Source organism: Macrobrachium nipponense, chromosome 17 (genome assembly GCF_015104395.2).
Source record: "Macrobrachium nipponense isolate FS-2020 chromosome 17, ASM1510439v2, whole genome shotgun sequence".
Lineage (NCBI taxonomy): Eukaryota > Metazoa > Arthropoda > Malacostraca > Decapoda > Palaemonidae > Macrobrachium > Macrobrachium nipponense.
The window spans coordinates 85277036-85349124 of NC_087210.1; the positions used below are offsets into that span (position 1 = coordinate 85277036).

The window sequence follows — 72089 nt, forward strand, 5'->3', positions numbered from 1 at the left end:
GCTTGAAAGGCGTAACAGGAGGAAATCCTTTCGCAGCTGCACTATGAAGTGTTGAGAAAAGTACTACGGAGGAAAGAGAATATGAGTGGAGGTACAATAAAAGGAATGAAAGGAGTTGCAGTTAAGGATCGAAGGGACGCTGCGAAGAATCCTACGTAATGCCTACAGTGCACCACTGACTGCACTATCCCGCTTCCCCAACCCCTACGGCGTCATTCTATGACGATCTGAGATTTTATGATAAAGAGCTTTATAACATTAAAAAAAAAAACACACAAAAACAGCGAGTAGAAGAATAGAATATAGCATTTAGGCCACAGGCCAAGCGCTGGGACCTATGAGGCCATTTAGCACTGAAAGGGAAATTGACATTAAGGTCTGAAAAGTTGTAACAGGAAGAAAACCTCAAAGCAGTTGCGCTGTGAAGTAATTGTTAGGGGACGGTTGACGAAAGCAAGATGGAAGAAAGATAATATGAAAGGACATTTAAAACAAGCGAATACCCCTCCCCTCAACCCCCTCCCCTCCTTCCTCCTACGTCTAAATAAAAGGAACCCGGAGTCATTCTACGGATCTGACAGACATCTCATCATCATTCGTGCAAGAGACTGACAACCTGTCAGTCAAGGAGCGAAAACGGCGGGAATAATGTAGACACTTCTCCATCTTGCAAGAATCATAGTACTGATTCTCTTTAAAAATCGAATGGCTCACGGAGGAGGTTAGATCACGAAGGAGCGCCTGAATAGAAAATGATTCTCTTTACATGTTTTCTGAGGGGAAAATACTCTTCTTTTAGTGTACTTATCAGACTGAGGGGACGAGATATCCTTGATGTCATTTCCCCTTGAATCGGGGAAATGGCGGAAACCGGTTGATTTTTGCGAGTTAAAAACGGTAATTATTTCAGATGTCTGTCAATATCGTGTTTCTTCAGATGACAGTTTCAGAAGATGTATCTGTCACTGTCTTGTTCCTTCAGATGACATTCTGGTTGTGGAAGGGATTAAATCATTCCGATAGATTATTATTATTATATTACTATTATTATTATTATTATATTCAGAAGTTGAACGCTATTCATGTGGAAATAGCCCACCTCAGGGGCCACAGCCTTGAAATTCAGTCTTCTACAGAATTATATAGTGTTTATTAAAAAGAATTAACAGGAGGTAATGGGAAATAGAGAAAGATGAGATCAGTTATTATAAAAGGAAAAGATTAATGAATAAATTTCTTAAATAAATTACCAAAATACTGGGTCAACTGTTTTAGGATAACAATTGCAACTTCGCTTGAACTTTAATAATAATAATAATAATAATAATAATAATAATAATAATAATAATAATAATAATAATAATAATATTAAAGTTCAAGCGAAAATGCAACGCATTCCTACCTTAAAAGAATTTTAATAATTTATTGATTTTCTTAACTATTTATTTAAGACATTGATTCATATTTTTTTTCCTTTCCTAATAACTGCTCTCGTTTTTTCCTTTATTTCCCATACAAAATCTGGAATGTCATCTTAAATAATATCAAAGGAATCTTATTTACTTAATTACAAAACGGAAGTACCTCCTCCAAGGAAATTATATAGGCATTTAAAGGAAACTTCGATGAACGAGACAACAATAAAGAAGAAATATAGGAAATGAAAGAGATAAGAAATAGTAGCTACGCAGAATAAGAAGAAAACAAAAGCAGTGAGGAATCGGGGAATACTATTCCCCTTAAGTTTATATATAATATATTAAGTATATATATATATATATAATTATATATATAATATATAGATATATTAATATATATATTATATATATATCTATATATATCGACATATATTACATATATATATATATATATATATAAAATTATATACACATAAACAAGAGACAGAGTTTCCAGCCCTGTGACTGGCTTATCAACAGCCAATCAGGAGCGTCGTAAGTGACTGGCCTAATCATCAAATGCACGGTTGATGTGAATCTACTATAGTCTATAGTCTTGATCGATGGAAATGTGTTCTACAAAATTCAATTAGTCTCGATAAATGTGCTGAATCTGAGTAAGGTGAACATTGGAAAATCAAAACACGAATATTTCTTAAATTTTTTTTTTTTAATATACATGTTTCAACATAGTTCACAAGATATAATGGTAACGAACACGTTTTATATACTACAAGTTCAAATTACTTATTTCCAACGATGAGAAAGTATTATTATTTCAGTAGACGAAACCTATACACATTGAACAAGTACAAAGGGGCCATAAGGGCTATAATGTATGTATAAATCTATGCATTAAGCTACAAATGTCCTTTAATGTGGATAGTAATTTCGTCCTCTCATGGACTCAAACCAGCGCACAGAGGAGAAATCAGTACTTCAGTGTAGTTACCGACTCGGCCAACAAGTGAGTCGGTAACGTCACTGAAGTCCTGATTTCTCCTCTGTGCGCTGGTTCGAATCCATGAGAGGGCGAAATTATTATCAGCGAAGATATTCCCCTTCGGTTAACATATATGATAATATATTAATTCCAAGGTAGAGCAAATTGGATATTATAGGATATTTGTATCTTAATGCATGTATCTGAATCACTGTCTTTTGTGATAAAATATTATATATTTATATATATATATATATATATAGATATATATATATATATATATATATATATATATATATATATGTGTGTGTGTGTGTGTGTGTGTTATGTGTGTGTGTGTGTGTGTGTGTGTTATATGTTACAATAACTCTGAAATGCATATAACTTACTATCTAGGCATCAGCACTGGGGGGTTAAGATTATCAATAGCCCCAAAGGGGCGGCCTTCCCTGAAATGGGGCTAGTTCTGCCTGTGAAACGGGGCTGGTTGTGCCCGTAGACTTAGTAACTTTATCAATTTATCATACCTAATTTCAGCACATATATATGACTTACTATCTGGTGAAGAATACTGTGGGGGTAAAGACAACAATGACACCAAAGGGATGGGCTTGGAGAGAGAGAGAGAAGAGAGAGGAAAAGAGAAGAGAGATAGAGAGAGAGAGAGAGAGGAGATGAGGAGGAAGAAGAAGAGCAGAGAGAGAAGGAAGTAAGGACAAGTAAGGGGAGTTATGGAGAAGAAAAAGAGATAGAGAGGCTGTTTGGGAAAAGAGAGAGAGAGAGAGAGAGAGAGAGAGTTTATCAGTTGTCATTTAGAGTTATCCAGGGCAGTGCCAGATTGGTCAGTAAATATATATATATATATATATATATATATATATATATATATATATATATATATTCATATATATATATATATTATATATATATATATATATATATATATATATATATATATATATATATATATATTGAAACTACAGCTTCATTGCTTGTAGTTTCCGACATAACAAATAAAAATGAACTTTAGTCTATTTCCTTGTCACCTGTTGCAGTTACACCTCACTATGAACTTATGTTGCCGTAACAAGAGAATGCACGGAAGCAAAACCACTAGGGAACAAAGTGCCTCCAATTAATAAGAAGTTCTAATTAGATGTGTTCATGTTGATTCAGAACTCTTAATTGAAATTTCGCCCGTCAGGTATGACTGGCCCCTTCACACAGGTTGAAAATGATTGAGAACTGTGCCCGTAACTTTATGAGATAAAACACAATGACTCCTGTACCCCAAAGCAACATTTAGTACATCGATATTTATGCAGATTACTGTTTTAACAGTTAGTTTACTATGCAGTGTTTTCTATGTGACTTTCTAAAAGAGTTTTCAACCTCGCTAACTCACGTTCAACTTCATCCCTCTCGTTCTGCAACTCCCCAAGTACAGTCGCTTTTTCGTCATGTCTTGTCTTGATAGCTTGGATCGTCTTGACTGCAGGTTCCTCCAAAATCAACGCGGAAGGGCCCAGGATGAAGTCACCACTGTTGAGGTTGTCGACGAGTTTCGACAGGACATCCGTCAAGCAAGGCAAAAGAAAGAGGTCATCGGTGACCGCTTTCCTGAGGCCTTCCAGGACGGTCGAGATCACGTCTGTCAAGGAGCCTTTGAAGGCGTCTTCGGCCCAGACGCCGCTGCAGTAAGGTGTCACTGTCAAGATGACCTCCGCATCTCCATTGATCTTGTTGTCGGGGTTAGAAGACTCCCTTAGCTCTCCTGGCCTAGGGACCTGCTGAATCATCAGGAAGATTCCTCCCACCATGTTTCCCGTGGTTCTCAAAGTCTTGACCACCTCTTCGACCTCTCGGATCTCTTGGTCCTTTTCTACTTTCTTCGTCTCCAGCGCACTGATCCGTGCCTCGAGATCTTGAAACGGAAAAAATCATATATTAGAAGCAAACTAGATCCAAGGGAATAAGACAATAAGAAGAAAAGAGAATGCAGCTTAACTTGGGAAATGGGCAAGGGAGAGAAGGGTAAAGGAGTCATAAAACATAGAAGGGTGCTGATGATGGAGGGGAAGAACGGAAATTCGACAGTTCAGTCAAGTTTGGTGGCAGCTCAGTGATTTCACCTGGAATTCACAGGTCTCGATTTGAGGCCCTTGATCGATTTCACCGGCAACTTGACCCTACCATCTCTGCGAGCTAGGGTTGGGACCTTTGGGGGTGGTTCCTGGGTCTACCCACAGCCAATGCCTCTTTCGTTTATTGTCCTAGCCAGGGTGGAGAGGGGCATTGGATGTTTATCTAATGAGTAAAATCTAGTTTCCAATGGCCAGGTCATTTTCTCTGCTGCTCATGATCGAGCTTTAAACAGGACAGGTCCTATGTTGAGAGGGGGGGGAGGGGTGTTGGGGGCACAGAAGAAGGTTACATTATATAGTTACTAAGCAGAAGAGCATGAGGAAGACAGGGGCATGTTGCATGGCTTGAGAGCAGGCAGGATCTGCTACCATCCAAAGTGGCTATGTTAGTTCAGGGTCTGAGAGAGGCAGAACAATGGGTGCACCTCTTCTCAAGCGCGACAGATTGGAAAAAGATGAATAAACTTGAGGCTATCAAGGAATTTAAGGCACAAATCAGAAATATGTTATAGAAGGAATATAAGACTAAATATTGAAAAAGAAACCCACAAAATCACTTTGTAACTTGTTTACTTAGAAGTAAACAAGTTACAAAGTGATTTTGTGGGTTTCTCTTTCAATCTTCAGAAGAAAACTGAAAGAAGTTTTTGTTTGGTATAAGACTGAATATCAATTAATACCATCTGAACTCATACTTTTGGTTAACCTAGGCTTAAGAAACATCATTATTGGACTAATGAGTGTATAATCAAACATTTGGAATTTCAAATTTTTCCATTCTAATTTTGGGTATGACTGAAGGTAAAAAAAAAAAATCTTCATCAGCTAGAAAAATATTTTACTTACCTTTTGAACATTTCAACTCTGTGAGGACACACCGACCGAGTTTAACAGGGCTGCAACTGGCTTCAGCTTGTCCAACGCACCGTCCTCGACCAGACTGAGCATCGTGTTTCCACGCGTAACCATGAGGACATTGCTTGTGGTATTGCCGTAAAGTACTACCATCTGGTAAGCTCACACACTCGTAATAATTTTTACAAGACAGTGGATCAGGGAACCGTCCTTCCGCCTTACATGTAAATTTCTCAGAGGGCCAACTGCAAGGGTCTTCGCAGAGACCTGTGTCCTCATTGTACATGGTGCCCTTTTTACAAGAGTAAGACCTCTTCACCCAGCCATCTTGGACAACAATGCATGAGTAATACTGCGAGCAGTTTCTGTAGTCTGAAAAGATTCCGGGAACTACGCATTCTGGCAAACCATCCCGACTGACACACTGTTGCTTCAGGGCATCAAATTCCTTATCTATCGAGCACTGGTGCATCTCGGGTTCCGAAAGTTCATCTCTGCAGAAGAAGAATGCACGGGGGTCATAGGCGTCGGCGTGGAATTTATTGTCGCCGCTGCAGGCGCAGTTTTCGCGCATCACGGGCTGACAAACGGCTCCTCCGAAGTCGGGTGTCTTGAGACACGTATCTCCTTCGCTGCAGGTTTCTACTTGTGCCTCTCCCTCGATGCAGTGCACGAGCGTTTTGCAGTTTGCGCAATAGAAGCCATTCCACAGCTCCCTGCAGAGGTCGCCAGTGGCTCTAACGGCTGCTCTGTGAGTGAGCACTGATGCACTGCAGCCATTTCCCTTAAAAAATACAAAAAAATGGGACGAGTTATGATTCTGAAGTCACAAATTCTTTTGTGTTCTGTCCTTGTGTGACTTTTAGTTCACTTTGTTTTGGAAAAAATTTATTTTATTTTTTATTTTTTTTAAATTAAAATTTCCCTCCTTTTGTGATGTAATATTTATGCCTTGTACTTTATTATTGTAGATATAGCCCTGAGGATGTGATTGAGAATCACGAAACGTTGGTATAAGTGGTTTACTATGCCTATATAATATATTATTTATTATATATATATATATATATATATATATATATATATATATATATATATAGTATATATATATATATATATATATACTTTTAAATGTTATCTGGCTGCATGTGGAAATATTAATACGTGATTCTTTGAATACAGATTGCAGATAAACCGAATAGGACTGATGAAAAGCGAAGTAGGTTAGCAAAAATAGAAAGATTGTAGTATATTGACTCATTAAACAGCTACGTCTAGCATTAGTGAATCAGGGTTATAACATGTAGTAGTTATCAACGTAAATTTTAAAAAATAAATAAAGGGGTAATGATTCGCGAAGTTGGTAACTAATATATATACAAGTCAGGATAAATCGAGTTCTGTGTCGTTATTTCAGTAATACCAATGAGTTTATTCACCTCGGGGAAAAAAAAATGTTTAACACTCACCGGTAACAACGTTGCCAACCCAACTATGTAGACGAGACTTCCAGTTGCGAAATAGACCACCATCACGATAAATATTTTAATGTTGCTTCCCAAACTGCTATTTCAAACGCACACAGTCTAACTCCGGAACCGCCCAGTCCGAGGTAGCGTCCGGGCACTGACTGTACGGCAACTTCTAATGCGACGAGTCGTCAACTCCCTCTTTTAACGCAAGGTTAAAATCCCTCCTTCCTGACCGGTCCAGGATCAAGCCATCCGATCCGATTAACGCAAGCTATAAGCATACCCTCGACCCACAAAGAAAAAAAGATGAGCTAAAGAAGACGAAGAAAGAGTAGGGTGCGCTGCAGTGCATTCCATCCAAATTATAATTCCGTTGCCTTTTTTCCACCCTTCCAGACCAGAGTAACGAACTCTAGTGCCGTGTCTCGAATAATTTACTACATTATGCTAATGTCACATTGTTCTCTCTCTCTCTCTCTCTCTCTCTCTCTCTCTCTCTCTCTCTCCTCTATCTCTCGCTCTTCTCTCTTCCCTCTCTCTCTCTCTCTCTCTCTCTCTCATCACGTTTCTTAGGTTCATGGGTCACTCTAGGCCTACTGCTTCACCATTCCACCCAATTGTTAATGGGTACCACCTCTTATTATCAAGCAAAAATGCCGTAGGCGGCCCATCAACATCCTCACTCCCAAAGGCCTGCTGAGAAACCAGAAGGGTGTGGTAGAACACTTCTGAAGCCTCCACTACCCAAGAAGGAACACAATAAGGCCAGCAATTTCATCTCCAATTAATGCTAGCTTACTAGAAACTGGAGGAGTAAGGCCTAATAGCGGCAACCCCCCTCACAAGGAGTGAATTTGCGTGGTGGAAGTCTTAGGAAAGTCGCTAGTCTACACCAAAGTCTTTGGTCTACACTAGTGTGTGTGTGTGTGCGCGTACACACACACACACACACTTGAAAACAAGATTCATTAATGGATCAACGACCTCAGTTATTAATGAGGAGGAATCGCGTCTTTTTTATCAGGTATACTACTGTTATTAACAAACCTTTGCGTACGTGCATTCTGTGCACACATAAAAACTACATGCTGTTGTTACACAGAATTAAATATATATAATATATATATATATATATATATATATATATGTATATATATATATATATTATATATATATTATACTATATAAACAAGAACCCCATCTTCACACCGCATGACGATCCCGGATACAAAGTAAGACATAACAAATGACCTTCTCCTACACGATTTACCCCAAAGACAAGTCTTCCATAAATATTCATTCGAACTGTGAAGAATCTCATTCCTGCAGGACGAGTTGCTTTTGCATCATTTGGTACCTTAAAGTACGAGGGAGGGGGGGGGCCAAACAAAGAAGTTTCCGGTTATCTTATCTGCTTATCTCTTTAATTTGAACGCGTCTGCGTAACTCTTATTTACAGTTCGTCTTATCAGGGACGAACTATAAAATGCAAATTTCGGAATTTATGTATGCATAGAGAATAAATTTACAAATAACACTTAATGGTTTCAGGTCCTTACTCTCTCTCTCTCTCTCTCGCTCTCTCCTCTTCTCTCTCTCTCTCTATATATATATTATAATTTAATATATATATATATATATATATAAACAGCTTATGTATATAAAAATACATAGTAATATTTATGTATACGCATATACATTTTATCCATGCAACTGGGCATCAAATGATATTTATGAATTTATTCTTTATGCATATATATATATATATATATATATATATATATGTGTGTGTGTGTGTGTATATATATAATACAATATATTATATATATCTATATATATATATATATATATATATATATAAAGGAGTTTGCCACGAAGGAAAAAAATTAAAAGCGAGATAGCCAAGCACTTTCGGTCCAGTGCGAAAGTGCTTGGCTATCTCACTTTTCATTTTTTTCCTTCGTGGCAAAAAACTTTATTTATACATAGCATCACGTTTTATATACTTCGTGATCAAGTAATTCATATATATATATATATATATATATATATATATATATATATATATATATACCTATGATAAAAATATATATACATTTATGTAATTTGTATACATTTACATTATACATATAAATTGTGTATATACTATATGGCCTACACCATTTTTACGCACACATTTATATATATATATATATATATATATATATATATATATATATATATAATATATATATTATATATATATGAACAATAAATTCATGACTACATCTGATGCTCAAAATCTCCAGAATTTTCACGTCTCATGATAAGTCTTCCACGAGAGCAAATTAATCGTACTACCAATAACTACAACGCTTCACAAAATTCTTTGCAGCTTTGCAGACTTAATGAAGTCAATTCTTCTAGTTGCAAACGATTCATTGCACTTATTAGTGCACCGAGGAATGCATTCGGACGCCCAGTCGCTTGAAAACGTCCAATTATTTGACTTTGAAGACTTCCGAGAGATTTATGTCTGCTGGTCAGTTATTTAACGACGTACAGGTTCCTCCGTTGACGTCATCTTGGTTTAATACACTCGATGAACTTGGCTGGATGCGTTCCACAGCGCTCCGGACGTTCCGCACAAAACCGTCCGCTATTGAAGTATTTTCAGAAATGTTCGCGTTACCCAACTCGGATCGGTGCGTTCCACAGCCTTGGAGTCTCTCAGCACAAAACCGTCCGCTACTGAAGTAGTTTCAGAAATGTTCGCGTTACCAAACTCGGATCGGTGCGTTCCACAGCCTTGTAGTCTCTCAGCACAAAACCGTCCGCTACTGAAGTAGTTTTTCAGAAAATGTTCGCGTTACCAACTCGGCATCGGTGCGTTCCACAGCCTTGTAGTCTCTCAGCACAAAACCGTCCGCTATTGGAGTAGTTACCATAAACGTCTGTATTATTCCGCTTCGATAGATGCGTTCCACAGTATTCTGGACTCCAAGCAAAACTGTCAACTATTGAAATAGTTACAAAAATGCTTGCATTATCACGCTTCTATGGATCCGTTCCACAGTTTTGTTATTTCAACAAAAAACGGTCCGCTTTCGAAACGTTTTCCAAATAAATATGTCTGCGATATTCCTCACCCTTAGTGGAGAGAGAAACGGGGGGGGGGGGGGGGGGGGATTAGGGTATCCCGTCGCGGGCCTCCGTTTTTTTCTTTTTTCTTTCTTTCAAGGGGTAAATGATCCTTTCCTAGTCCGGTTTACTTATCAAAGGTTGGTCACTCAACTTTGAGAGACAAAGAGTGAGACAAGGGTGGGGGGAGGGGTTGATTAATTCATCTAATAGTTTTTCTCCTGTCAAACGAAAATGGAAGGAAGTGTAAATTTCTCATTGCATTTGAGAGAGAGAGAGAGAGAGAGCGAGAGGGGAGAGAGAGAGAGGGGGAGGGAGAGAGAGAGAAGAGAGAGTGAACGGTGGTAAATTCATTACTTTTCTCCCGGGACTATCAAACTAACATGAAAGCAAGGTCATGTATGAATTTTCAGTGAGCGGGAGAGAGAGAGAGAGAGAGAAACCGTTATTGTTTGTTTGTATGGTGTTTTTACGTTGCATGGAACCACTGGTTATTCAGCAACTCGACCAACGGCTTTACGTGGCTTCCGAACCACGTCGAGCGTGAACTTCTATCACCAGAAATACACATCTCAGTCCTCAATAGAATGCCCGAGAATCGAACTCGCGACCACCGAGGTAACCGTTATTCTATCGAGCTTTCTCATTCTAGAAACACAAAGCAATTTTTTTCCTTTACATTAGCATTTAACTTAACAATCTAGACGTTATTCATTGACGAATATTTATGTAGGTCATCATCATTAAGATGTCTCTCTTATTTTCTTGATGATCAAGGAAGAAACACTCCACCTTTCATTTCAAAAAAGAACTTTTCCTTGGAATAGAATAGTATGTAGAATCTAGGGCAAAGGCCAAGCGTTGGGACCCAAGAGGTCATTCAGCACTAAAACAGAAATTGACAGTAAAAAAGGATTGAAAGATGTTAACAGGAGGAAAACCTCAAAGCAGTTGCACTATGAAACAATTGTTAGGAGATGGAGGAAAGTAAGATGAAAGAGAATACGAATGATGGTACAGTAAAAGGAATGAAAGGGGTTGCAGCTAAGGGCTGAAGGGACGCTGCACAGAACCTGAAGCATTGCCTACAATGTACAGCATTAGGTGAAGTGGCAGCGCTACCCGAAATCCTTATGGGGGCAAAGAGCCTTCAGTAACGCCCACAGTACCTACTGATCGCACTTACCCCATGCAGGGATCCACCAGCTTTAGATCTTTGACTTTAACCAAGTTGGAAGACGTTACATGGTTGGCATGAACTGTGGAATGCAGTCCTACGAAGGTGCTCTCAGGTTACATAACGGAGATCAGCAATGGTACAATGCGTAGGATACTAATGTCAAGCCTATACTCTGTTTGTTTGTTTTTTTCATCTGTCCATCCGCCTATGGTGTTTTTGTATGGTAACACTGCGTCCCGGGCTTTAGATAGTTACGCTATTTGTAAGTTTTAGGTAAATAAAAGGATATCTGGGTGTACATTTGCAACTGAAAAGTGTTTTAATAATTTACTGTATGCGAATTACACCGTTAATATTCGAAATAGGATGTTATTATAATCGTTGAATGCAAGCTGAATGTAACTATCTAAAGCCCGGGATGCAGTGTTACCATACAAAAACACCACAGGCGAATGGACATGAAAAAAAACAAGAGTATAGTGGTCTTATTACGTATGCATGTCACAAATATCGACTACCACAGTTGGCATGATGTGATGGAGTTACTTGTCAACTGAAAGAGAGGGAGGGGGGAGGAGGAATCTCTCTAAGCTGTTGAGGTACTAAATTTTTCTATCATTTTAAAAATCGTGATGCTTTCTTAAACATCTTTTTTCGTCAGAAAATGACAAAGCATTTTCCATTTTCAGGACAGCTTTCTCACACCCATTATTTCCTTTATTTCCCTAACAGTATCGTGTAATTCAAAATTATCTCTGGTATGAACAGCCCATGGTTGCAGATAATTATTATTATTATTATTATTTGTTTAAGCAGCCATTTCCGGCTAAGTCAAATCGGCTGCTTAATGCAGATAAAATCTGCTAAAATTATCATATTAAATAAATATATTATTAGTCATTTAGTTTTTTAAAAAAATGAATACATTGATAAAACATTACTGTACACATTTAAAATAAATTTATATGAATAAAATTAGTCATATATATTTTAATATATCTGTATCTGATAAAATTATTTATATATGTTTTAATAGATCTATATCTGTTAAAAAATTTTAAAATCTTGCAAATATTTGAGTCGTCATCTCCTAGAATGTCCTGCATTCTAGCAGATGAGCCAAAGTATATAAGTCTAATATGTGAATACTTAGAGCATTCAATTAAAATGTGTTTCACAGTTGCTCTGGTTTGACAGGTATCACATTTTGGAGGTGGCTGATTAGACATAAGAAAGCCATGAGTTAAGCTTGTGTGCCCATTACGCAGCCTGCACAAAGCGACCTCGTGGTTTCTCTGCTTTTGTAAAGAATTTTTAAAGGGAATGATAGTGGTATTTACCACTCTTAAGTTTGTTATTTTCAAGTGATAACCATTGGTCTTCCCAGATTTTGTCTAAAATAAATTCAAAATAATTTTTAGTCTTTATGATATGTTTCGTACATTTTACTTCTATCATTTAATGCTGCTTCCTTTGCATTTTTATCTGCAATTTCATTGCCTTCAATTCTAACATGGCCTGGTGTCCAGCACAAGGATATCTTGATATTTCGAATGCTTAAAAAATGAATATTTTCTTGTATTGCTCTAATAGCAGGGTGATGATGATTAAAAGAATATATTGCTTGAATAGCACTTTTTGAATCACTATATATAGTGTAATGTTTGCTGGAAGTTCTAGGGATTTTATACAGAGCCAATGAAATTCCTGCCAATTCAGCGGAATATATGGAGCTATAAATAGGCATTCTTCCATGATAGTATTTTTCGTCTGTAATAACTGCGAACCCCACAGCAGCATCAGTTTTTGAGCCATCTGTATAAATGGAGATAGTATTTGCATGGATTTCTTGGTGTTCCAAAAAGATTTGTTTGACAGTGTAACTTGGAATTTCATATTTTTTTAAATCGAATAACTCATGGCATACATGAGGCTTATTCCATTTCCAAAAAGGTGTTGAATTTGGTAAATGGTTCAGGAATTTTAATGGTGGAATATTATATTTCTCTATGTATATTTTCAGTCGTATAACAAATGGATAAAATGATCGTGGTCCAATTCTTTTTGGAATGATGGTATTATCTATAATTCTACTCAGTTTTGATGGGTATTTTAATGTCCACGAATAGAAGTTTAGACTATATTCGACCCTTGTTTGATCAAGTGAACACAGACCTGTTTCACTATACAGACAAATAACAGGTGTAGATTTAAATGCACCCGTAGCATATCTCAAACCTGCATTATGAAGAGGATCTAATTTTTCCAATGTAGTGGCAGATGCAGAAGCGTAGAGATGCGACCCATAATCAATTTTACTCAGTATCAAAGTCTTGTGTAAATAGAGTAATGTACTTCTATCTGAGCCCCACTTGGTATGTGACAATTTCTTCAACAGATGAAGTACTTTACTACAGCTTTCACGTAGGTAATTAATGTGAAATTTCCAAGTCATTCGTTGGTCAAAATGCAACCCAAGATATTTGGTATGCGTAACAAAATTAATTGGTTTATCATACAGTAGCCATTTCATTTTTGGTACATTTTTCTTATTTGTAAAAGTAATGGCTACAGTTTTACTAGCCGATATAGTGAATCTATGTGCAGTAGTCCACGATACGATAAGATAAACAGATTTTTGTAGTATGATTTGTCCTGTATAGATATCAGAGTGAATGATCCAAATGGCAAAATCATCTACACATAGTGAACACTGTACACCAGTTGGTAGTTGTTTTGTAATATTAATAGCCATGATAAAAAGGGTGGTGCTCAAAACACTACCTTGTGGAACTCCTTCATATTGTGGATACTCCCTAGATAAAACACCATTTGTCTTAACTTTAAAAGTTCTTTCCTTTAAAGATTGTACTATGTTTAATGGTAAAAATTCCTCTCAGTTCCAAAAAGGGGAAGAAGAATGCATTCTTAAAAATCTGATGGTTTTCCATGTCTTGTCATAGGCCTTTTCCATATCAAGAAGATGGTTGTGGCATAGCTGTTTGAAGCAAATGCTTTCCCAATATCTGTGTGTAAAAGGTAAAGTAAAGGATCTAGGGTAGATCTAAGTTTCCTATATCCATATTGTGAAACGGAAAAGTATCCTGTGTTTTCAAGATACCAGATTAATCTGTAGTTAATAATTTTCTCAAACAATTTACATAAACAGCTTGTTAATGCTATTGGTCTGTAGCTGTCTGTGTCATAAGGATCTTTGCCTGGCTTCAAGAATGGAAGGTCCAGTGCTTTCCGCCAATCTTGTGGGAAATATATTTTAATCCATATTTTGTTATATAGCTTTAATAAATATTGTAAAATGTTTGGGTGAAGGTGTTTCAGCATTTCAAAAGTGATCATATCTTCACCAGGGGCTGTATTGGAGCATGTTGACAATGCCGATAAAAGTTCATCCATGGTAAAGCAATCATTGTATGAATAATATTGATCAGTCTCAAATTAATTGGAATTTTTTCTTCTTTTTCTTTAATGGTGCGAAAAGATTTTATTGACGAACCTTTGGAAATATTACTTAAATGTTCTGCTAGGCAAGTTGCAATCTCTTTAGGATCATATATCAGTTTGCTATTAATTTTCAAAACTGGGACATGGGATCGAATGTGGTTTCCTAGTATTTTATGCTCTCTTTTCCAGATCTTACTTAGGGGTGTATCTTTGCACACCGATTTTCGGTAGTTTCACCAAGATTTTCTTTGTGCTTCATTAAATATTCGCTTTGCTACAGCACATGACCTTTTATAATCTATGTAATCTGAATCGTTTCTCGACTTCTTAAATTTTCTTTGGGCCTTACTACGGGCCTTCTTTGCTTTTTTACACTCCTCATTCCACCAAGGAACTGGACATTTAATCTTTACTTGTGCTACAATTGGCATAGACGACTCTGCAGCACCAATTACCAGAACTAAAAACATAACCAGAATAGTTTCTATGTCCAAATTATTATCCCATAATGGAACATTCTTCGTGCAATCACTAAAATCTTCCCAATTGGGTTTATTAGCTTTAAATTTATTAATTGATATCTCTCCAGTGAAATTCAGAATACTAATTAAAACAGGAAAATGATCGCTACCACACAAATCATCGTAAGTGTTCCAAAAATATTTGTCTGCTAGATCTTGTGAGCGCAAGGACAATTCAATGTGAGAGTAACTTTTTGTTCGTTGGTCAAAATGAGTTGGTTTGTCTTTATCTAATATATGGAGTTGATTATCTATAACAAAATCAAGTATGATGTTGCCTCTGGAGTTTGATTTTACATCATGCCATGATAAATGTCTTGCGTTGAAATCTCCTAAAAGTATCATTGGTTGGGGAAGCTTCTTGACCAGGTCATTCAACTTTTCTGTATCTATATTATTATTTGGACTTAGATATATAGAGCAAATCGTTATAATTTCCTCTAGTTGTATCTGAACTGCTAAGGCATTTACTTCAGATGAAAGATCATATATTGTGAAAGGTACATCTTTTCTAATGAGAATCATATTACCTTGCTGATTAGCAGAGTGAGGTTGATAACATGTGTAAAATTTATTTGTAAAACTGGAGGAAATAGGTAAAAAAGTTTCATTGAGGCAGATACAAATTGGGCTATATACATCAATTAATTTAAGTAATTAACTTGTTTTTGTTAATGCTTCGAATTTTCCATTGCAATATGAATGAGGGAGTGTCCTTATTATTTTTAGGAGTGAATTTTACTTATTTTCGTCGGTCTTACGACCCTGAGCTGAAAGAACTGTGTCCACTTTAGTTTTTGAATGGGAACTTTTGATAATATTTTTGTTGCTGTACATAGGAATTTTGCTTCTAGCACCTTTTCTATAATCTGGTGGCATATCATAGTCTCGTACTAGTGACTTATATTGTTTAATGTTTGGTTTTCTTGTAGGTTCCTTAGATTTCTGTAAAGCTATTTCGGAGGAGTAATTTTCTGAAGGGTCTTTACTATCGGTGGTATAAACAACGGTTTCTTCCGAGCTGGTAGTTTTCAAACATTTACTATTTGGACTATGAAGATTTTTCTCGTTCTTAGGTGAGGATGGTTCACTGTGTGTTCTAGGTCTCTTTCCTATCTCTGCTGGTCCATCTAGTTCTCTTAATATTTCTTCAGTATTTTGTAGTTTGTTTTTGTCACGGATTATCCTTGGAGATATATTTTCTTCTTTCTTTTGGCATTTGTTAACAGAGATATCCTCTCTCTGTTCATCAAGACGATCATCTACTGCAAGGCTGGTCAGTGCTTTGAACTTATTATCTCGATAGTATTGTTTTTATCTGATTTTTCTGCAGTTATTTGATTTCTGGTGTTTGATGATTGGGTAGTTTGTGAAATATCATTGGATATGATTTTGCTTTGGTGTTTGATCGTATCTGCAAATGTTTTGCGGGGAAGCTGTATTCCTTCTTCTTTCATGTCTTCCTTAGCCTCCCTAACTGTTATGCCAAATTTTCTTAATCTGGTGAGGGCTTCTTGGAAATATCTGAAATATACACATTCCCTTACATAAGCATGGTGTGAACCATTACAGTTAAAGCATTTTTTACGGTTGGTGCATTCATCACTACTATGCTCCAAGGATCCAACATTTAAAGCATCTAGGCGAGCCCAAAGACTTGCATCGTTTTGCTGTAGTATGTTCAAATTTCAAGCAAATCTTGCATTGCATAGGTTTTGGATGTTCTTCTTTAATTGCAATTCTTTTGTTTTCTATTTTCATATTCGTTGGAATTGTTTGCTGTGAAAAAATAATTTTAGCTATTTTCAGACTTCCAGTTTTTGCACTTTTTTCTCATAAACAATAACTGATTTAACGTTATGTTTTTGATCTTCCAGGAGTTCTTTTAATGTTTCACATACAGATTCATTGGTGCCATTTTCAATTCTAAGTTTATCCAGCAACATGGTTCCAATTCTAGTGTTATAATGGGCCTCGGCAGAAGCATTTACATGGTCAATTCCAAGTTTTGTAGTTTCAAGTAGTTTTTTCGACTCTGCTTCAGATTTAGCCTTTACTATGATTCTGTTTTTTTCTACTGAGAATCGGGGATTGTCACAGTCAAGTATTTTCTTCAGTGAACGGTATATAACCAAGTCACTTAGAGGGGTTAATTCTTCGTTTATTTTGAGTGTGATATACTGAGACCACACTGGAGGGGAAAAATATCTTCCATGGTTATTCTTTTAAATGGTGTTCTCTTTTGAGACAGAGTATTTGGTACGTATGGCTCTAAAGTAGCCATGCTAGAGTTTTGGAGGGATTCCACGGACATTTCCTTTGAAGAAAGCATAGGGTCGTCAACAGAAATAGGGCGGGTTGCCATATAACGTGAAAAACTTATTTCATCCAGATATTCCCCATACCCACCATGGAGTCACACTTAGAGGACGGGTCATCCCTTTAATTAGGGTCGTCCTAGGGGTAATTAGCAGATATACACCCTATCTCCAGTGCTAAGGCGTCATGATGTCCGTCGAGAGGTTGCCGCTAAACAATAAACCAGGCGATTAAGAATGGAATATGAAATTTTGGCAAGGGGCTAAGAGCTTGGACCTACAAATCGAAAGTAAAGAGGTTTGGAAGGTGTTAGAGGAGGAAATCCTCGCAGTTGCACCGTGAAACAAATCAAGGGAGGTTGGAAGAGTGAATGTGTATGAAGGTACAGTAAAAGGAATGAAAGGGATTGCAGCTACGAGGCAGACGGACGCTACAAAGCAATATCTACTGTGCACCACTGAGAAAGAAACTTGGTTATGAATGGTTTTATAAATAGATTCAAATCTGCCCTCTGAATCTTTGACTAGACACGACTACCCTCCTATGTCCTAAAGGATTTGTCTTGAATATTGCAATCTCAACCTTATTTATTGTTTGTTTGTATGGTGCTTTTACGTTGCATGGAACCAGTGGTTATTCAGCAACGGGACCAATGGCTTTACGTGACTTCGGAACCACGTCGAGAGTGAACTTCTATCACCATAAATACACATCTCTCACTCCTCAATGGAATGACCGAGAATCGAACCCGCGGCCACCGAGGTGGAACGCTAATACCATACCAACCACGGCGCTGAGGCGCTGCAACAACCTTATTTAATAACTTGCACTTCAGCGTTAAGTTTTGTGGGCATCATAGCAAGTGCTTTGGCAAGGGAACCCATATGACAGAAAATTACTCATTGCATATGGTATGTTGGCCCACACAAACGTCAAATAATAATGGGGAAAATAAACACGAGGAGATCCTTTAAGAAGTACATATGAGAAAATATAAACAATTGTACTCCCTTATCAGGATGGCATGCTCACTGAGCGCTGTGTTGGCAATGGGTAACAGAATGAACAAAGGGAATTCCAAAGCTAGAAAGTGGGTGCAGTTAAGAGGCTGCAGGGACACTGCACACAACCTTTAGTAATGCCTACAGTGCACCACTGAAGATGCAACGACGCCACTACCTACTTGTGCCCAAAATTTGGAGAAGTTTTAAATGAGTATGAAATCATGTCTGCATACACAGAATCAATAAATAAACAATAAATGACAACTAATAAACACACACACAATAATGTTGCTGAAAAATAATGGGTGGTAAGACATCTAGAAGGCATACAGAGCCATGGTGCAGGAATCAAGATATTATATATACTAAAGCTAACCAAATACAGATGAAAAATCTTCAAGACCATTATCAAAGATAAATTTAAATATTAAAGGGAAAAAAATATTTGTTGAACCAGCCAACATATATGACCGTGATACCTTAGCAGAAGGGGAGAGAGAGATTGGACTCAAAGGGGTGGAATGAAGTGGGTAAATTCAACTATACGGTGTAGGTTTGTAAGTTAAGAAAAATAAAAATTTTATTCTTAATGTCATTTGTTCTCACTCGAATACTCCCTACACCTTCATATATATAGGAGATTCACATCTGGGAGGGAGGTAGATCTCTCATAGTGTAGTAAATAAAGTAAGCTGAAAAATTATCTGAGAACAGTACTCACTCCTGGCTCCCAGAGCTGCATGGAGACATCCTCCAATTAATGGACTATAATGTAGCTTAGGAGCTGCCCTACGCCTTACACCACTTGTTGTTTTACCAAAACTGGATACAAGGTGAAAGTGACCAAGGATTTATGTGCTGCCAAGAACTTGAGGTTAAGTTGATTGTCGCTTCCAAACTCCTGCTCATAGGATCTGTCCCACAGTGTAGTTCTTCTTGAAGGCTATAGGACCCATACCTCTATCATGAGCCTTGTCTTTGGTAGGAACAGGACTGTGTGGCACTGTCTACCAGACTGTAAGCTTTTCTTGTCACCTCCCTCAGCCAGAAGATTGTGTTCTTAGATACTTCCTTCTTCATTCGACCTCCATTTTGCAGGTCTATAGGAGGCTGTCCATTTCAGGTTGACCTCGACATAGTGACATTTCGTCTTGATCATTGCCCATGAAGTCCTTGAGAGGGAATGGAAAAGCCACCAAACCTTAGGCCATATGAGGGGTTCTGGGGTTTTGCTGCAAACTCGGATAGAAAGGTGAAGCTAGTTCCATCCAACCGTCGGTATGAGTAACCTCTGACAAAATGGCATTATTCTCTCCAATACTCTTTCCCAAAGCTAATGTCAATAGAAACCCAGTCTTTGTCAAGTTTCAGTCTGAAGCAGTCTTGATAGGTTCATATGGAGACTGTCAAAACTCCGGGAGAGCAACTTATCTCAAAATGTTTCACCAAGTCAGATAATTCCCATGACATTGAGAAGTCCATGCTGGTTGCTTTAAACACTTTAGGCATCTGAGATAAAAGGAGGAAATCTTCTACAGCCTTTACAAGCTGTTGAGGGGATGCAACTTCATTTCATTACACCCACCCAGGAATATTTTCTACTTTCCCTGGTACAGGTTGAGTGAGGACTGCCTAACTGAGCTGGCAATGACTATTGCAGCTTTTCTTGAAAAGCCCTTCTCTGAGCAGTTGCTGGATAGCCTCCATCCATGAAGCTGGAGGGAGGCGTACTCAGCTGTGCTCGTCTCAGAAGCCCTTTATTAGTGGAAGTTGTCTTGGAAAGTCTACAAGCAGGTGGAGATCATCTGCATACCAAAGCCTTGAGTTCAGACCACTTGTGTATCCTTACTGCTAGAAGACTCAGAACACGAGAAATTGTTCCTCGTTTGTTCAGGTATGGACAACTGAAGCGTTGTTGCTCCTCACTACTGTGGTCTTGCCTTAAGACACTCCTGGAACGACTGTAGAGCTAAATAAGCTGCTTTTTTCATCAACACATTGACATGTTCCTGACGTTCCTTTTCAAACCACTTGCCTCAGATGGCCTTTCTGTTTAGGTGGACACACTAACCCCAAAGGCGGCCGAGCGCTGGGACCTATGCGGTTATTCAGCGCTGAAAGGGAAATTGGGAGAAACAAGGTTTTAAAGGTTTAACAGGAGGAAAATTTTACGGTTGCACTATGAAATAATTATAAAGAGGGTGCAAAGTACGATGGAAGAAAGGGAATATGGAAGTACAGTAACAGGAATGAGAGTTGTTGCTGCTCGGGGCTGAAGGGACACAGCAAAGAACCTCAACCCTTAATGGATGGATAGCTTCTCAGGAGTAATAATAACAGGTTTGGGGTGGTGGACGGATTGATCCCTTAGAGAAGCAATATTATGCACCACCGATTGAAAGACTGGCGGAAAAGAGGTGCCAATACTTCTATAGCCCATAAATTCACTAATGGCAACTTTTACAGCTAAAATCATGAATCTGGCGTCTCAGGACTCAGTTCTGCTTCTGACTTCAAGGGAGAACGTACTGCATCTCTGTCTCATGACGTCTTTGTGTATATTTGCTAATAATTATACCAAGGGGTTGCTATCGGTTTTTGTCTTGTCTTTTACGATAGTATGTCGGTGTAAATGTAATTTTGCAAAGAAAAGTGTATAGAAATATTTAAAAAAACATTACAAATAATAATGACTTAATCTTAGTTCTCAGTAAATTTACGTAAATATTTTTAAAAAAATATGCTAATAATTTGTTACAGACTTTAATTCTCATCTGTTTTGATATTGTGTGAGCTTGTAATTATAATAAAAAAATAATTTCTTAGAAAAAAACATATATAACTTGGTAATATTTATAACTGTCTTGTAACAGGGGTTGTAAATAGTCATTTTCAACTTCTCGTGGAAGGTAGGTGGAGGGTTTTAAAATATAATTTTTTGAATTTTTTTTCCTTCACCATGTGCATTTGCATATCTGCCTCTTTCCATTGCTGTTTTTTTTTCTTCGTAAATTGGCCGGCCTCAAAATACCACCCGGACTGAGGAGCTGGATTTTGATTTTTTTATCCGTCCACTAAGGGTTAAGTAATTCCCCCAGTGCACAGCATAAGGTGCGCACTATCCCCTTATGGGATTACACCAAATAAAGGGAATAGTGCAAAAAGAGTGCGAAAAGTATTTCAGCAATTTTACTAAAGTGGATGCCTTATGAGATATAAAGTATAAATGAATGTGAATGCTGGTGAATACTACGGAAATATTCAAGAAAATGTGCTTGGGAAAAACTTCAAGATCTTAAAACTGACACTGTAAATTTGGTTTCATACCAAAGAAATCAACAGGGGTAGTCTTCATAATGAGGAAAATACAGAACTACCATGAAAAATGGAAGTACATAGTTGCATCAAATACTTGTAGATACTTGGGAAAGCATTTGACAGTATGAAGACGAGTGATCAGGCCAGCATTACCACAACAGAAATCTAGAGTGAAGACAGTGACACTTGCTCTGGAGTTCTTTATTGCTAATTACAGCACTGGAGGAGGAAACACGGTACAAAAAAGGTCCTGGAGCCAGTTACAGACAAAATATTACACATTTTTAATCAATTTGTATTTTTTATAGCTAACAAACCTGAGCTCTTCACAATGGGATAATCTTCTAGCATCAGCTGGGAACCTATAAAACAATCAAAGATTGTCAAGTAAGGAATTTGTGGCATCTGGCAACTCGTGCATGTACGAGGTGGAAGCTGGTCACCAACCGGGCTTGGTTTGTTGTTTGTATGGTGTTTTTACGTTGCATGGAACCAGTGGTTATTCAGCTTGGGACCTCGAGACACATGCCTTTCAATGGCAAAATCTTGAAGAAGCTGTAGAAATTTCTGAAAGACCTAAAGATCAAATAAGCAAAACCCTTGGAAGGAGCAAAGAAAACAAAATTGTAGGGAAAGAGGTCATGGGATGCTGTAGAGGTGTAAGGATGAATTTCATACACACAATGTATCCAATGGTATCACAATAGAGTATCAGGATTGCAAATCATATTGGAATAAGGAATTTTCAGTCCCATGTGTTGAAGGGGTGAAAACTTTTGTACACGAGAGGTGAGGAGGAACGTATGAGAGTATGAAAGGAGTCTTTGTAAAAGAGAAGACCTCTAGTCCCAAGGCAACAAAAGTTGGTTTTTAAGTAGCTTTAACAACCTGAATGAATGAAACGTAACTGACAGATTACCAGTCCTGTAGCAAACAGAACAAAGAATTTTATTTGGTTCATACTGCTCTATTTAAGTGAGGCATACGCACTTACAAAGATAACTGAATGAATAAAATAAGATTCATGGCACGGACTGCACCGAGATGATCAGAATGTTGCTGGGAGATGTGGCCAAAGGCTGAAAAAGTTCTCGAAGACCGAGATGGTTTGGGAACGTGATGAGAGGGGAGGAAATGTAATCAGTTAGAAAAAACAGTGGATATGAAATGTAACAGGATGAAAACCAGCAGGAACAAGAGAAAATAAAAGCATGAACAAAAACCTCAACAGTTGGAACTTCAGACAGAGTTTTCCCGACATAGGAAACTGAAGTCAGTTGACATTTAATTGCATTATGCAAATATCTACCATAAACGATTATGCACTGTAATGGCTATTTGTAAAAAAATTAAGTATGCATAACCTTCAGACTCCTTGTCCAGACGTAGACTTGGGACGCTGGGTATCACTTTGGGCTGAATAACATAGATGTATTTTCTTTGCCTGATGTGGATTAAAAAGGAAGTGGCCATGTCAGTTACCACAATTCATGTAAGAGTTGTCACACATTTATATTCATGTGCAACGGTCTCCTCAGTCTAAAAACAGAATACAGTGGACCCCCCGTATTCGCGGACTCACACATTCGCGGATTTCTCTCGGGAACGTTTCCCTGCATTATTCGCGGAAAATTCACGCATTCGCGGTATTTTTCTATGATAAATATCCACAAATTCCTGGTTTTTTTGATGGATTTCATCATAAAATGCACTTTTTGTGATAAAACTATTAAAAAAACCATGTAGGAAAATTTTTAGTGGGTTTTTCTTGAGTTGTAACTAACAAAATAGGCTGTTTTTAGCATTTTTATAGGGGTTCCAAACATTCGCGGATTCTAACTATTCACGGGGGGGTCTGGTACGCATCCCCCGCGAATACGGGGGGACCACTGTATCTCTTATGACATTGTGCTAACAAACCCCCTGCATATACAGGGTATCAAGACCCTTTAAAATGTGTGAACAAATATACTGTAAAAGTATTATACGTTGCACAGGACACCAGAAAAACCAAGACGTCGTTTTGTCATTGGCTTCAATATTTATTGGGAGCTCCAATAATAAATTACATATATGTCATCCTAATCTTATTAACTTTCCTTACAGGCCACATGTAACTCAAAAAGGACAAGTTATAACACTAGAATGAAATATAATCATCTTAGGTAGCTTTCAGCCTTACCTCTAACATATCTACATACTCCTCATCCTCTGCATCTATATGCAACTCTCCACTTAACAATAAATAGACATATAAACAAAGCCAAGTAAAATTTACAAATGTACAAACATTAAATAAAAAGCTATATGTATATCTTCTATAATGGATTATGTGAAAGTGTGACTGGTACATCTCCATAATAATAAAAAAAGACTAAATGCATAATACAATGGACTTAGTAAATACTGTAATTCCCTTCTTTGAGTTTTAAACTTAATTTTTGGAGGTTTATACTGTCATTTCAGCCTGGAAAAGCAAAGTCAAAACTGGCTAAGCATAAACTGTAAAAAAAAAAAAAAAAAAAAGTGTCAGCTACTGATTATACAGGGAGTTCAAATTTCACATCAACATTAGCAGCCTTGGCCATCTGTATGATATTGGAGAGCTTCACAACCATCTTCGCAGCATCATCAAGATTGTCGCAAGGTAAAATTCTCAGGTTGGACATTGCAATCAAAGCCTTGGCATCATCTACATTAGTGCCCTGTTCGAAAAAGAGAAAAAATAAAAGTTCAGATCACTTTTACAATAGTGTACTTACAAACTACACACACTAATGTAATATCAAGATAACCATACCCGAGACTACTTCATCAGTGGTTTTGGAGTGGTTTTTACTATCCTATGAATTTTTCTAAAAAAGCATGAATATATTTCCTTCCTTTACCGTACATCAGTCAAATATTACCTTAATTATTAAGATAATTAACACTAAAAGATTTCTCAGATTCTCTAATCATACTGGATAACCACTGAATGAAAAGATTTCTCTGATTCTCTAACTGTACTAGGCAATACGTACACAGTGGTACCTTCCTCTTAGACTTTTGAATGATTCAACCTAGTCATCATCATCTTTTCCTTCACTCTCTCAATATGACAAAGAATTTTTTTTTTTAATCAATTACTGAGCAATAAATCGCCAAACATTTGAGAAAAAATTAAAAAAAAAAAAGTAAATCCACATCTACTAAGTGGGATGTATATATACTGAGCTCAAAAAAATGAGCTTAAAAACAAACCTTTGCTGTGTCATACCTGTAATCTCACTACAATGGGGATCTTTAAGGAGAGCTCTTCTGCAGCAGCAATAATACCCTGGGCAATAACATCGCATCGCATAATACCACCGAAGATGTTCACCATAATGGCATGAACCTGAACAGAGAAGTATGTCATCAAAATTGAGAGAGAGGCTTGCAGAGACTTAATAAGCTTTACAATAACTGACATAATATATGTTCAAAAGAATTTCATGGAATGGAATGGAATATGACAAATTTTTAACCAATTTATATTTTTCATAACCCACAAACCTAAGGTCTTAACATTAGGATAAGTACTCAGCGCCAGCTGGAAACCGGTAAAGATTGTGTACGCAAGGGACTATTGGCATCTGTGCTTGGTCACGAGACATGTGATGATGTGGAGCCACCCACATACCCCTCTTTAACTTGTGACCCCGTTAATTATTCTTCCAACCCAGGTTAGTTGATAGCGGGGTGGTTAGAGGTGGGCCTTTGTATGTTAAGACCTCAGGTTTGTAAGTTACGAAAAATACAAATTGGTTAAAAATTTGTCATTTGTTCATATACGAAACAAACCTTCGGTCTTAACATTAGGATAGACTTACTTTTGGTGGGAGGTAAGTACTATTAACCAACTGGGAGTTTGCCACCTTTGATCAGTTTTCTGAATACCAGAATTCTACTAAACAAATGACCAGTATTTCAGAATCTAAGACATATATGAATATCATAGAGTCAGACTTCTGGGTTCTACACAATGTCATAGTTCATTGCGTCCGAGGAAGATAAGAAGATCTGTTCTTCTAACAAACCAATTCATCCACTCATGTAGGTTTATCATTATTCCTCTCCCCCTTGCTAAAGAGGGGAATCTCCTGCTACTGATAGGTATCTTACTGATACTAACCCTAACAGTATGGCTACTTCACTCACCTATATCTTGTCCATTCCAGCTTATGATGGTACTCCCTTCTTACTGCCCGAAGTAAAGGAGATAAAAATTTGAAAAGGAAAGAGGCCAGTTATCTCCTCCATTTCACATTCATACCATCATCTTAGACAAGATAACAACTGACCCGCCAGGGGTTCTGGATGAGTTACACAATTTGAGCAGCAACCAAAGGACCCAAGGAAATTGTGTCCAAGGACCTCTGGGCAACCTTATTTATATACAGGAAATTGAAAGTGGTTTGTCATAACAATGAACCAACTCTCAAATTTCAATGAACACACAGACACCTTAACATTGCTCAATTTGAGCTTCGATACAGTCACAGACCAACCGTCACGATCACTTTAACAGATATGTTATCAATTGCCAGAAGGCATGTATTCCTCTGATGACCTCTTCTGTATGACCCCATTGGTACAACTTGACAACAAGGAGTAGGCTTGACTGATTGCCTCTGTTTGGCTTGTTCCTTTACGTCTACCACCTTTATGTTCTAGGTGACGTAGTTCTTGCTATGTTCTAAGTGACGTAGTTCTTTCTATAACCACAGAGTACTTTGACAGTCAAAGCCAGCCCTTCTGTAGGTCTCTTACGCATACTCACACCGTACTGAGCATGACTAAGAAATGTAACTGTCATCATGACCTGTGCTGCATTGACTCATTATCCCAGATTCTGAGGCAAATTGGAACTGTTGTTCATAACTAATTTTGAGTCTACGTCAAAGAGGGGTATGTGGGTGGCTCCACATGTCTCGTGACCAAGCACTGATGCCAATAGTCCCTTGCGTACACAATTATTTTAAACTTTATCCTAATGTTAAGATCAAAGGTTTGTTTTGTATATGAACAAATAATATCTAGCACACAGGCAAAGCCCTGGTCCTAAGAAGCCATTCGGTACTGAAAGGGAAACTAAGAGTAAATAGGTCTGAAAGTTGTAAAAGGGGGAAAACCTCACAGCTAAACAATGAAACAATTGTTAGGAGATGGTGGAAAGTAAGATGGAAGAAAGAGAATATGAACAGAGGTGTGTGCATAAAAATGATATTTTAACATAAAAATGCTGACTTGCAAAAAACAAGCAATTTTCATCACTTCAAAGTTAAATACTAACTATGCTACAAATAAGTTTCAAATACCTATACCACTTAACATCCAAACATAAAAGTTTTTCTTACATGTGGATCTGCTGTGATGATCTTGAAGGCTTCCTTCACTTGCTCTGCCGTAGCTCCCCCACCAACGTCCAAGAAATTGGCAGGTGAACCTCCATGCAACTTGATGATGTCCATGGTGGCCATTGCCAAGCCAGCTCCATTCACCAAACAGCCAATGCTACCTGAAGGTCAATAAAGAGCAAGGATGTTTACTGATCATTTCAACCATAAACATAATGTCCCCTGGTTGACAAAAAAAACTAATCCAAGCTCAGAGGCGCTTCAAAGAAATAATCACTAGAGAAGAACTCAACAGCTAGCACTGAAGCTCTATTCTCTACTCATACTCGGCCTCTTGTTTGTCATCATCACTTGGAGAACATGTTGAAATTTGAATATAATATCTCTAAGACTTCCCAATTCAAACCTCTTAACAGCTTTTCAAGGGAAAATCTGCATTCATAAATAACTTCAAAATGAATCATAATCTGTTCCAATGCTCTTTCCAATGTTACGCAGTACAGTATTACATAATGACTAACTATATCTAAAACCAAATGGTTTTTTCTTAAATCTAGATAATAACAGGACCTCTATATGTCAAAGGCGGCTAAAAACCCACTGGGATTTCAGAAGAGATAACAACAGAGAAATGTTAAAAACATAAAACTGTCTTACCATCAAGAGCAATGTAATTGAGATTATACCTAGAAGCCTCCACTTCTTTGGGATCTTCTTGAGACCAATCTCTCTCGTCGAATATTTCCTTCTGACGGAACTCGGCATTGTCATCGAACCGCATCTTTGCATCAAGTGCATACACTGCAAAAGGGAACCCGTTCTCATGAAGCTTTCATTCTCAATCGAAATGGGGAATGTTACCACCAAACACTTTCGTCTTAATGTATGCTGATACAAGGTAATAAAAAATAATTATGCAACATATCATCAAATGTTAAGTTTGTTGCTGAACCTTACACAGTTTCAAGCAGTACGGCACCAGGTTAATTTCTAAGTACCAAAGAAAGTGCTGTAGTACTTACTTTTTCCGTAAGTGTCCTCAGCATAAGGATTGATTTCTATCATAGATGCATCAAAATTGATGAATGCATTATACAAAGATTTGATGACGTCGACTGTTTCCTCCATTCGTGACTCCAGACCAAGGCTTTTTGCAATCTCTTGTGCCTTGGCATCAGTAATCCCTGAAAAAATTTTGTCATCAGAACAAAAATTTGGCCAAGTCTCAATTTGTCCTTTTTTATTCCATTCCAGTGAAGTACCACTTTTTCTTGCGAGTGTTTTTTTAATTAATATTGAACTTCATTACAGATGCAAAAAAAATCCACTTAACCACTGAAATACTAAAAGGATCTTTACCCTAAGATCCTCTTTGGTAATGGAGATTACAATTCAAGCATAAAAACACATCATATGATACCAGTCCAAAATACACCGTAACAATGGCAGCAAACATATTCAAAAAAGATGCGGACATACCTTCAACGATATCAATTGGAACTTTGATGATTGCCTCTGGACTTTCTGCGGCTACGTCTTCAATATTGACGCCACCCTGGGCAGATGCTATTATCACAGGACCCTACGTAACAGCAAAAAATAAAATAGTATAAAATTCTCCAACATACAAAACCATATAAACCATACATAAAGTATCATTAATTTATGTATAAGATCTATTCCAAAATGCATTTTGATGAGAAAATAAAAGCAGGTTTGAAAGAATAACTCAAGGAAAATGTTATTGTTATGATACAATAAAGTTTGTTCATACTTACCTGGCAGATATATATATAGCTGTATTCTCCGACGTCCGACAGAATTTCAAAACTCCCGGCACACGCAGTGGGCGGCCAGGTGGTTAGTACCCATTCTTCCCGCCGCTGGGAGGCGGATATCAGGAAATCATTCCCATTTTCTATTCAGATTTTTCATACCACTGTCCCCTGAGGGGAGGTGGGTGGGTACTTTAATTATATATATCTGCCAGGTAAGTATGAACAAACTTTATTGTATCATAACAATAACATTTTGTTCATGAAAACTTACCTGTCAGATATATATATAGCTGAATCCCACCATTGGAGGTGGGAAGGGACAGAATAGAAGGATTTAGGAAACACCTCAAGTGCAGATGATTGACATCTTGATTCCTTACCTGTTAGCATAGCTGACTTCTTGATTACTGTCACCGAAGTCTGCTTTTGCTTTACTAGAGTTGCCAACCAAGGTAGTGACCTGTGTAGTTGGTGCGCTCTAGATGATCTGTCAACGGGGGCGTGACCACAATGTGGGACTAGACCATATGACCATACTGTGAGGCAACAAAAGCTAAAAACCACCACCTGACCTAACCTATCGAAGTTAGTCCATAACTTCTAGGCTAAAGAAAGGGAAAGCGCCTCAAGCAACCAACCCTTGAACCATAAACCAACACCAAAATTAAAAAGCACACTACCCTTTCTATAGGATAGTATTTGTGCTGCTCCCTGCCCCCACCCCCAACACCATTTCTGCGGATATGTATGGTCCAAGCGACTCGCAGTTCTCATATGCCGTCTTCACATCCGCAGGTAATGTGAAGCAAACACAGAGTTGCTTCGCCAAAAAGTAGCGCTAATGATATCATTAAGTGCCATATTCTTTCGAAATGCCATTGAAGTCGCAACAGCTCTCACTTCATGGGCTTTTATTTTCAAAAGCTTCATATCACCATCCGAGCAGGACGCATGGGCTCCCTGATGGTGCTCCGTAAAAAGAATGCCAGTGCATTCTTCGACATAGGAAAGTCGGGTCTCTTAACAGAACACCATAAGTTCTCAGAAGGACCCGACAATCTTTGGTCTTTTGCATGTAAAATTTGAGAGCCCTGACAGGGCACAGGACTCTCTCTGGCTCTTGTCCAATGAACTCTGTTAACCCCTTGATTTCAAAGGTTTTTGGCCAGGGGTTAGATGGGTTCTCATTCTTCGCTAAGAAATTAGGATCCAAGGAGCACACTGCACTGTGTCCTCTGAAACCCACATCTTTACTAATTGCCTGAATTTCACTAACCCTCTTTGCCATGGCAAGAGCAGTTAGAAAAATCGCCTTTCTAGTAGTGTCTCTCAATGAGGCAGCATGCAGAGGTTCAAAGGGAGCCGACATCAAGAATCTTAGAACTACATCAAGGTTCCATGATGGAACCTTCGGTTGTAGTACTTTGGTTGTCTCAAACGATCTCAAAAGATCGTGAAGATCTTTATCATTTGTCAGATCTAATCCTCTGTGGCGGAAGACAGCTGACAGCATAACTCTTGTATCCTTTTTATTTGTGGCACTGCTAGTTTGTCCACATTTCTCAAATGCAGGAGAAACTCAGCGATTTGGTTCACAAGAGGTCGTGGAGGAGGAAATACCTTTCTTCCTACACCATCTCCTGAAGACAGCCCACTTCGACTGATAAAACTGCTAGAGAGGAAGCTCTTCTCGCATTGGCAATAGCCTCTGCCACTGATCTTGAAAAACCTCTCGCTCTGGCCAACTTCTGATAGTCTGAACGCAGTCAGACTCAGAGCGGAGAGGTTTCCGTGGTACCCTCTCGAAGTGGGGCTGTTTGAGAAGATCGACTCTCTCTGGCAGGGTTCTCGGGAAGTCTACCAGAAGAGACATGACCCTCCGTGAACCAATCGCTTGAGGGCCAAAAGGGGGCGATCAGAGTCATTCTCGCTCCTGGCGACGCCGCAAACTTCCTTGTTACCTCTCCTAAGAGTTTTGAACGGGGAAAGGCGTACACATCCATCCCCGTCCAGTCCCATAGGATGCATCTACCGCTATTGCTTCCGGGTCGAGAACTGGAGAGCAATAAATCGGAAGCCTCTTCGTTTTCGAGGTTGCGAAGAGGTCGACTAGCGGCCGTCCCCATAACTTCCATAGCTCTTGACAAACTTCTAGATGTAGGGTCCATTCGTGGGAAGCATCTGATGTCGACGGCTTAAAAGATCCGCTCGAACATTTTGAATTCCTGAAATGAACCTTGTCAGGATCACTATGTTTCGAGCTTTCGCCCATAGAAGGAGTCTCTCGCTATCACGAACAGTGATCGAGAGTGTGTCCCCCCCTGCTTTTTTATGTAAGCGAGAGCCGTAGTGTTGTCCGAGTTGATCTGGACAACTCGGCCCACCAATCGTTCTTCGAAGAACTGAAGAGCTAACCGAATAGCCTCCAATTCTTTTAAGTTTATGTGCCAGGACCTCTGTTTCCCCTCTCCAGAGGCCTGACACTTCCTCCTTTCCTAGTGTTGCTCCCCAGCCCACCATGGAGGTGTCTGAGAACAACACTAGGTCGGGGCTCAAAGCTTGAGGACATCCCTCCGAGAGTTTGGTCGGATCTTGCCACCACTTCAGATGATCCTTGACCGTTTTTGAGATAATCAAAGTCGAGTCTAGATTCTTGTCTTTCCAGGTTTCTGCCATAAAAAACTGGAGTGGCCTGAGGTGCAACCTCCCCATAGGGAAACAAAACTTCTCCAGCGAAGAAATGGTTCCCAGCGACTCATCCATTCCTTCGCCGAGCATGTTTCTTTCCCTAAGAAGGCTAACACTTTCTCTAAGCATCTCTGCTGACGTCCTTTGATGGAAAAGCTTGAAAAGCCGCTGAATCCATCTGAATCCCCAGATACACGATGGACTGCGTGGGGATCAGATGGGACTTCTCGTAATTTACTATAAGGCCCAGGGCCTTCGTCAGCTGTAATGTCGTCTGAAGGTCCTCCAGGCACCTTGACTTCGAAGGCGACTTGATTAGCCAGTCGTCCAGGTAGAGCGAGACTCTTATTTTCGATAGGTGAAGCCATCTCGCCACATTCCGCATGAGGAAAGTAAAAAACCATCGGCGCCGTACTCAGACCGAAGCACAGAGCCCTGAACTGGAAGACCTGCCCTTTTAAGACGAACCTCAGGAACTTCCTTGATTGGGGATGATCGGGACGTGGAAATAAGCGTCTTGAAGGTCCAATGACACCATCCAATCCCCAATGGTCTCAAGGCCCTAGCACAGACTGAGAAGTTTCCATCCTGAATTTTTCTTTCTTTACAAAAATGTTCAGTCTGCTGACGTCTAGGACAGGTCTCCATCCCCCAGACTGCTTCGGAACCAGGAATAACCTTGTAGAAGCCTGGGGAATCCAGCATCAGGACTTCCTCTACGGCCTTCTTTTCCAACATTTGATCTAGAAGGTCGAGTAAGATCTGTTGCTTCTCTGACTGGTATGCGGGCGACAGGTCTATCGGCTTCGTGCTCAAAGGAGGCGCAGAGAGGAAAGGGATCTTGTATCCTCTCGATCACATCTAGGGTCCAGGTGTCCGCCCCTATCGTCCTCCATGCCTGAGCAATAAGGTGAGTCTCGCACCTACAGGTGCCTGAAGGGCAGAAACGTCAATTTTTTCCCTTCTTGATAGAAGAGATCTTACCTCTGAAGGACCCCCTTCCTCTCTAAGAACCTCTAGAGGAAGGTGCTCCACGAAAGGGCTTAAATTTCTTCTTGGGTGCTGGAGCTGTTGAAGTAGAAGCCTGAGGAGTAGGTCGTCTGGAAGATTGAGTCAAGAGGTCCCTTGTTGCTTTTTCTTGCAAGTTTACCGACAGATCCTTAATCATGGACTGCTGGAAATAGGTGCGTAGAGAAGGGGGCGAATAATAACTCCGCTTTCTGAGCGGGAGAAACTGCTTTCGCTGTAAAGCTATAATATAGAGCTCTCTTCTTTAGCATACCTGTAGCAAAATGAGATGCTAACTCATCAGAGCCATCCCTTACTGCTCTATCCATACAAGCTAATACACTCGAAGCTCTTTCCAGCGAAATCGAGTCTTGACTCCTCGATTGTACATCCAAAGCCCCGAGGCACCAATCTAAAAAGTTAAACACCTCTAGCGTCTTAAATAACCCCTTGAGGTGATGATCAGTCTCCGTCATTGTCCAGGAAACCTTAGCCGATGACAAATAAGACCTCCTTGGAGCGTCCACCAAATTGGCGAAATCTCCTTGAGAAGAAGACGGTGCTTTCAATCCTGTTTCTTCTTCTCCTGTTTCGTACCCGATCCCAGCTCTCCCTTTCAGTCTAGATGGAGGAAGTGTAAACGAAGTCTTCCCTTTAACCTTCCTTGAATCCATCCAATCCTGGACTCTCTTAAACGCTCTCTTCGCAGAGAGCGAAGTGGCCATCTTAACGAAGCCAGGGCCTTCCTGGCCTTCGATGAGGCAAATTGTGAAGGTGGAGAGCAAGGAATTGGCGCTTGAAAATTATCTGTGAATAATAAGTAAATCCGTCAACGTCTTATAGTCTGACGACGCTGACGCATTTGGTTCGTCATCATCAGTAGGGCAGCGATCACTAGACGAATCCTTCTCTCGGTCATCAGCGCCCTTCAAGATCGCGATGACTTCGACACTTTAACATGAGAAACATCCTGACGTTTCGGACTCAACTGTTGATCGTCCTGGAAAGCGTCCTGCAGAGCGTCCTGATGTGTAGGACGCCGTGCGTCCTGAAAAAGCGTCAGCTTCGAACGTCTTGCTGAGCGTCATGATGTGTAGGACGCCGTGCGTCCTGAACGGCGTCAGCTCGAGCGTCTTGCTGAGCGTCATGATGTTGTAGGACGCCGTGCGTCCTGAACAGCGTCAGTTGGAGCGTCTTGGCGAGCGTTCCGCGCGTCTGAAAAGCGTCTTCTCGAGCGTCCTGGTAAGCGCTTCGTTGCTTACGACGCCGAGCGTGATCATCACATGCAAAGTCTTGAACTTCCGATATTGATCCTTGAGCTTCTCACGGCCTTTTGACAAAGACGCTGGCCGCTTGTGCGACAACTCACGTCTCTGTCAAATTCGTCTCTCCTAGACGCCCTTTCATGAGGAACGTAATCACGTTCTCTAATGCGTCGGCTACTAGAAGGAGACTCAAAGGCCGAAAAACGCGGAGTAGGAGCGGGGACTGCCTAGTTCTCTTAACAGGCAGCCACCTATCCTTCCTTCTGATGACTAGTTTCTGCCTCCTTTCTCTCAAAAAAGGAAGCTAACTGTCTCTGCATTTCCCAAAGCATTTTCCTTGAAGGGGAAAGTTCTCGATCACCCCCCCCCCCCCCGGAGAAGGACTCATCCTGTGCGAGGAAGATGGGCGAGGGGATGCCCTTTCCTTCAACTCAGGAACATGCTTAGAGCGACTTGGACGCTCGAAAGAGTCCTCCCCTGATGAAGTCTTGTTCCTTTTCTGTGGCGGAAAAGCTTCAAAATCTTCAGTGACGAATCTACATAATGATCAGAAGGACGTGAAGCGTCCTCTTCTCTGAAACCTCTCTTAAGAGGGCGACAAGGGCGACGGCCGCTTGTGCGACACCTTGCGCCCCTGCCGCTCTCCCCCTGAGAGGTCTTCCGAGCGTCCCAACCTCGGCGAGGAGAGGAAGTCTCGGAAGAAGGAGAGCACTCTTTAAGTATCGTGCCCGTGCACGAACACCGGTCAGCCTGAGATTCGTCCTCAGTTTCTGCCGAAGGGACGCAGACCGGTCATTAGATCCCGTAAACCCTCCTTCGGCTTTCGGCTTGCCCTCTCCCTAAGGCCTGGAAGTCCGGCAGGGGCCTAGGCCTAGAGGCATTATGGGACCGATCTGACCCCCTTCCATACACTAGATGCACTAAACACTTTATCACAATTCACATTTGACTGTAGCAATCACTTTAGATTCCAAGGCGCGAATTGACTCCATGATCGTAAATAATACACTTCCTTCTGCAGACACTTCCTGATTGTTTGGAGGCAATACAACAGGATCAGGTTGAATTACATCTACAGGAGGATTTAATGGAGATACATTCTACCTTGACTTCTACTCACAGAAGCACTCCTAGAGGAAGACCTCCTGATTCTATCACGCTCAAGCTTTTTCACGTAAGAATCAATATGCCTTCCATTCAATTTCAGTCAATTGCTCACACTCGATGCATCTATCATTCAACATACATACATGACTACGACATTTCGAGCACACTGAATGAGGGTCTACCGAAGCTTTCGGCAACCTCACCTTACATTCATGCACCTTAAACACCCTGAAGCTAGCAGAGCTAGATCCAGACATCGTAATCAAAGAAAAGTCAAAGCCAAAACAAATCAAATCCACTATCACGTATGCCAAGCCAACAAGCCAAATCAAAACCAAAAGTCAATCAGAATACTCAAGTTAGCACAAGAAGTTTCAAAATCCTAGGCGGAGGTCTGTAAACAGTTGTTTACCGACCGGCGACAGAGAAAAATCTGAATAGAAAATGGGAATGATTTCCTGATATCCGCCTCCCAGCGGCGGGAATGGGTACTAACCAACCTGGCCGCACTGCGTGTGCCGGAGTTTTTGAAATTCGTCGGACGTCGGAGAATACAGCTATATATATATCTGACAGGTAAGTTTCATGAACAAAATGTTTTTTCCACTTATCCTGATATTCAAAAATCATGAAATTCCTTGAGTTCTAGTACTACATCATTAGTTCAGTACTGTAATTGAGTCATGCTTCCTAAATCAAGAAATAAGGCTTCTTATGGTTTCCTCATATAGACTATTTTTCCAATTACATAACATAAATAATCAACATTAAAAACCGTGTACTACCTTTAGTAATTCAATATTCTTCAAGAAGTCATTTAAGGATTAAACCTATAATGTCTGGCCCTACTGTATAGTTTTCAAAATACAAAATAAAAATTGTAAAGACGTAATGCTTACACCAAAAGAACGTTCCATCATGATAGCCATGTAGAACTCTCGTCGTGGAAATTTGCGTTCGCAAACTAAGACCTTGTTGCATGCAACCCCTTTTCACCAGTCTGCTTTGTAACAAGAAGATCTCCAATCATTTTCCCTGCAATATCTGCAGCTTCTTCTGCACTGCTCAAGAAAGGGACAAGAATTACACTCTAAACGCAAAAAAAAAAAATCCACACACTAAGAAATAAGGACTCATTTAATGAATTCTGAACTTTCATACGCAAGAAATGCCCTTGGAGAGACATTCACTCATGCAAAGAAAAAGCATTATTGTATTACTTTAAGGACTTTCTAATATACACATCCAAGGCTATACGTACTTCACAAGTAGCATTTCTACATACATAAAAATTTATATGAATATCTGAGTAAATACAACACATCAAGGTTCCCTCTTAACCCCATTTCCTTTGCTTTCATCATTCCTCTCTACCTAACATCTTGCTGATTAAAGTGTTCCCATGATTACTTTTGTTCCTAACTCATGAAGTCTCACTTTTGAAGTTGCCATAGGTAATAAAAACAAACTGCTATTACCAGTATGACAATAAATCTCTTTTATATCCACAATACTTTGATGCTACTATATATTTAACTCTACCACACACTTACAATTGTTTTTTGTTGTACTGTAAGCCTGTGAGATCACCATACAGTAACAATTTAACAGATTCCTAAGTAAAGTTGCTGATTAACACACTAAATTCAAGTCCGAGAAAAAATACTCACGAGTAAACTAGTTTGACGCCTCCTTTCAGTCCGCCCTTGAAATATCCCTTTCCTCGTCCACCAGCAAGAACCTGAGCTTTGACAACAACATCAGTCGAATCTAGGGACTGGGCAATTTCGTATGCCTCCTCAGCTGTGCTGGCCACTCCAAAGCCAGGCACAGGAATGCCAGATTTTTTGAGCACCGAGAAGCTGACATGTTCATGGACATTTAGGTATCTCTTTCTGTTGGATTCCTGCGAGAGGTGCTGCTCCTGTGTTGCTCACAGCCTGGTTTACAATAAAAGAGGGTAATTACTGTCTGTTCGAGTCATTGCAGTCGGCCATTTATAGTATATACTAGAAAGCATTGTTTCTGTAGAAGTCTGTGTTGGGATATCAATGGCTGTTAACTTCAATAGCAATCTAAATGACAGCCCAAATATCTTACCGAAGGTTAAGGATTGAATAAATGTATGTATGTCTAAATTCAATTTCTGTAAGGTCACTGAAACTTCAAGTAATTTATATTAATGTACTGACTTCCTTGAGACATGATCCCAATGCAATTCCTCGCATGAAAAAAGCAAATACTCTGCTTTAAATTTCTGTATTCACCATGTTTTTTTGTTACATTACCTTTAAAAAGTTTTGAGAAAGAGAATTCATTTTAGTCTTTTTTCAAAATTCCCGAGATTGCTCAAACCATTTGCATTACACCTACTATGTGCTTCACAATAATTTTCTCCATCTCTGTATTTAATCTATGATCTGCTAGAATATGATAAGATTTTCTCTCATCAAGTTTGTGTCTGATGACTCAAGTCAGCATGTTCTTCATACAATATTTGACCTCAATTACACTTAAAAGGAAGTGGGCTCAAAATTTATGTCCAACCTTATCTGGTAATGTTACTCTTTCCATGCTGCTGGCACTGGAGACCAGGGACTAAGATCCATACACATAATTAAATTTTTTTGAAGAAACATGAAACTTTGGCAGTGAAAACAACCTGTGTGCATTCAGGATATAAACAAATTGATTTTAGACATCTATGATCACAGGTTGCCATACAGCAGGGGCCCATGTCACAAAAGGCTGGTTTAACTTAAAGCTCCTATGATAAAATAAAACTTTGTAATTTAAATAATGTACTGTACTGCAAAGGCACAATCTAGGACAGTCTCGAAGTTTTCAGAGAAGCAGTACCACAACTGAAACTAGCACAGTACAAGCATGAATGGATGTTTGTTTATAGACATGGTTAGCAGTTACCAGTAGTCCTCTTTAGTATGAACTTAAGAGCTCAATTAAGCCTACAGCCTTCCAGTGATCTTGCAAGACTCAACTGTACTGTATAGCTGTCAAGTCATACAACACTTCAGGTTAGCCCACAGCTTCTTCAGAGCTAAGCAACTGGTTCAGAACTACTTTAGCCAATAAAAGCAGGGTTTTCCTTATTCTACAGTTTTCACAAGTTGTGAGACTTTCCACGATTCCTCTCCATACCAAACATCAGTAAAAGGTTGTCATTCCTGAATAAATATTGGTGGAAACAAATATTACTAAAACTTCAACAGCCAACTTTTATGGTATATGATAGCACTGTCTTGGTTTTAGATCCACAAATAGACACTATGTTCACATGAAAGGCTTTAACACTACAAATACAACTTTCAAGGGGAGATAGAATGTTACAAATATATGTACAGCAAGTATGCTTTATGAAAGCATTCAAGTGTCCTTAAAAGAATAAGATTACAACTATATAAGCAAGTTTGGGAAGCTTCTCGAATCCCTTTGGAAGGGTAGGAAGACATGGCCGACTAGATTAGGTTAGGCTGCGTTCCTTTAAGCCCCATAGCAATTTAATAAGTTAATCGAGAGGATCTGGTCGAATAAAAATTTTACAAGTAATTTGTATTTTTCCTAGGATACAACTCTTGTGCAAGGTAGGCTTTGGCTAAAAGAATTTTTTTTTTTTTACTTTTTGTAGCTGTGTATAGCAACCAACAATAATATTATGATTATTATTATTATTATTGATCTTCCCTATGAACATCAGAACTGAAGACAAAAGAGAAGCATCTGAACTTTGGAAGATTTAATGGATAACTTACCTAAAGTCTGTTTCTCCATTTATCATCCACTTTTCCAAATGTACAAATAGTACCTACTGTAATGGGATACATATCACATTCTGACATATACTCAGTTAATAATGCAATACCAATCATCCTATAACATGCAACACTTTTCATCAAGTCAAATTTTCCCGTACTGACTTGATAAGTAGTCTCTTACATTATATACGTAATAGCAAACTAGTAACCAGTACATATTGCCAATTACAAGTCAAAGCATGATAGGTGTATATGATGCAGTACAGGTGAGATAATTTAAGAAATTCCCAAGGGGCTTGTATTAAACATAATGTCCTACAGTGTTTTCCATAGAATTACCATTCATATGGTTAATGTGTTAAGTACTGATGCTCAGAAGCAGGACTTATAATAATCATATATTATGAAGCACAAATGTGATATTCTACAGCACTGCTGTTGATATAAAACAATTATAATTACACACCGATAACACTGAGTTACATTATAAAGATCATAAATCACAGCAAGTCTACAACTTGAAAGTCAGATGTCTTATAAAAGTTACTGTACATAAGTAATGGAAAAGCTGACATTATTTTACTTTAAACCTATTGTATACTGGACATGAAAATAGGGTAAGGACTGGGTACTTCAGGTTACGTTAGGTTGGTTAGGTCATTTTTGAATGGAATGAACATCAGAAGTGCTCAGAGCACATATTAAAAAAAAGGAAAATTATATTTGAAAGTTTAATACGTATAGGATAATAGTTTGAAGTAAAATTTTACTATAAAGTTTACATATATGATGAATATAAAAAAGTGAAAACAACTTCAACCAAAGATTGTTTCGGTTTTCACAGTGACTCTCCCATAAATGGTTGAAAACGGAAATGGAGAAGGAGGAGGGGGGAACAAAAGGGTGGTTTGCACCAACAGTAGCATAATGGCCGGAACTGAGTAAAACTGAAGACTACTATTGTGTCCTTCTGGTTTGGTACCAACCTATTTAAGAGAAAATGAGTGGTGTGTTCTGTACCATCCCCTAAATAGAGATGGTAAAGTACCAGCCCCTAAATAAGATGGTAAATACCATAAGTACATATAAATAAAAGACAAACATACATAAAAAACAAAACGGTAATTTTAAGCCCTCATTTCGCCGTAAAGTAGACGATGGCAGTTGACATTTTCCTACGTTATTTTACTTACTGAACAAGAATTTAAAGTAATATTTATTCGGATGACTCTAATTAACCCCCAGGGGCCAGTACTAAACACGGTGAAATACACTGGACGCCCCAATCCCTAGTGGATGTCGTATTCGCGGTTATATACGTTTCTTGCAGGGTAATTCTAAAGAATAGTTCCGCACAGACCGCAATCGTAACCGCGGATACAACATCCACTAGGGATTGAGGCATCCAATGTATTTCGCCGTGTTTAGTACTGGCCCCTGGGGGATAATTACAGTCGTCCGAATAAATATTACTTTAAATTCTTGTTCAGTAAGTAAAATAACGTAGGAAAACGTCAACTGCCATAGTCTACTTTACCGCGGAATGAGGGCTTAGAATTACCAACAAAATAAAAGCGGCTAAGTGCTCCAGCTGGTGACTGGCATTAAGCAGGTCATGCCAGTCTTCAATTTTACCAAATGTAAAAAATACAAGATGTCAAGTATAAAAAAATATATACCTATTTCCTGAATTTAGATCAAAATCAAAGTGCCTTATCATAATATTACCATTTAGCTACCAACAAAATTACATTTAAAATCATACGTTAGGGTCTGGGCTACTGTAGACCAACCACTTTAGAAATCCCATTGTAGGACAGGCTACATCACCCCTACATGTTTACTGAAAACTAATGTAGCCTATTGCCTAGCCTATAGTAGTAGACTAGGCCTTTTACCATAAAAAATAACCTGATATAAACAACCTTACAATATGCTTCTGATATTGTAGACCTACCAATTCAGAAATCCCAATGTAGGATAGGCTAACAAAATAGGCTAAGCGATTAGCACAAACAATAATGGCCAAGAAACGCTAGAAAAACCGTCAGTATTAGGCCTCTGAATCCTGTTCTTCAAGTTTAAATTAATTCTATAGACCTACTACTATAGTTAAAAGCCCATAGAAAGAAGGATGCGTAGGCCTATTGGGTACGGGTTACAAAACAAATAAATTCCGTTAAATAAATCCAGCTTCCCAAATAGGATTGTCAAGTGTTAATTAACCATTTTAAGACTTGCTCACAGGCCTATAATTAGCGACGACCGTCTAGGCCTACCCTAAAATAATGACCCCATACTTTCTCAATAGCCTTGACGGTAGGCCTTAGTGAGGCTAACTAAAACCTACTGATTAAACAGCATATATAATTTTTAAGGCGTTAATATTTAACACACGTTAAAACTGAAGGTTAAATCATTCGATATTAATTTACCACAGTCTTTCAAAAAATACCTGGAGGGCTCTCCTGGCGAAAACTTTCTCGGCAGCGGAAATCGTCCGGCTTAGTACGGTCGCCATATTGCTCAGAATAACATTGCTTCTTCTTCTTCCTAGAAGAGCGTCGTAGCCTCGGTCTTCCGGTTAAAATTCTCAACATATCTTATTTCTTTCTTGTTTTTTCAATTTTTAATGATGCATTTTCATGATTCACAATGCCTGGCTTCACCATTACCGTTTTTTTTAGTTCATTGTACAAGAATTCCTGAGTGAATTTGCCTTATAAGATTTGTTTTTAGAAGAAATCGTCCTGGGAGATGTGACCACTGAGTCTTCAAGTTAAAATTCTCCCCTGATCTTCTGTTCTGTTGCTCTTTTCTAAGGATGAATTTTCATGAATCACAAATACCTAGCTTCATATTGGATGATTTTACTTTATTACACAAGAATTCCCCGGAGAATCAGCCTTGGTGAGATTAGATTTAGTAAAGTTAAATGCTGAGATGACAAAAGACCTTGCGGTTTGAGCAATTTAACATTTTTAATAGTTATACTTGTTAATTCATGCTGCGTAATCCTAATATGACCGTAGTTCGACGATTAAGCTTCACAAGTTTCACAATACATCCTGTCATGGGATCTATTCTCTTTGCTAGAGGTATACCTTTAAAGGTAGTCCGGTTGCCAAGCTTAGTAAGATTATCATAGATTTTCCTTTTTCCTTATGTGACAAGTGACCTGTGTCTAAGGGTGCAGCGTCTATCCTTGGATTGGTTAAGTAAGAATACACTTAGTTTGTAACGGAAACTACGCCTTGTGTATGCTACGGTTGCGTCAACGAAGACGTGTTGGGTTATCATAAAATAAAAAGCATGTTTGGGGTGCATGAGTGTGTTTGTATATACAGCATATATACTATATGTGTGTGTACCTAATTACCTTTGCTCTTTTGTAATTTTAAGTTCTAATGCAAGATCATGATCTCCAGGCTTAATTCTCTAAGGAAAATAATTAGTCCATTTTGCCACAAGCGTTGCTCTGAAAGTCGACCGCGTAGTTAAGCAAAGCTCATTAAATTGATCTTTTCATGTCTGTCATTATAGAGCAATCTTTATTCACTGCGTTACTTATTTGTTCCTTTATTAATTTCCATAGATTATAAAACTGTTCTCTTGGTTCTCTCTCTCTATATACATTATAATCGGATCTCAGTACAACCATGTGATTAATACTATACTAATACCTATACTTTCTTCTCTCTCTCTCTCTCTCTCTCTCTCTCTCTCTCTAACACACACACACACACACACACACACACACACACACACACACCTAAATAAGCGTTTTACGTTTTATCTTTGAACATTTCACAACTCCAAACTCGCTTTTGGAAAATTTGGCGCGAGATAACTTTAGTGTTCTAAATTTCGGGAAATAAATGTGTTTTTCAAGTTAAGCTTAAAGGTCCCGTTTTCGCTGTGTGGATAAAGTATACCCAAGTATAGATCACTCGTTATGGCCGAGCGTAGCGAAAACGTCCGCGTCTGCGTCAAACCTCCACAATGCTCGGATGTCTGATCTGATGCGTACTTTAACGGTTACGTTTGCTTTTGAAATTAGTAAAAACAGGCCGTTTTTTTTTTATTACTGAAGGAAATTCAGTGGACAGTTCACTGAAGAATTTGTTTGATGGCGGAGAAATACATTTGATTTAAAGTATATATATATATATCTAATAAAAGGAGCCCATAAAAACACAAAATGTAGAGAGAAAAGTACTATATTTCAGAGACTGCTGTCTCTCTCTTCAGGTATATGAATGAGAAAAGTTTACAGAGAAGGTGGTATTTATACCAAGAGATTCGTCCACAAGTAAGCCAATTTAGGTCACCCCCGCTGATAATCTTCCTTTAATCTTCTTAAGCGTTGGTTGAATGAACACTGCGTCGACGATGTCTGATGTCCAATTCCCTTTTGAGATGTTCATTACCTGCTTCTCTTTTATTAAAAGGCCGATTCCATCATTTGACTCTTGTACCGGCAGTTGCTGCTATAAATTACACGTGACATATTCCATTTATTCTATGGTTATGTTCATTTATATGATTGAAAATAGCCGAGTTCTGTTGTCCATACCTAACTGACCGTTTGTGTTGTAATAATCTCTGGGGAAGTGATTTACCTGTAAATCCGATGTAAGATTGGTCACAGTCCTGGCATGGGATCTCATATACCCCCGAGTCTTTGGCGATGTCTTTTGTTGGACGTTAATCAGGGATTTGGCTAAGGTATTTGGGTAGGTAAATGCAAAAGGGTTGGATTTCCCAAGGGTGTGAGTAACTCTCTTAATCGTCTCCAGGTGGGGAATTTTTATTTTATTGTTGTTGGGTGTCTCTGGTCTTGTCTTTTAGGGGGTCGGTAGAAAATTACGTTTGCTTTTTGAATTGCTTTCTCATTATATGGTCAGGATACTTTAAAGATGAGAGTTGCTTGCGAATTAGTTCAAATTCTTTTTCCAGGAAATCTGGGGAACAAATTCGTAAGGCTCTTAAGAATAGGTTGCTAGCTAGACTTATCTTGATAGTATTTGTCATGATAGCTAAAGTAGTGAATATATGAAAGTGAGAACGTTGGTTTTCTGTATATGGTAAATTTGTATTCTGTCGTGTCTCTGATTATTAAAACATCAAGAAAAGGAATTTTGTTGTCTGTTTCCCATTCAACTTTAAATTTGATGCTGGGCACTAATGCGTTTAATTTTGAGAGGAATTCATTAAAATTACCCCACTTATTATCCCAAAATGTTAGTATGTCATCCACGTATCTCATCCACAGCATGTTTTTGGGTTTTATTGCATTTATTACTGTAGTTTCAAAGTATTCATGTACAGATTGGCTAAAAATAGGACTTAAAGGACTACCCATACTACACCCGAATTTTTGCTTGTAGAATGATTCCCCCGAATGAAAATACGTTATTAGATGCACATAATTCAACTAACTTTATTATTTTGTCAAGTGCCAAAGGGAAATGATCTGAATATGGGGGATAATTTTTCCCTTAAAAACTGAAGAACGTCCTGTACTGGTACTTTTGTGAATAGGGAGTCTACGTCAAGGCTTAAAAGTTTTATGTTGTGAAGTGGTATATGTGCTTCTCTGAATTTGTGACAAAAGTCTTCCGAATGTTTGATGTGACTGGGAGAAAAAGTGCCTAAAAAAGGAAAAAAGAAAGGAGGCCAGCTAACCATTTAGAAATTTTGTAATTGAAAGCTCCGGCGCATGAAACGATGGGTCTGAATGGAAGATTGTCTTTGTGAGTTTTGGGAAGACCATAAAAGTAGGGTAATTTAGGATTAATTACTTTAAATTTCTCTAATAGTTCAATACTCTTTTTTTGTCTTGGCCAATTAATCTTACTTTCCCGACAAAAAATTCTGTGGGAACGTTCTGGAGGGGATTTTTGGGCGTCAGTTTTTCGTAAGTATTTGTGTCGCTAAGGAGCTGGTTGATTTTGTCGAGGTAGAAGTCTTTCTCCATTATTACAATTTTGCCGTCTTTGTCGGATCTACTTATTATAACATCTAACTTTTTTAGCGAGTGGATGGCTATCATGAATCTGCGGGGAACAGGATATTTCTTATGAAGGTCAGTTAAGCATTTAGTAACACTCCTTTTAAACATATCTCTTCACGGCTGTAGTTTTTGTCAGATATGAATTTATCAAAAGCCACTATGAAGTCTAGGTTGTTTTTGCGGTCTGGCATTAGGGCAAAGGATAAAGCCTAAATTTAAAACTAAATGTTGATTTACAGTAAGGGGGGTGTTGGATAAGTTTAAATTCTTTGTCTTGTTGTTCAAGATTATTCCATGCGCTATTATCTATTAGGTTATTTAACTTGCGTAAAAGTCTGTTGGAATGAGTCACGCTATTATAGGCAGCAATGTCGGAACAGAATGAAATCAGATACCTGTATACGTGGTCCGTAGTGAGGAGGCGAAGATTAGATTGAGTTCCATATATCACTCTGCGTAGCACGAGATGTCGTTTCTCGTATTGGTGATTCTTTCTTCCAGGAAAATCTGTGTGATAGAGGGAAGGGGTTTGATTGCAGAGTCCATCTCCCGAATCCGTACATTTTTGGAAGTACTTTGTTCTTTGAGGCATTCTTCCAAAAAGTGTTTTTTGGTTTTTCAGCCGTGTAGTCTGTTCAGTTCTTTTTCAAAACTTGCGGAAAACTGGCTTGACTTCTGGAAGTGAGTGAAGAATCGTGGAAAGGCGGTTGAATTCCATAATGGGCTGACAATGACTGGTAAAGGTGTTCTGTAACAACAGAATTCCATCTAATAAAAGGAGCCCATAAAACACCAAAATGTAGTGAGAAAAGTACTATATTTCAGAGACTGCTGTCTCTCTCTTCAGGTATATGAATGAGAAAAGTTTACAGAAAAGGTGGTATTTATACCAAGAGATTCGTCCACAAGTAAGCCAATTTAGGTCACCCCCGCTGATAATCTTCTTTAATCTTCTTAAGCGTTGGTTGAATGAACACTGCGTCGACGATGTCTGATGTCCAATTCCCTTTTGAGATGTTCATTACCTGCTTCTCTTTTATTAAGGCCGATTCCATCATTTGACTCTTGTACCGGCAGTTGCTGCTATAAATTACACGTGACATATTCCAGTTGCATTTACCTACCCAAATACCTTAGCCAAATCCCTGATTAACGTCCACAAAAGACATCGCCCAAAGACTCGAGGGTATATATGAGATCCCATGCCAGGACTGTGACCAATCTTACATCGGATTTACAGGTAAATCACTTCCCAGAGATTAATACAACACAAACGGTCAGTTAGGTATGGACAACAGAACTCGGCTATTTTCAATCATATAAATGAACATAACCATAGAATAAACAAACTGAATATGTCACGTGTAATTTATAGCAGCAACTGCCGGTACAAGAGTCAAATGATGGAATCGGCCTTAATAAAAGAGAAGCAGGTAATGAACATCTCAAAAGGGAATTGGACATCAGACATCGTCGACGCAGTGTTTCATTCAACCAACGCTTAAGAAGATTAAAGGAAGATTATCAGCGGGGTGACGCCTAAATTGGCTTACTTGTGGACGAATCTCTTGGTATAAATACCACCTTTTCTGTAAACTTTTCTCATTCATATACCTGAAGAGAGAGACAGCAGTCTCTGAAATATAGTACTTTTCTTCTCTACATTTTGGTGTTTTTATGGGCTCCTTTTATTAGATGGAATTCTGTTGTTACAGAACACCTTTACCAGTCATATATATATATATATTATAATATATATATATATATATATATTATATATCTGGTAGAACAATGTAGTTGCCGATTATTTATCCCATTGTGAATCGTTGGATTCAACCCCGGAATAACTAATCTTCTTGGGGGAGGAATCTTATAATGTAAGTTTTTTAATGCAATTATAATTTTGGTAATATGATTAATTCACCTCAGAACCTGTGTATCATGTTATGAAATGTATGCTTTTGTGTTCAGATTCCCAAATTTAAAGATAACATGTGTTAAGTAGAGAACTTTCCATTTTGAAACATACTTAAGACAGAGAGAAAGAGCCAGCGCTTATTTAGCAATTTAGCAAGCCTTTGAAGAGGGTTGTATTCACACTTTGAGAATGTCTTAGCTAAGCTGATTTCTTTATCGGCGCAAACACGTGCAATAACCACCTAAAAAACCCAGGCCGCATTGAGTCCTTAAGGACCTTCCCTACAATGATGTTATTCATGGTTAACATAGAGAGATGACGTAGTGTTTTCATCTTGCTAACCGCCCCATATGCCATATACGCTTACGGGGATAGAGGACTATTCATTCGATCTCGAGACCTAGCCGCTGGCGTGAGGGATAGTCTCTCTCTCTCTTTCTCAAATTCTCTCTCGCCCTCGCTCGTTTGCGAGGCTGTTTCATTAACTTAACGTAACTCACATTAATTTTGTATTTGAGGTGGTCGCTCATATAATTCTTAGTAAAATATGTGTTGTTTGTGGAATCTGAACATAGTATTATTTCTATTAGTTTTGTGAAGGCGCCCACGAAAGTGTAAAAGTGTGTAACAGGCCTTTAAAGCTGCAGCTGCATATACAGGTATTTTACAAATGTTTTGAAGTGAACTTTGAGGTTTTATTTTACCATTGGATAAAATTATCATTTTCAATACATTATTCTTTTGCTTTGTTCTTTTGACATATCCATTTCTGTATGCTTAATGTTTGTACTGTAAATGCTTTAATTGTTTTCATATTATGCATTGCTTTTGCACTGTCTTTATTTTGTTTAATTAGTTTGAATAATATTCTATTATGTAATTGTTTGAATCTAACACTTGCAAATTTATGTGTATTTAATTAAATTTCATTTCAAATTTAATTATTGCTTTATAATTTAATTTGATTAATTTTCTTGATAAACTTTGATTTAATATTGCTTAATAATTAATTCAAGAATTAATTAAAATTTTATTTGCAAGTAATAACAATTTCCCTGAGATTGTAAATTTCACTTATAAATTTTGAATTTAGGAATAAATTTTTGTATTTAAAATTTATATGAGCATTTTATTAGCAACACCCCAGTATTAGCATTTTTAATTGTTTTTTTTTGTCTAGGTAGAAATATAGAGTGGTAATTGTGCCGTTTCCCTCAAATGAATTAGAATCAGGGAAATACTTAGATTTGAAATTAGTGAAGGAGTGATGCCCTTTAATTAAGATTACCTCACATCCATGTTAATAAACTTAGACTGATTGTTTTCTTGACTGTTCAGTTCTATAAGGATCACTATTACCTTTAGAGTATTCAGTCGTTTAGTATTTGTGATGAAGGGTCAGGTGTCAGGCTGTAGTGAGGCAAGTTATAACCAGGTACTTGAACAAACTGTGCCCTAAGTACAAAGGGTGTCCCAGACCCAGGAATAAAAGGGTCTCTTATGCTAACAAGTACAAATGGTAAGTGAAATAAGCAGATACTTGGCAATTTGGGTAACAAATATTAATGGTGTCCAGACACAGATCTTTGGCTACTTCGTGCACCAAGTATTGATGGTATCCAGATACTCTTGGCCACTTCGTTACAATATATATATATATATATATATATATATATATATATATATATATTATATATATATATTATATAAAGTTAAGCTGTTGAGACTTGAACAAAGGGGTTCAGGGTGTGTGCATTCAGCTCTTACGTACACACACACACACATTGACACATACACACATGCACACACAGATTCTCATTCATATATTCAGGGGCACGCTCTAAGTCTAAAGTGTATACAATCACAAGGGAGCAAGCATCGTTGTTCATATACATGCATGACCGGAGGAAGATTTTCTAGTTTTTAGCAGATTTACTGACTATCAGGCGATTAAAATCTTCAATCATTAATGCATCAACGGTGGCAATAATACATGGATCGATATACGTTGAATAAAAAAACCTTTTACTTATTGGTCAATAAGAATTTGATGAGAAAACTGATGGATAGTTCCCTCTATCTCTTTCTCCGGCGACTTCTTGCAACTACCTCCTCTAAATCTTCCCCGATCGTAGGACAAGTCTTTTTTTCCCCAAACTGATAAAGATTTGAATTACAATGACGTTGAGATGGTTGCCTTTTTTGAGGGCTGTGGGTAGGGGAAAAGAGGCCCAAGCCACGTTTTACCCGCTCTTGATTTGATGATGAGTTTATCAACACCTTTATATTGCCAATAATGTTGATTGTGGTAAAGAAATTGCAGTAGCTACATTGCAGAGCCAATTTTCCTTCGGAAATTAAATAATTCAGAGAGAGAGAGAGAGAGAGAGAGAGAGAGAGAGTTAAGATCTTTTGTGTCTCAGCCAGCATTACGTTTAACAGGGAGTGACGGACAATTCAAGCATTTGACATTATATTGCATAACCGTTCTAATACAACATATTGTATATATAATGAACGAATGAAGCATGATTTAAGTGTATATATTTTGCGGTATAAGTGGTCTTGCATATTGTAATTTTGTTTTAATCTAAGTTAAGTATAGATATGATAATTCACGAGAACATTTTTTTTTTTTTGCAGGTAAATAAGTCCAACTTCCATAGGGATTGACGAATAGAATTTTTTTATTTTATCTCTTACATGACTAGATCAAGCTCTTTGGTTTGGAACAATTCATATATATATATATATATTTATATATATATATATATATATATATATATATATATGTATGTATATAATATGTATATATACACATATATGTATAATATAATATATATATATATATATATATATAGTTAACCTCAATATTATAAAAGAATAGGTATATTCAAAATAAATAAATACAGATTAACAAAAATACATTCAGGCTTTATTTGCCATCCCTACAGTTTTGCATGTATGTGTGTAAATTTGTGTGTGTACGTATGCAAATTTTAAATGTTTTTCCGTGTGTTTATGTGTGTTAGCATGTATGTACGTATATGTCATTCACATACGACTGGTGAATAAGCTCAGCTTTCGCAAGCGTGTTCGTAAATTCTATACAACGCTGACACTAGCAACAAAGCTCAATAAATCTAAATAAACTACATCTTGATAGATAAATTTGTGTTTCTATATGATGCTTTTGTTCCATATAAATATATAGGTCGGAAAGAAACGACAGGGAATTCCCTTTATATACATATATGATGAAATATTTGATTATATCGTTTGCATACGAAAATATTGCGATAATTCAATACATATACTTTTTTTTTTTTTTGGCTCAGGCTATTCATTGTCAAACATTCAGTGTATACGACAGCACCAGTAGGTCGAAGATTCAGCATTTCCATATAGAGGTTTTTGAGGAGAACAAGGCCTATGTAAATACAATCTGACGCTCGATAGCATTTGCATACAGAGGTTTTTGTGGTGACTTAGCCCTATGTAAATACAATCTCCCGCTAGATAGCATTTCCATACAAAGGTTTTTGCAGAGACCTAGGCCTATGTAAATACAATCTCCCGCTAGATAGCATTTCCATACAAAGGTTTTTGCAGTGACCTAGGCCTATATGTAAATACAATCTCCCACTAGATAGCATTTCCATGCAGAGGTTTTTGAAGGAGACAAGGCCTATGTGAATACGATCTGACGCTAGATAGCATTTACATACAGATGGTTTTGAGGAGGCCTAGGCCTGTGTAAATTCCCCCTATTGTTAGATAGCACTTCCATGCAGAGGTTTTTGAGACCAAGGCCTATGTATGTAAATACAATCTGACGCTAGATATCACTTCCACACAGAGGTTTTTTTACGGAGGCCTAGGCCTATGTAAATGTAATCTCCCGCTAGATAATCGACAATCGACCATTAAAGGTTATCCTGAAGCCGAGTAGAGTGAGAGAGGAATGTGTACCAGTAAATGAAATTGATGCAGAGAAACGACAGCGGAAACAAGACGCGGGAAACTTCGTCGATGTGCGAAACCGAGTTCATTTGCTGGAGGGGAGACATCTTGGCGTTCTTCTTCTTCTTATTCTTCTGGGGCTCTTGCTTGCGGCTGCTGCTGCTGCTGCCGCGACTCCGGCGGGAGCGGATGTCCAGTTGCTGAGGGCGCTGCCTCGGCTGCCTCTCCAAGCTCGCGTGACTTTGCTGCAACGGAAAAGGAGTGGTTTCATGACTGCGTTCTGAACGCGGTGATAGTCATGGTGGAAATAGGTAGTCAATAGAGAAATGCAATCACAGTAATGGACACACACACACAAGGCGGAGAGAGAGAGAGAGAGAGAAATGGAACTCCTGCACTGATAGAGATTGATGTCATAAGGTTGTAATGAGAGAGAGAGAGAGAGAGAGAGAGAGAGAGAGAGAGAGAGAGAGAATGGAACTCCTGCAACTTGATAGAGATTAGGTCATAAGGTTGTAATAGAAGAGAGAGAGAGAGAGAGAGAGAGAGAGAGAGAGAGAGAGAGAGAGAGACTTCTTCTACATACAACCTTAGCATGAGGAAGGGGCGACACATTGACGATGCCTGCGTGAGACTGCCGCCGACTAGGCTTGCGACAGATGAACGACATCCGAGAGCAGATCGTCGCTCTGGGCAGGGAGTTGTAAGGAGTCGTCACGTGGACGACCCTGGAAGTCCCAACGCCGTTGTGCCCTTGGGTGATGGCGATGTCGTCTGCGGAGACCATTTGCTGCTCTTCGCGCTGACTGACCGGGATGACTGTGCAACTGGCTAAAGGCTACGAAGGAAAAATTCGTCATTGGTTCAAAAGCAAAAAAACAATGAACAAAACAATGCCTGGTTAATGGTACTAATGCTAGCGTTGTGTTTTTCTTAAGGATGATCTAATACGCTAGGTCAACTGTTACAAAAAACAATTTTCTTTTTTGGGTCTACTTAAAAATGAAGCTGGTTTGACTTCTTTTAGTTTTACCAAAATGAACATTTAAAAAGGTGAATATAATTTTCTTGCGTGCTATTGTATGATGGCCAACTATGGAATCATAACTAATTCTTAATGCTGAAGAAAATTGACTGATCAGTCAAGAATCTAGAAGAAAAACTGCTTTTGATACTACTTAAAAAAAAGACGTTTATTCATCTTTAAACAACAGGCACACTAAATCAAATTATTAGTCTTTCCTCTGTCAGGGGAGGAAGTCTCTTCTACCCATAAAAATTAGGCCCATGGATTACAAATTAGGAATTATAATACTGTCTTGCTCTTAGCTTGAAAAGACCTCTAAGAAAGTACACGTAAATGAGTCTAAGCCTAGCCTGGGTTTCTAAAAACAAAGCAGTATAAAGAGTTATTCATAGAAAAGATACTGTACCTGCCTCACGTGGCGAAATTACATTGTCTATATTATTACAAATATTGCAATGCTCTTTTCTTGTGGTCATAGAATCTAGTCAGTTAGAATCATTATTTTTCGGGGATATGTATGGCGGAATAATACATTGCTTTGCATGCAAGCTTGGACGAAGTACAAATACATAGGCCTACTCTTCTTTATTTGGTATATTATCTGCTAAAATTGAAGTGATCACGAAAAGATTGCTTAGTGTTCGCTGATTCCATTTCCATTCTCTTTTCGTGGAACATAGGCCTATACACTAAATCACTCATACTCTCTCTCTCACCTCCGAGTGAACCTGGATCTCATCATCGTCATTATCATCCTCTCCGTCTTCCTCTTCCTCCGAATCTGCTTCAGAACTTGAGTCAGATAAGTAGATCTCCCCTGAGCCTACTTTCGTGAAGACGTGAACGAAAGCAAACTGCATAAAAAAAGGATTAGTGCGATTAGGACAAAATAAATATGATAAACATGAAACCTAACCTCATTGCATGAAATAGTCTGTAACATATGTAACCTAATAGAATGTTTAGAGTTAATGATTTGTTTCTAGCTTTTGATTATAATCATTACACAAACACTCTCTTGAAAGAGAGATGTATGATCGACTTGCATTCTGACGTAAAGGTCTACCTCGATGATGGTCGCAAAGATGAAGCCATAAGACAGCCAAACGAACAAGTCGAGCGCCGTAGAGTAAGAAACTTTTGGAAGGTCCGTCCGCGCTTCAAGGCCCAGAAAGGTCATGGTGAGGACAGTAGTGATTCCTAAGAGGTGAGAGAACCAGATTCCTTCGATCAGACTCAGAAAAACGTGGAGAAACAGTCTCATAAATATCTAGGTCTAGGTACCGTCTGCCTGTTTATGTACACACTCACTCACACATATACATAGGCCTATGTGTGTGCCTTAGTGTGAACTTGGGACAGGCACATTTCCTATTTTATTCATTGTTAATTTAGTTTTAATTCATGACCTGCATAATATCTTGAAAATAGATTTGGGAACACTTAAAGTATAAGTAAGTCATGACGAAGCCATCTTTGCTAAGATCTTTGTTAAAAACAGATATAAGCATGCATGGAATATCGTATATCTTCTTTCAGGTTGTACGTTGGCTTTAGCCAGATAAACAGGCCACGTTTCTACATTATCTGAAAAAAAGGAAAAAGACTTGATTATCAGATGTCCTCCTGACTGGAGAGGAATTTACATCCCTGGATAATTAGGCATAGTTGATCTCTACTATCTTTTATAACTATCTATCGTTTCGCAATGGCTGTTACTTAAGATTGGTCTAACGCTGCATCATCTTGTCATCCATGGCAGTTAGAAAGCAAGCAAGTTGCAAGTGTTTTGTATCAGTTGTTCAAATATGATCTTGATTCTAGGGAACTTTTGCCAGATGGATGGATGTTTGTATAATGCAACAAGAGCTAAAATTGTCATTTATGCAAAATTAATCTGTAGGCTATAAGCATTTATCTTTAAAAATCCTTTACTGTACCTAGTTTCTCTATATTAGTAGAAGCTTGAAAGTGGTACCCACTACCAATACAACAAATCGTTTTTAATAAATTCCACAACTGACAAAGCCTTGGATCAAAGTGGGATTAAAAATTAAATGCTGCCGAAATCTATAAAGCTACACTTCCCTAAAAAAGAGGCAATACTCCTGAGATGCAGCTACGCTGACAGTTTGAAACTCCTACATTACAGTTAAGGAAAGAAGCTGTGGAGAGTTTGTACGTACCAAGGGAAATCCTATCCGAGGTAGCCTCCCTGTTGAGCCAGAAGGAGACCCAGGATAACACCACCAACAGCATGCAGGGGCCATACACCTGGATTAAGAAGTTACCCATGTGTCGCTGAAGATAAAAACTTGCCATCAGTGTTGAATATTCTCCTGGTGGGGAAGAGGGACGAAGGTGATCCGTAGCGGGTGATACAAAAAGAAAGGAAGAAAGCATCATGTAGGCCGATGCAGACACACACAGACAGAAAGAACTAAAGAAACGTTTCTCATGGACACTGTGATTCGAAAGCTTGCAACGTTTGCAGGTTGCAAAACCAACAATGACAAACATACACGTAGAAGTGTGAGTAAAAAGAAGGGAATAATAAAAAAACTAAGAAAAAAAAAATACAGATGCATGCTCATGTTCATAGTTGTCTGAATCTGTGCAAAAAATACAAGTCGGTCTGACTTTTTGTTGTTGTTCGGGTCAAGAAGGAAATGGCTATTAAAAAAAATATCATTTGAGGACTAAGCAAGGCAGATCAAGGTCTTGTTCAGAAAACAAAAAGCCGCAAGATACGAAGAATTCGGAAATAAGCTAAACCCAGGCTAAAATGGAGAGAGAGAAAAAAATCATGAAGCTTGGAGAACATAGTATATCAATAGCAATATGCTTGAAGTTGCGTGGAGTACGTATCTCTTTGCAGAATCTGAATCAACATTATTGGGAATATGAAAGAAAATGTACTGAATCGCCTCAATTTTGAATTGTTTGTACAATTCTCCAAGTTGGTCAATTCACATTGGTCTATGGAAACCAGAATACATACTCCACAAGACTTCAGGTAACATTTAAACATCAGGCCCTGGTGATTTCAGGTGGACATCGTCATAAAGTGGATATTGAGAGTACATTGAACAGCCATTAAACTTCTACAACACACGTATGAAATAATTATTAAAGAAATAATGATGACAAGCAGTCACGTAGTTGTATTTTTTCCCAAGAAGTGCTTTGAAACCTCTGTTGTAAAGAGGATTTGTTTTTAGAAGATTTTAAATGACACCCAAGGCCGTACCAGTGACTATGATAAAAGTGCAAAGTCGCATCAAGACTTGATTGCTTTGTGTGTTGATCCTTTCATATGAACCTGGGGGGGCTTAGAAAAAATAAATAGACAATAAACAAGGGACGACTGGGTGTTGGGGGAGGGGGGGAGGGAGACACATGCTTGGCAGAGTATAGTATTGCGTAATCAAAAAATATTCTCCCGCAAAAAAAGTTTTCAAAACTTTGAAAAAAAGCAACATCCATGGGCTAATACTCTTCAATGCAGCAATAGACAGACTTTGTTTCCTCGAGCCGCCATTTCTACCTACCTGAATGGTGTCGTGACATAATTCGCGTGCACAAAAATGCATCCTGAATACAGCGAGTCTAGGTTGCCTCAAAATGGCAGCCTTACAACGAATGATAATACCTTCCAAGATGGTTAATTCGCTTCTTAACAAACGTATTTGGAAGCACCGATACCCGATGAATTAACATTTCTAAGGCTTGCACTTTCTTTGAAGAATTTGTTGGGCAGAAAAATATCTGTTTTGCATATAAAGACCGCATTGAATTCATTACGGGATCCAGCAACTATCATTTAAGGGCTGCCAACCACAGGTAACTGCCAATGAAAAAAGTAAGATTGGCTTTTCACAAACTATGGAAACTACACATACATACATACATACATACATACATACATACATACATACATACATACATACGTATAAAATATGTTGTTAACATCCGCTAGGTGATTTTAACCGACTGTATTAGCGCAAGGGTTGGTAATACTCAGAAATGAAGTCGAGGTTTGGTAGTAGTAGTAACTCTATAGTGATCAGTTGTCCATTGAAGTCAGTAAAGTGTAACCCTGGTATTTAACCGCGTTATTCGTGACACTTTATGAAACTACTCCTGTATTTACGTTACATCCTCTCACTAACAATCAAATAGAGCATTTCTTACTCACCAGTGGACAAAAATAAGGTATGGTTTTATTGGCATTTGGAAGTTAGCCTAGCTTATAGCAGGCCTGTGTAGGTGAAGCACGAAGCCAGTTTTCTTTTAATGGGGAAAAGCCTCCTAAAAAAGAGTCACGAGGTCTAATGAAAACTAGCAGGAAGGGTAAACTATTTCGTTATGTTTAAACAAAAGACGGCAAATTTCTCCAGTTGTCTTATCCATACTGCTTTGTATACTACATACTTTTCTATAGATTTTAGCCCCCAAAAATCATATTAACAAACGATATCAACGTGATTTGTCTCTTTCTTCATTGTAGGTCTCGATGGTGGAATTTTCGATTTGTTTATTTCCGGCTCGTACGTTGTTTTTTTTTTCTTTTTATTATTTAACCGATTTGTTTCCGTACCAATTTCCTATGGTTCCGATTCATATTGACTAAATGTTTCTGTCTTCACTAATGTTTTTTTGTATGTCTAAATACATAAGCCTTTTAGTTTAAATATGTTTAAATCAGGACTCGCTGATAACTCACTTCGGAGATGAACAAATATAAATTGGTTTAATATTCTTCCATACGTTTCAAGTTTGTCTTATTTACACATTGTTATTATTATTATTATTATTACTATGACGCACAACGTGAAAGAAAATGCAGCCTTAGAAATATTAAAGTGTTTAAATAGTAGACTTAACAACTTGTGTCTTTAAGCCTAATGGAATAAGCATTCCCAGAGAGGCAGAATCATTATAGGCCTATGTTTCCCCATTTATAAGGAGAGAGTTACCATCTTGGAAGAGAATCGTCTTAATAGTGAAACTGACAAAGAAAGGTTGGAGGATTTCATAGACCGCATTCAAATCAGCATTTTTGTTACCTCTAATCACATGACTGGTATTGAGACTCATTTTTGGGGGGGTGGGGTGGGGGCGTTGGTGGAGGACACATAATAATTTGCAGTCACATAAAAAAAAAAATTACATGCCAGAATTCAACAACATCCTCAGAACGAGTTATTAGTAAGTAGTGACTTATGCAAGGCCGCCACAGTCATGAGGTTCTAAGGAACAACACAAGGTTACCTTAGAAAAAAAAAAAACGCACACACACACCAGCTGAACAACAGCGAAAAACAATAACAACAACAACAACACCAATTGTGTACACACTTTTTTTTTTTGCGAGAATATTGTTGGGTGTATATCTAAGTGCGTGTTTTCGTTCCCAAATGGAGGAGGGTGGTGTTGTTGGTGGGGTGGACAGGAATGATGGCGACGAGGAGTCTTATATTATTCTATGAACGTTGTCTTACCGAGGGCCACACGATCCGAGGTAGCCTCTCGGTTGATCCAGAAGGCCACCCAAGACAGCACATTGATGAGCACGCAGGGTGCGTACACTTGGATGATAAAATAACCCATACGCCGGCGTAGGTGAAATGAAGCCAGGAGGGTCGAGTAGGTTCCTATAGGAGGCAGCAAAGGCAAGGGGGTGGGTAGTAGTTGTAGGTAGATTGCTCTGAGGGAGTTTGCCTGGCTTGGGCAGGCAGGCCTGAATACTTAACTTATATATCTCTAGACCCAACATATCTCATGGTCACAGTGGCTCTGTATCAGTTTATGTTTAGATCCAACACATAGACTCAAGTCACACAAACACATCACATAGAATCAGAACATGACATGATCACAGTGGCTCTGTGTCAGTATGTTTAGACTAAATTCATCACATGATCACAGTGGCTATGTATCAGTATGTTTCGACTCAACACAACACTTGATCACCGTGGCTGTGTATCAGCATGTCTAGAATCAAAACATAACATGATCACACTAGTTCTGTATCGGTATGTTTAGACTCAACACATCACATGATCACATTGGCTGTGTATCAGTTATGTTTCTGTATGCACATACACACACACACACACACACATGTATTTCCTTAACTAAACATGCCACGTTATTCTTGTACCTATTACACATACATAATACACGTGTAGAGTATGGGCAAAGTATATATATGAATGAGATTTACTATACTCTGTTTTTTTTCCATCTGTCCATCCGCCTGTGGTGTTTTTGTATGGTAACACTGCGTCCCGGGCTTTAAATAGTTACGCTATGTGTAGGTTTTAGGTAAATAAAAGGATATCTGGGTGTACATTTGCAACTGAAAAGTGTTTTAATAATTTACTGTATGCGAATTACACCGTTAATATTCGAAATAGGATATTGTTATTATTGTTGAATGTAAGCTGAATGTAACTATCTAAAGCCCGGGAGGCAGTGTTACCATACGCAAACACCACAGGCGGATGGACAGATGGAGAAAAACCGAGTATAGGTACTTGACTAAGCTTGTAGTACTAGTTGTGAATTTACTGGCACAATTCCCTTATTCAAAATGACTTTGTTTCAAGTTAATGACACAAATTCAGCATGGTGTGTTTCATATCGTATCTACGTTAATTATAGCTTTATGTATTAAGTTTTCTTAAATTATTAGGGAAGGAATGGCTCAGGTTTTGAATTTGGCCTAGTGGGAGAACCATAACTTCCTGCGTAACTGTGAACCAGTATTTTACTGAAAGGTTGGTTTTGGTGAATGATTTTACTAAAAGTGCGTTGTGAGTTACATGGAATATACATGCACAGAATGTTGCATTAATCTCTCTCTCTCTCTCTCTCTCTCTCTCGTCTCTCTCTCTCTTCTCTCTCTTCTCTCTCTCTCTCTCTCTCTCTCTCTCTCTCTCTATATATATATATATTATATATATATATATATATATATATATATATCTGTACGGTTTGACTACCTTTTTAGTGTAGTGCAAGACATTATTTCCTACTTCAATAGTAGAAACGGTTTGAACAAACATTTCCACTGCAAACAAAGTTTTTGTTGACTGTATATTATGTCCATCTGTTCATGTAAGATTATGTAAATTTATACATTATATATATATATAATATGTATATATATATAATATATATATATATATATATATATATATATATATAATAGTATACATGTAGGTGTATGTATGTATATAGACATATAGGTACACACATATAAGAAGATATATGATATATGTATATGTTTGTGCGTGTTCGTGTGTGCGTGGTCGTGCATGTACAGCGCGTTTGTTTGTGTATGTTTAAATACATATGAAGATATATCCATGTAAAATCTTATGCGCTGCATGCATTTGTATATATACATACATATATATATATATATATATATATATATATATATATATATGTGTGTGTGTGTGTGTGTGTGTGTGTGTGTGTGTGTGTGTTATATATATTGGTAATCATGTGACTCAGACAGTATAATAGTGTCCATGAATAATTAAATATTAGAAAGACAATGTAAATTAAGCTAATATATTAGTTTTATAGTTGCACAGTTCCTTTGCACTAGTTCCACTAAAGTCTGGGAAGCAGTGATTCATTTCCTTCGCATAAATCCTATCGTTAATTTCCCCATTTCTGAAGGATATCTTTTTCCCCCCCCTCCGATTTACACTGAAGTTTAAGGGGGTAGGAATTTCTGATGAAAAAAAAAAAAACCTTGAATTCGTATGACTGAGTAGGTGACCAGTTCAGTAGTTAGGCTGTTGAGTACCGGTATTTTAAGTGTTATCATAGTACTGTTGGGACGTTATCCAAGGACAGAAGTATTTTAAACGTGATCTGCAATACCTCAAACAGATACACCCACGTATAGGTGTCACTGGCACGAGTCTGTGATAAGGTCGAGATAAGCATTGATAGTATTTTGTGTTTTCAGGATAAAGGGTTGAATTCGACTCATTTTCCAAGAGAATTTGATGACCAGAGTTCAGCCCTCTACCTAATAAAAGTTGAATATGTGTGTATGTGCGTTAGTTTATCTAAATATATATGAATATAATATAATATATACGTGTGTGTTTGTGTATGTGTGCCTGTATCTATATGTATATCTATATATGTATATATATATAGATATATATATATATATATATATATATATAATCTATATATCTTTAATATATATATATATATATATATATATATATAACGTAATATATATGTACATTTATTTATGTATGAAATGCTCGTTAGTCAAAGCGTGTATATGTATATGGATACAAAGTAACATTAGGTTATACAGACATTTAACATATACAAAACACATTCGTTCACGTTCGACATTTAACCAGAATGGCTGGGTGAAAACCAAAAGTAACAGCTTAAAAAATAATAATAAAAAAAAAACTCATACATAACAAAGGCAAAACCTTGCCATGACGCGTAAACACCATTATGGACAAAAAGGAAAAAAAGACAAAAAATGGCGAAATAAAAAAGTCAAATTGTTTTGGTGTCGTCAAAAGAAGAAGAAGAAAAAAAAAGATATTGTGTAAAATGTAGTCATTGCCTTGTGAACTGAACCCTAAATTATATCCCATCCCCCTTGACATAATTCTGTAAATAATTTGCCAGCTTTATCATTCTCTTGGCAAAAAATTATTTCTTTGAGTTTTCGACCGGTGGTATGTAAATTCACGATACTGCTCTCCTACAGAGACGAATTACATTGCTGATCGATAAATAGTTTTCGATTTAAGGTCCTTGTCGTTGGATGAGATTCCTAAAAAAAGAAAAAAATCCCTAGATAGTGACCCTATGGGTTTTCGGTGGCCGGTAATAAACTCGCAGGAAAAAATGTCACAGGAAGAAAGCGACAATTTTGTCTAGGGAAAAAAAAAGTCACATTAATTTATGGTGGCAGTAGAGTCACAGTGGAAAAATTCGCAATATTCCGGGGGGGAAGGTGTTCATTATCTTTATGATATTGACAGCTTTTTGTTTTGTTTTTAAGGTCATCCCCAACGGGCTTGTCTACTAAATACGCCTTTGCAAAGGTGGATACATACCGGTATGAAACCCTTGGGCGTCACGATCGAAGAAAGATCCGAAAACAATATTCTAAATCAATGTCTGACCGAAAAGGATGATCGAATTTGATCGAATCATCAAATGAAGTTAAATTCTAATCTCATTTCACTCAAAAACGTTTTTCCCTTTCCCTGACCTCACAATAATAATTTCATTGGCAGAGAGCATTTTAAATGTACAATTTCGAAAAATACTGCACCATTATAGGTAGGGTTTAGTGAAACCTTTGCATGTCCCGGACAGGGCACATATATTTGTTTGTCAATAATTTGTAAACATGCTGACTTTTATAGCGTTGTATTAAATGTTCAGTATATTGTAGGTTTCTCCTGAACGTACTGAATAATACTGGCATTAATACTCGTATATGTACCATAGAATTATATATATATATATATATATATATATATATATATATATATATATATATATGCATATACCATATATACAAAAGTACATATATTATTTGTCTTTATAACAATTTAGTATTCGCAAGTAACGCGTTCACCGTCAACATGTAAACTGTGACTCCTATTCTAAAAAATGTCAAATATCTTTGATTTTTATCATAAACTTACATAATACCATCACGAATGTCCCAGAGATATATTTACACATAAGTCTTAATAACAGTTCATTAGTGATTAACTTAAAATGAAGAAAACATATTTTTGGGGAGTTCCTGTAAAAAGGGTAAAATGTGCAACGTAAAATTGAATTAACATGAACACACACACACACACACACACACACACACACACACACAGAGCAGACCTCATGTGGTAATCTAAAATTCTAGGCACGATCATTATTATCAACTCGGTACGAAAGTGTCAACACACAGCAGAGTCATTGGAAAAAAATTTAATTTTTTTAAAACTAAAAATAAGCCTTTTAATATATTTTTTAATCAGTACTTTTAATACACTTTCATTCAGCCACTTAAGATTAAATCTCATACTCTCATTAACCATTCTTTTATATAATTTGATATATAGAATATAATATTATATAATAATTATATATATATATATATACATATATATATATATATTGGGATGACAGTTTTGGACGTGTATGGAGATTTAGACTTGCAGCTAGTTTGATATCTGACTTAAACCTTGCGCTTACTTTCTGTTCTGTCATCCCAAAAGCCGCATTACCATCAGCAAACAAACAAAAAAAAAAACATTGATAGGACGGCGTACTGTTGTATGTAATGAGATAGTGAATGTGAAGTTTAATAAACTAGAAACAAAAACAGAAAAAATGACACAGGAAATTTTGGCAAATGTCTCTCTCTCTCTCTTGTTCTCGAACGACCTAAGAACAAAAGTGTTTTGTGAACCTCGAGATTTTATTAGGAGTTCAAAGCACGATTGGCTCTGAGGTGTCGTTCAGAATGGTTGTCTGTCCCTTATCTTCTCAAGAGAGGGATTCCTGCTGATGATAAGGATCGATTTCGTGGGGTTGATTGACACGAGTTGGAATCTGGAGTTATGCTAAGTCTGTTCACTGATGCATCGAGGTAGTGCAAATACTAGGTAAATGTGTATTCATTACAGTTATATGTATATATATATATATATATATATATAGATATATATATATATATATATATATACATATACTATATATATATATATAATATATATATATATATATATTATATATATATATATATATATATTGTATATATACATTAAAAATATTTGTGTTTATATTTATACATATATATGTATATATATAAATATAATACATTAAATATTTTATATGTATAATATCTATATGATATATATATGTTGTATGTATATTTATATATATATATATATATATATATATATATATATATATGCATACACATATAGTATATATTATGTATATATATATATATATATATATATATATATATATATATATATATATATATTATAATCTGTAATGAATTCACATTTATATTGCACTTACTTTGACCTATTCTTCTAATCCGTAAGCATTCTCTTGCGCACTGAAATCAAACCAGCTTGACCAATCAGCTCGCTTAATTAAAATCAATTGCCGCGAGTATCTAAGTAAAGCCTATATATGCCTATAAACCTATAGGTCAACAAATATACAAATCTGTCAGTAAAGAGCGTGAAACTAACCTGATCTCCTGGTCGTGTTCTCCCTTCCAGACGGGGCAGCGATGAGGTCAAACTGGGACAGCATCAGGTCACTGGCGATGACCACCTGGCGGTCTTGGTTCCACTGGTAGATGACGTCACGGGTCGTGTACGCGACTGCCGGTAAAGCGCTTGGTAAGTATAGTACTCTACGTGGATTTCGTCTTGATCTGAAATGTCTATCTGTTTACCTGTCTGTATATATATATAATATATATATATATATATATAGATTATATATATATATAAGGTATATAATATATATGGATGCATTTTGTTGGTATTCTTATCAACTAGACGCAATGTTATAGTTATAATAAGTTGAGTTGTTTTTACATATGTATTTTCTTATACATGTGAATTTTAGGAATGCAAGCACACAGACATGTTATGTGTATATATAGACAGTATATATATATATATATATATATATATATATATATAATATATATATATATATAGGTATGTATGTATTTACACGTCGTGCCTGCACGTCGTGCCTGCATGTATATTTTGTGTGTTTGTATTCTCACAGGTTAAGGTTTATTAATAAGTTGTTACCTAGTATTTTGGACTTGATTTTATTCTATAAAAGAGGAACGTTGAAATGGAAGGCGCATTCTTTTAGATTTTATGCATGGGATGCAACCTTAGCTGCTAGATACAAGTATTCTTAACTCGGAGTCAAACAGGGTCAAACAAGCAATGACCTTCCTTACTTAGGTACACACAAAAATTTCAACACATACTGAATATAAACGACCAATGCGTGAAAGGTCATAAACGATAATTTATTTATTCCGTAGGGGAGTAGTGCTGTCAGTGCACCTCATTTGGTGCACTGTGGGGATTACTTAAGGTCCTTTTCAGCGTCCCATCGGCCCCTAGCTGCAACCCCTCTCATTCCTTTTACTGTACCTCCGTTCACATTCTCTTTCTACCATCTTGCTTTCCCCAAACCTCTCCTAGCAATTGTTTCAACATTATTTTCAGCGCTGAATGACCTCCTCAAAGGTAGGTCCCAGAGCTTGGCCTTTGACCTAAGTTTTCTATTCCAGTTCCGGTATTTGCTTAACAGTGTTGTGTCAAATTAGAATGGTTTAAGCAGATTTTTTTTTTGTCATAAGGAAAACTCACACGACAAGTTTGGCAAACGAGAGAGAGGAGAGAGAGAGAGAGAGAGAGAGAGAGAGAGAGAGAGAAGAGAGAGAGAGAGGGTGGGGATGTGAGATTTAATATTATGCAGAAAGCGAAATAAAAATAGTCAAACGGAATGTTTGCCTGAAGTGGAAGATTAATGAGAGAGAGAGAGAGAGAGAGAGAGAGAGAGAGAGAGAGAGAGAGAGAGATGTATTATGCGGTATTATTCAGAAAGAGAAATAGAGAGAAATAGTCGAACGGAATGTTTGCCTGAAGTGAGAGAGAGAGAGAGAGGGGTACTACCTATGCAGAAAGAGAAATAGAGAGAAATAATCAAACGGAATGTTTGCCTAAAAAGTGAGAGAGAGAGAGAGATACTTACACGATCCCAGTTTCAGAGGGCAGTGTTGGATGTCCATTGGAAAGTCCTGCAGGTTCATAGGGCAATTGGCGTTGATGGTTAACCTGGAGAAATAAAATTCAGTCTCAGAAAAAGAAGAGTACAATCAGGGTTGGTGATTTTTAATATTTTTTTTATTAAAAAATAATCAGTGATTTATTTGATTTTTTAAATTTATTTGATTATTTATTTATTTGGTGTTTTTGATTAGTTCGAGTTTTTTTCAGTTTTTTTTTACTCAAAATGTATTTTATGACAGAATTACTATTGATTTATCTTTTAGGTTTCCAGTTCTGGCCTAAAGGATGTACTTGAATTTTTTTTTTTTTATATCAAAATAAATCGATGCAGCACAGTTATGCTCAAGTTTTTATTAACCTCCAAACCATATTTTTCAATTTGTTTGTTGTCAAATTTAAACAATAAAAAAATAATAAACAATAATTATTTTTTAATGAAATCAATGATTTAATCACTTGATTAAATCTGATTTAATCATTGCCATCGCTGGTTAGTGCACTGTACAATTAAATTACCTCCCCCCGACGGGTGACCCACTCAAGAGAATGGAATGGAATAGTTTCCCTTTCAGCGTTGAATGACCTCACCGTAGTAGGTCCCAGCGCTTGGCTTTTGGCCTAAATTTGAGATCGCATTCCATTTCATGTAGAAGAACCGCTCCTTAGAACAGATGCTCACCGGTTATTTACGATTGCTTACGCTTATACAAAGATACAGAACTTGCTTGGAAGGGGTTGTACCGTGATGTTATCTGACACTACGTAATGTCATCATTACTATGAGATTCAGGGCTTCTGTAACACGGTTTTTTGGCAATAACTTTTTATCTATGCATTTCATAGATATAACGCTTATTCAGCATACACATTATATCTACACATAAATTTTGACTGTATTCTGCATTACGTAGGTTGAATAAATTTGGTACTTATAATGTAAAAGTGACCCTTTTTGAAGACGGGCCAGCTTACTCAGAGATAAGGTTTCGAACGCACTCGTTGCGTAACTTATGACAGCATTTCTTCCCTCTTTCTCGATGGATGATTGGCTATACGTAACGAAGGCTATACCTCTGGCAACAATGACAAAAACAAAAATTTAAATACGCAAAGCAGTACACCTTTAAGAACTCTGAATCCTCTCCACTGATAATTGTCATAATGAACAAACCAACAAAATATGTTAATAAATACAAAAACACTTTGATTATTAGTCTAACTCCCAAAATAAGTGTCCTAAGAAATTATAATTACTTTATAGGTCACAATCAGATTGACAAGATGTAGGGAATAGTTGGTAATTTTCAAAGACATAGTAGACAAGCTTGATTTGATAACTGCTGTATCCAATGTCAAGCAATTTTATCTATCGGCTATCTACCTATTTACAAAAAAAAAAAAAAAAAAAATAGACGTTATCGTATTTTGGCTTTAAACCTTCACCAATAATTATCGTCAGAATGATGACGTCATGAGGCTCCACCCACTTTGGCCTCGTTATAATTCAGGATAACAATGAAGGCTATCATTGCCATTGCTGTATTAGAAAATCTAACTTCTGGCTATAAAAACTCATTTCTCGAGTAGTTGTAAGAAGTGTTAAATGATCCTCAGGGATCCCAGCAGTTGGCGGCCTAAAACGTTTTAATTCATGTATATTGCTGCTATTACTAATTTTGCGGCACTACTGCTACAGTAGTATTACTACGCTAGCACAGATACCCCACCCACATCTATGTATCTTTCCGCCATTCATAAAGTCTTAATACCCAACATGGTCGTACAGACTAAAGAAGACGAAAAAAATTATATCGGATGATCCGTTGGTCTGCTGGAGGTTTTAGCACATGTAAGCTTGTATTTACTTTGGATAAAAATCTTATTTTAACAAAAATAGTTATATAAAGACTGTTTACATACAATCTCTCTCTCTCTCTTCTCTCTCTCTCTCTCTCTCTCTCTCTCTTGGTGGCATAGTGAATAGTTAATGGAAATGTTCGAAATCCTGAATGACATTACAAGTATTATAATCACGTTACGCTAAATACAAATCAGACCATAAACATTGGATTTAAACTAGAAACTGAATAATTACCTATTCAGACTATAGTAAGTATGGCCACGGGCTTTCTCTTGACTGTATAAAGTTGCAAGTCGTAAGACAAATGCAGTTTTGCAGCCACGGGAACAATTCCAAATCCTGTTAGCCATTCTTGACTACTATGGGTTTCAGAGCCGATGGAATAAGGTGAATGGATTTCTGTCTATTGGATGGGCGGGGCAACATTTCGTAAAACGATGTTTACCTTGCTTACGTAATGAATGTTTTTCGACTCTTGGCTCGCAAACATTGGCCATGGCTTCGGCTAGATCATTTTTACTCTATGAAAATTAAAACTATCGGGTTTAGGTTATTGATAATGCTGACAAAATTTGTGTGTAGTTGTAAAATATACATATGTCAACTTTCAGCTACCTCCGATGCCTTTGATAAGGAGCAAAATCCAAAAAACCGTGTTACAGAGGCCCTGAATTTCATAGTAGGTCATGTGTGCCCCGGTTATTTACCTTACTTCCTGACGCGGCAGAGAGCTCTCTGTTTAGATTAATTTTTAAACTTATTATTATTATTATTTTTTTTTTGGTCTATCATAGTCCTCCAATTCGAGTGGGTGGTATTTATAGCGTGGTGTTTCGGGTTGCATCCTGCCTCCTTAGGAGTCCACCATCACTTTTCTTACTATGTGCGCTGTTTCCAGGAGCACACTCTTCTGCACGAGTCCTGGGGCTACTTCAGCATCTAGTTTTTCCAGATTCCTTTTCAGGGATCTTGGGATCGAGCCTGGTGTTCCTGTGATTATGGGTACAATTTCTTCTGTCATATCCCATATCCTTATTATTATTATTATTATTATTATTATTATTATTATTATTATTATTATTATTATTATTATTATTATCCAGAAGATAAACCTTATTCATAAGGAACAAGCCCACAGGGACCAATTACTCGAAATTCCAGCTCCCAAAAATATGGTGTTCATTTTAAGGTAGTAACAGAAGGTAATAGGAAACTGCGAAACAAGAAAAGAAAGAAAAAATTATAAACAATAGATGAGTAGATAAAACCATGAATAAATTTCGGTGTTCATAGAGAAGAAGTAACAGAAAGCAATACGAAATCAAGAAAGATGAGATTGGTTATTAGAAAAGAAAAAAATAAAGTTAGTGAATAAATAGATAAAAACATTCCGTACTTAGAAGCACAAGGGAATATTAATTTCCCTGCCTGAAGGAAAAAAAAAACATATTCCAAAGCCTCTTTAGAGTCCTCTGCTTAATTAACATGATCTCACGAAAGGATTTAAGCTTCCCTCTAAATAATATTGGGGAAATTTCGAATATTGACGCAAAGGGGACGGAGTGATATTTGAGTGATTAGCCTCACGTATCTGCACACACACACACACACACACACACACACACACACACACACACACACACACACACGGGATCTTGTATTTGTAAATACACATATATGTAGTTATTTATAGGTATAGATACACCCATAATACATATATATCATGTATATAACACATGTTATATATATATATATATATATATATATATATATATATATATATATATGTATGTATATATATATATATAATATATATATATAATATATATGCCAAATATCTTGTGCCAACTTGGAAACAAACTAGAACTGCCATCTCCTCAAAACCCACAAGAGACAACAACCAACCTGGAAGAATATGTGCCTTGGCCTATTATGTGAAATATATTGCTGTTGTTGATATTGTGGCTTGTCTGTGTGTCTCTGTGTGTGTATTATACTATCTCCTCCACCCTCCCCTCCCCGCCCTCCCCTCCCCACTCGCCACCTTGCTCTACCTTCCTATTCACCCTCCATCCCCTTCCTCCACCTTTTGTCAACAATGCACAATCGAAAATACTTTTTCTTTCTTTTTCCCCTTTTTTTTTTTTGCATTGAGAATCTTCATCTCCTTTGTTGAGGGGGAGGAGGGGTGGGGGGGGGGGGGGGGTGGGGGGGGGAGGTTGATGCAAGACTCTCTCTCTCTCTCTCTCTCTCTCTCTCTCTCTCTCTCTCTCTCTCACAATTGCTGTTCTGTCGGTCACGGGAGGATGCTGGAATATCACCGTTCTTTCGTCATGTATTATTCTCTCGGGAGAGAATATAAATAAAAGACTATGAAAGTCTATGAAAACACTCATCGTCTGGAATGGGGAGAAAAAGCGGAGTGGAGAGTGGAGATAACCCCCTCATCTTACTTACTTCATTTTTTTGCTTACTTACCCCCTCTATGCCAGGGTCAAAAACATTTTTTTGCAAGACGATCAGTCTTCTTTTCTCTCTCTCTCTCTCTCTCTCTCTCTCTCTGGCCAGTCACGTCAATACCGAATCCCAGTCGGTATTTGCTTCATCAAAGTTGTAAGGGAAGAGAGTTGAAATGAGGTTTTGCGTGACAGAGTTTGTTGTTTAACACAAGGGTGACTGGAGACCGCCTCCTTGACTTCATTACTGTTATAGCCTCGAGATCTCTTCTCATCTCTTCTTCCTTCCTCTCTCTCATCTCTCTCTCTCTCTCTCTCTATATATTTGCGATCCATTCTTCCTTTCCTGCTAGCACCACATTGGGGTTAGGGGTTAGCATCACTTCCACCCTCCTCAACAGAAACGTGGGTTTTCTCTCTCTCTCTCTTCTCCTGCTCTCCGTCCTTCTCGTCTGCTTCTCTCTCTCTATCCTTCAAGTTTCCCACCCCCTGGCAATACTTCCTCCAGATCCTCCTTCTTATTTCCCTAGATCTGTTTACCCTTTCCTCCCTGATCCAAACCTTTCTTCCCATAAGGAAAATGTCCCCCTTCCTGACTTTCTGTCTTCGTTTCTTTCTTTCTTCCACTTGTTTTCGCTGACCTTCTTTATCCCCACTTCTTCCCTCTTACTCGTGTACATTTCATTTTCTCAACAGGCGCCACTAGTGGCTGTGAGATGAGGAACTTGAGATAAGCCAGGTTTATGTTTTAAGAGTTCGTAAGGTTCTTAACTCTGAATGTTTTGTTTACGTTGTCTAACATATATTTTAAGGACGCTGTTTTTGTTTGGGAGTTAAGTAAGAACAAAAGCTGATCGTCAGGTTCTTCTGGCCCTTTCCCCCTTTTCCTCCTCCTTTTTAGTTTTTGAAACTTATTGGGATGGGTATATATATATATATATATATATATATATATATATATATATATATATAATATACACAAAATATATATATTAGATATATATATATATATATATATATATATATATATATATATATGTGTCCGTCCGTCCGCCCTCAGATCTTAAAAACTATTGAGGCTAGAGGGCTGCAAAGTGGTATGTTGACCATCCACCCTCCAATCATCAAAAAAAAAAAAAAAAAAAAAAAAAAAAAAAATAGCGCATCAGTGGTGTGGTTGCTATGGTGTTGGCGTCCCACCTCGGTGGTCGCGAGTTCGATTCTCGGCCATTCTATTGAGGAGTGAGATATGTGTATTTCTGGTGATAGAAGTTCACTCTCGACGCGGTCCGGAAGTCACGTAAAGCCGTTGGTCCCGTTGCTGAATAACCACTGGTCCCTTGCAACGTAAAAACACTATACAAGCAAACAAACAAACATTCCAAATTGCAGCCCTCTAGCCTGAATAGTTTTTATTTGATTTAAGTTTAAAGTTAGCCATGATCGTGCGTCTGGCAATGCTGTAGGATAGGCCACCACCGGGCTGTGGTTAAAGTTTCACGGGCCGCGGGTCATACAGCCTTATACCGAGACCACCTTAAGAGGGGTCTATTTTCGGGATCAAGATTTCAAATGATTCTTTGGTTATTATTACTGTTATTATTTATTTATTTTTGTTTCTCTTGTTACCTAGAACCAAGGCAACGGGAGAAACCAAATCAGGATAACGTTGGTCCCGTAACTGAATAACCACTGGTTCAATGTAACGTAAAAACACCATACACACAAACAGATCAGGGCAACAGGGTTAGGCGGTCGAAAACATCACATTCCTCCAATTACCTGGACGAGTAAAGAATCTTGCCGTTCTGGTAGAGCCGGAAGAATTTGTTCGGCGTGGTCAGGAGGTGAACGTAACTCTGCTTGCCGTTGTAGATGAACGTGTCGGGCTTCCAGAGCTTTTCCAGCACCGCTACCGACAGCGTGAAGGCCTCGTCCAGGTCCGAGAAGGCGAGGCGCTCGTCGACCCACGATTGGCGGAAGTAGCAGTCCATGGAATATGTCTGGAAATGGTGGGAAATGAGCAGAAACAGAACTTTATTGATGCAAGAATAGGAATGAGTACGAGTTGTCTAACTCATGGAACTAAAGAGATAATTAACCAGGAGAATTAATATGATAGAAGCAGTGAAAATTATGGAAAATAAGTAGAAACAAGACTTTAATGATGCAAGAATAGGAGTGAATACCAGTGGTCTAACTTATGGAAATGCAGTACCAGAGGAATTAGCATTATAAAAGCATTGGACATTATGGAAAATGAGCAGAAACAAGACTTAAATGATGCAAGAATAGGAATTAGAACCACTTTTCTAACCCATGCAACTAAAGAGAGAATTAACCAGGAGAATTAATATTATAAAAGCAGTGGAAATGATGGAAAATGAGCAGAAATGGAAATTTAATGATAAAAGTATAGGAATGAGTAGCAGTGGTCTAATTTATGGAGCTAAATTACAGGAGGAATTAGCAATATAAAAGCAATGGGAATTGGAAAAAATAGAATTGTTGATACAAGATTAGGAATGAGTACTAGTGGTCTAACTTATGGAGCTAAAGTACCAGAGGAATTATCATTATAAAAACAATGGAAATTGGGAAAAAATATAGAATTTTATTGATACTGGAGTAGGAATGAGTTAGAGTGGTCAAACTCAAGGAACTAAAGTACCACAGGGATTAGCATGACAAGATCAAAGGCATCAACGTATAGTTGTGGTAGATAAAGTAATTGCAATGGAAAGCGAATGAAAGGCATTAGTGTCAAATTTAGTAGGGGCATTTTAGTAACAACATAATGATAAAAATATAACATTTTTAGACGTTTCCAAACGCTCTTGGGTTTCTCCTGAACCCTTTAAATTATTTTTGTTTTTCGATTTTTGAATTACGAATTTTATTTCCTTGCTCCAACGGTCTTGGTAGTAAAGGTTCATATTACTTTCTTTCTTTTTGATGCGATGCAATTTTTTTCTGAAAAACCACTGACAGTTTCCTGCACTTTGTAACTTTCTCCCGTGGTTGGCCTTTAGCTGGAACCCCTTTCATTCATTTTACTGTACCCCCGTTCATATTCTCTTCCTTCCATCTTACTTTCTTCAAATCTCTCCTAACAATTGTTTGAGTACAACTGTGTTGTTTACCTCCTCTTACACCTATCAAACCTTTTTAATCTCAAGTT

The 72089-nt window shown here is 37.8% G+C and overlaps 3 protein-coding genes across 6 annotated transcripts in view; all 3 read right to left on the bottom strand.

The window, feature by feature from the left end:
* Positions 1-3396: 3396 nt before the first annotated feature.
* On the bottom strand, positions 3397-7102 carry LOC135196093 (uncharacterized). Its single transcript, XM_064222548.1, has 3 exons — positions 6869-7102; positions 5391-6183; positions 3397-4324 (listed from the first exon to the last, which is right to left on the bottom strand). Exons 1-3 carry the CDS (start codon positions 6929-6931, stop codon positions 3750-3752), a joined length of 1431 nt encoding a protein of 476 aa, XP_064078618.1. The 5' UTR covers positions 6932-7102; the 3' UTR covers positions 3397-3749.
* A 16711-nt stretch (positions 7103-23813) lies between these two features.
* LOC135196410 (succinate--CoA ligase [ADP-forming] subunit beta, mitochondrial-like) lies at positions 23814-36077 on the bottom strand. The gene is given in 8 exon segments (XM_064223213.1): positions 23814-24500; positions 25055-25174; positions 27177-27337; positions 27834-27977; positions 28199-28360; positions 28656-28758; positions 35922-36004; positions 36007-36077. Coding segments are annotated over 8 exon segments (984 nt in total). The 5' UTR covers positions 36053-36077; the 3' UTR covers positions 23814-24335.
* Positions 36078-49570: 13493 nt separating this feature from the next.
* The window catches only part of LOC135196411 (gamma-aminobutyric acid receptor alpha-like), a 23857-nt gene continuing 1338 nt past the window's right edge, over positions 49571-72089 (bottom strand). The window contains exons 2-9 of one of the 4 annotated variants that reach the window (XM_064223215.1): positions 70691-70911; positions 64554-64636; positions 63014-63148; positions 57224-57376; positions 52786-52919; positions 52436-52573; positions 51279-51530; positions 49571-50937 (exon numbers count right to left, since the gene is read on the bottom strand). In XM_064223215.1, the coding sequence (XP_064079285.1) occupies positions 50656-50937; positions 51279-51530; positions 52436-52573; positions 52786-52919; positions 57224-57376; positions 63014-63148; positions 64554-64636; positions 70691-70911 (1398 nt within the window). In that variant the 3' untranslated portion in view covers positions 49571-50655. Of the gene's footprint in view, positions 50938-51278; positions 51531-52435; positions 52574-52785; positions 52920-53905; positions 54059-57223; positions 57377-63013; positions 63149-64553; positions 64637-70690; positions 70912-72089 lie in introns of all 4 variants that reach the window. The other 3 variants (XM_064223214.1, XM_064223216.1, XM_064223217.1) reach the window with 3 other exon arrangements.

Bases quoted from the DNA above. Each gene is read 5' to 3' on its own strand.
- LOC135196093 (XM_064222548.1), bottom strand. From the start codon at position 6,931: ATGGTGGTCTATTTCGCAACTGGAAGTCTCGTCTACATAGTTGGGTTG. The intron at 6,184-6,868 runs GTGAGTGTTAAA...GTATTTTTTAAG, and splicing joins GGTTGGCAACGTTGTTACCG to GGAAATGGCTGCAGTGCATC. The intron at 4,325-5,390 runs GTAAGTAAAATA...TTCCGTTTCAAG, and splicing joins AGAGTTGAAATGTTCAAAAG to ATCTCGAGGCACGGATCAGT.